Below are 72,089 nucleotides of genomic sequence, written 5' to 3'. Positions count from 1 at the left end.
TGTCGTGTCGGCCCAGACATTACAGAAAGCGAGTGGGTGTGCAGCAGCAGGTAAGTGTGTCGCCTCCTGTCCTGGGTGCAGGGTACTCCCTCACGTCTCCTGCCCTCGGTGCAGGGTGCTGTTCCCTCATGTCTCCTGCCCCCTGTGCTCTGCTCTGCCCCTTCCCAGTCTCAGCAGGGCACCTGTGCACTTATGGTATTCGATTCGCGATTTGGTATGGTATTCGATTCGCGATTTGGGACCCATGCAGGCCCATTTCCAGCCCCTGGGATCCTGAGACAAACCTAGCCATCAGGAACCCACGGCTAACCTGAAGTGCACTTCGCACCTACAATCCAACAACCATTGAGGATTGTCTAAACACAGCACCCAACTGCTATTGCAGCAGCAGATTTTACGGACAGCACCACATCTGGTGTCAATCCTGATGAAGGCCAACACCCAGACAGGCTCCAATCCAGCCCAACATGGCCGAAACACACCTGTGTCGATTTCCTGTGACACAACTGCAAAAACTCCCCTTTGTGTATGTTCTGTAGATTTCGTTGTGTATACCTTGTATTAATTATACCCCAGACTACTTTCCGTCCCGGGTACACCTTGCTTCAACTGTAGGTCCATCCTACTATCATATGTGACTGTGCCCTTATGTGGATGGATTTTTTACTTCTACACTATAGAGGTTGATATTCATTTTGTATTTCCACTGTATATAATCACAACCTGTCCGTTGTCAACTTACTTTCGTGCTTATCGAAAGTTCTGTAAAATAATTGAGAATTCATTCAAAAAAATTCTGTGTGTTTGAAATAAATTTATATATTCAGAATCACACAACCGCTTGTAGGATCTCTCTAACAACTGAATTACTTCCAAATGTCCTGCACTTCTTGTTCTTTCTCTGAAAACCTGTGCAGCACCCACACAACACCTCCCCCTCAGCCGTACCCTCAGCAACCACTGGAATTATCTAATTGTAATGCCAAAACGCTCATTGGGTTACAGACCACTCTATTCCCCCCCTCCCTGATCTTTGCCAAGACACTGCCTCTCCCACACTGTCCAGGCAGGGAGTCCTGTAGAGGAGTGGGCGCATGAGCCCACCGAGTTTGCTTTCACCACACTCTGAGCATCTGCCTTATGGAGAGGTTTGCACATACAACTCCCACTGACAGTAAACCCCAGAGCTAAAACCTAATGAGACGGTTAACTGTCTGTCATAGATAACAAGCCCGAGTTACGCCACCAGCTCAACGTTTCCAGATATTGCTTAAGTGCAGGCCGTTGATTGCAAGTGGTGCTCACTCAAGCTTTGATCCTGGTCTTCAGGGCAGACCTTCACCCAGAAAATGCTGGGGATCGGGCTGGTTGTGTAGCCATGTGGAAAAGTCCAGTGGCGTTTCCTGGGAATCCAGTCTGGTGTACTAAACATCAACAAATCGCAGATTCAGTTTCGGAACCAATAGCATATGTATTATAAACAATACCTGAGTTTATTATACAAGTTCTTTTATTACAGGTCTTCAATCACTGAAAGTACAGTGGGTTAACTAGATTTTTCAGATTGGCATTAACTTGCATTCTGGGATTTATAGTTTACCATTTAGGAAGTGAAAATTAAAGCCACAATCTTCCCAGGTATGCAACTTCATATCAGTATTTTAAAGGTTTGGTAATTGAAAGGGTATATTATTATTTGGCTAGCAATGCCTTGACAAGTACAAAAATCACATGATAAATGAACCTGACAATATATACACATTATAGAAACGGGTCAAGCAAAAGAATGTGAATAAACATTTTTTTTCCCCATCCTGGGCGCCAGGTTTTTCTGTGCAAACCAAGATAATTTTGTGGTGTGCAATATTTGAATGGACACTATTATTAATATCTAATAATTGTAGTCTCAGGAGGAGAGCTAAGAGGCAACATGCTCGGCTTGGAAGCAAGATGACGTAGAACAACACAGGTACGATCCCGGGTCTGCACTTTGAAACCTCTTGGTATTAAGCGCATTATAAATAACCAATTATAACACCTCGATAGTTTGGGCATACTCCTTTAATTGCATCTGTGATGTTTAATGATATTTCAAGTGTGTGGGTTAAGTACACCGGCGACATGCACAAAATGGATCTGCATGATATAGGAATTATCCCATGATATCACCTCCTGTAATGTCCTCTCCCATTGCCCATTGCCTTGAACCCTATCATTTCCAAATTTAGCTTCAGGCTTGATCATTCAATATTACTACCATTGACAGCAAAACCTGGCAAGGATACCCAGCTGTCTCTAGCTAGAGTCAGACCCCCAAACACAGAAAACTGTAAAAAAAAAACTTCTTTGAAAAAATGAATCAATCATCTATCCCCAAAGTTAAACATTGTGCAACTCTGCCCACTAGGCTCTGCCTCCATGCCCTGCCCACTTGGGGCCCTCTGTCATTTTTGCCCATATGGCCCTTTGCCTTAAATCTGCCACTGGTGCAGGGTGCTGTTCCCTCACGTCTCAGTCTGCCCCAGCCCTGTCGAATTTGCAGAGGCACTGAATGACACCCGACCAGACGAGTCATGGCGTATGTGGTAGGACCGATAGCTCAGCTCAGTAAATCGCTTGCAACCTGCAGTCACAGGCACCCGCCTGACGTGCACCTGGCTTCACACTAATATTTTAGGTTCCAGAGGTGTGACGGACTCCGTACCAGCTCAGCTGGCCTTTGAGGTCCCAGCCTGAGTCCTGTCTTGGGTGCAGGGGGCTCCCTCTCGTCTCCTGTCTTGGGTGCAGGGTGCCCCCTCGTGTCCCCTTTCTTGGGTGCAGGGTGTTCTGTGACTCCTGTCTTGGGTGCAGGGTGCTCTCTCACTCGTCCTGTCCCCAAGGGAAGGGTTCTTGCACACTGTACCCTAAGAGGGGTGGACTGGCCTACAGGTAAGTCTGGCAATTTCCCGTGGACAGTGGGTGGGGGGGTCTGTGAACCATGGGCCGTTTTTCTGAGGGCATGCAGAATGTGCTGCATTGCTGTGTGCAGCACAATCAAGATGTAATTTTGCTTTCAAAAAAAGGAATCTAGGGCCTCTTTTGGTTCTGAGTCCACTCCTGTGTACCCAGCACAGAGAGCCCGGTGCATGATTCCAGCCCTGCCTCCATACCGAGTTTTCCCTTAATTCCTGGTCGAAATCTCTGCCTATCAGTCTCACTTTAGCAGAAGGGAGGGGGCGATTGTGGGCTGGAACCATGGAAAGGTGGTGCGGGGTGAAAGTAAAACGAGCTGAAACAGGCAAAAGATGAGGGCAGTCAGGGAGGTTGGGGGCCAGCAGGTATTGGATAAAGGGGGCTTTCTCAAAAACATTGAGAAAGTGTAAAGTAGTAGACTGTAGTCGGAATGCAGAGTTCACAAGGTTTGATTTATTGCCGAGTTAAATTTTCACACAGCCTCTCGTTATAAACAACAAAACATGCTTAAAGGTGATTCAGCAGGCTTGCTCGAAACAAAAAAAAAATAAATGGATCAATTCAGAGTTCGCATGAATGTCCTCTTCAGCTTGCCTCCTCTTTGAGAGAAAAATTAATCAGGTCACATAAATTCCTTTCCCCGGACACTAGCTTTCCATTCCTTCGCCAGCTGTCCAACTTGGGTTTTGAAAAAAGGAAAACAAACAGAGAGGGTAAACCCAGGGAAACATTGTCCTTTGGAAATGGTTTACAGCCAGACTTTCCTTGTCAGTGAATCCGCTTCAGTAGTGCCCCGGCGCTGCCGCTCTTCGAGCCTCCCTGGCGGAGGCTCTGCCTCTTGATAAGGATCTCCGCGGTGCCAAGCCTTCAGCCTCCTAGTACGCCCAATGTACATCACCTGGGGATTCCTCCCACTCCTCTGTGTTCTCCGGCCAGGGCTGCTGCTGTAATGAGACACAGCTGATGAGTTTCTCGGGGCTTCTTTTAACTCATACTTTGCTCCTCCCCTCCTCTCATCTTCCACCCGCCTTTCCTGCCCACTTCCCACACCTGCAGCCAGTTTGCCTTCACTCCTCCACCCGGCTCCACGCACTGTTTGTCCCACACCTGCAGCCACTTGCCTTCATATCTCCCCCCTGCTCCATGCACTGTTTGTCCCTCCCAACCTGTACTGCTATGTGGGTATCTGTCACTGTACCGCATGACCGGGCTGTATCTATATCGCTTCCCTTTGTTCATTTTATCTTTTCCCCCACCGTGTCTCTATTTCCCATGGTGGTTTATGGGACATGTAGTTTTGTTCTGTCCTGCTGATGTAACATTTTGGGTGCTGGGTCTGAAAGTTAGAATGGAGCTGTCTTTTATCTCTATTGCCTCTTTGACCTCCTCACAGAAAGGTAAGTCTACCTAAAGAAATATTCAAGGAGCAGCTGTACCCCTTGAAGGGAGTAAAAGGGAAAAGCCCAAATTGTTTATAAAATAAAGGAGATTGGGTGTGGGGATTGGTTGGCATGTGGCAGGTGTGCGTGTGCTGGCCATGCCCTAAGCCCCAGCGTTTTGGTAAGGAATCAGTGACCCGGTGTAAGTGAGGACATCACTGCCATGAGCTCCCATCTGAGTCAATGATGACGCTATTGGGCGACACAGAAGCCAAAGATGTTTAAAGCTCAAGTGGTGCAAATTCTAGCCGTGTAGACTGGACGCCATCTTTTAAGTCTTTGCCGGACTTACCATGGCCCAAAATTAGAAATCTAAAGATGGTTCACTAATGCCCACCTGGTGAGGGAAATGTTGGAGTACTAGCCAGTCCATGTACTAAGTGGTCAGGGGTGGAGGGGGTGCCAACGATGCTTCCTGCCTGGGGTGCAATCTGGTGTAAAACCGGCCCTGTTGGGGGGCATGAGGGAGAGGAGGCCTGTCAGCGCTGCTGATATCCAATTCAAACGTGTCCAATGTTATTTACCCATGAGCAAGCGCTCTGAAGAAACAATCACAAGCGGGTGCAGAGTTGATGAAAATCCTTTGGTTAGACCTGTTGCACAGACAGATTTAATACACGTTAAGTTTCACTCTAAAGAAGCAGAGCACACAGTTGATGTAAATTCAGTGATTAAACCTGTTACACAGATTGAGTACGCCAAGGTTTCGAGTACTTCAAGAGTGGTCTTCCACAGTTGTCGAAATGATGGTGTTGTTTTATTAACGCGGCTCCCCCACCTCAGACTGCTAGGCTGCAGCAATCTGCCCAGGGGGAGCCGGGTATCATTCAACACCAGTCCCCCTGCTTTGACTGCCCCTCTACCTCCTCACCCCATGCATCTCGAGCCAATAAATGTACATTCTAAAACCCTTGCTACTCAGGTAGCAGGAGTTTGGAGGTGGTGGCGGAGTTCCGGGCAATAGAACTCCGCTCAAATGAAATGTCCAAAATAATATTTTTAAAATGGTGCAATTTCTTTCATGATGCTTCTTTCCAAAAGTGGGGGTATTTCTGCCCTTGTAGAACAAAAAGTTGTCACCAGTGTTTCATTTCCTAATTGCTGTCAGCAAAACAGGAGCATTTATATGGTGATTAAGCAGTTTGACAAGCATATACCATCTTTATAAATATAATCTGTGATAAAACACAAAGAATGGGCACAAAAATTACAGGATATTTGTGTGGTAGCCTGACAAAAAAAGATTCACGTTTCAAGGCAAACTAGTGAATGCAAGTTTAAGCAGCACTTTCGAGTTTGGAAATTACTTTTTTTTCTGCGAGAATGTAGGATGCCCATTTGGGGAACAACAGTGCGCTCAGCACGTAGAAAGCCTGCTTTTAACAGTGATGCCTCCCCACCTCTGCTCTAACGCCTTCTATCTCCCCCCCAGATTCCTCCACCCTGTTGCTGTAGAACGTGCGCCAGAAGACCTTTGCCTTCCCGTACTTTAACGTGTCTTTCCAGCCCTTCATCCGATCATTGTAGTTCCCAGGTGGGTGCCAGTGCCGATGGAGAGTAGGTAGGAAGGGCATCTTGGAGACAGGGATGTAGGTGCCATTGGGGGGCAGAGGTGTGAATCAGGGATTTCAAACCTATTTCTGGGGCTGTGCCTTTCTCTGATGCCTCCTTTTCTAGATGATTGTTTCCTAGTGCCCAAAGATGGTAGGGATCTCAAACTCCTGTATTAGGGTCACCATTCTACACCAGCGCGCGATAACCCTTGGCAACCGAGTACAATTTTGGAGGCCATGTGTATAGGGGGACCCGAGCCGGAGAAATCTTTCTTGGGGCCGCTCGGGGTCAAAAAGTTTGAAGAACACTGTGTTAGGGAAAGATAGGCACTTTTACACTCTTTAATAAACACTGGTTAAACATGTCACCTCTGTGTCTCTTCTCCTGCTTCTGATGCCGTGTCACACTATCTACAATATGAAGGTGCAGGACAAATGTATTCAAGAGAAAAGAATATGCTTAGTAAAGGCAATACAGATTGCCTAAGTGCAAGAAGAGACTAGTAATCAGATGCAAAGAAATGTAAGAAATGTCAGGACTTTATGAAGTGCAAACAGTGCAGATTCAGAGGGGAGTAGAAAAAAAAACATACAAAGGAGCACAAAACCTTCACCAGGACTGTTAAATTTAAAGTGTCACTGGTGTGGGAGCATGAATCGCTTAACGAATTATCCTCTCTGCCAGCACGAGCAAAAGACTGCAGCAGTTGTGGGAAGATGTTTTTTTTTGCCAAAGTGTACAGACAAAAGGACCCAAAAATAACTAAGTACTGAAAATTGTGCAATGGGGAGATCCTCATTTGACAATGAAGATCATACAGTATTACCAGTGCCACTGAAGGGTGTTAAGCAAAAAAAAAACACACACGGTGACATCAAAATAGACGGAAAAGGGACCGGAGTAATGGGTGACTCTGGTTCAGACCTGGCAATTATTCCCATCAGCACATATAAGGAAATTGGATGTTGAAAATATTGTGGTAGCGAAAACAAATAAAACCACAAAGGTCTTTAGTACAGCTACCATAGCACTACTAGCAGGGGTGTCACTAGGTCTGGAAAAGATCTGGGGCTACGATAATGTCGTGACTAGCGGGACTCGGGCTAGCTCGCCGTTTGGTTGTAGACCCTGAGCATCTATCCGGGGCCACAACCAAAAAGACCCGGGACTATAACCCCCTCAGCCTCCCCTAGCAACGCCTCTGATACTAGGCTACCCTAAATACCACACGGGACAGTACATACCAAAGTTTACTTTGCAAAAAGAAGCAATGTTTGGGTTAAATGACCAGGCAGAATTAGACTTGAAACTCTACCCTACCAGTGAGGAGCAAGTGATATTGGTGTGTGTCATCGATTCTAATAGCTTAAAGAAGTAACAGGCCATATTTTTCTCCCAACACGCTTGCATGTGTTAAAGGACATGTTCATCAAATAGGATTAATGACTCATGCCAGACCTGTGAAGCACAAAGTTCGTCTAGTGACAGTCACTGCCCAACAGGCCTTACAGGATCAACTATAGAAGTTGCTAAAGGAAGGAAGAATAGAACCTGTTGAATCCCTGTAGTGGTTGAGCCCTGTGGTTCTTATAAAAAAAACACAATCATCTGCCTTACGAATATGCATTGACCTGTGGGGCCAATCTAGAGAAATAATAATGGACAGCCACCCTTTGCCAAGCATTAATTAACTGATTGAGATGCTGAGAAATGCCAATGTGTTTTCGAAACGTGACGTGCGTAACATATGTCATCAAATGGGGCTACACACGGAATCAAAGCCTCTCGGAGCATTTAACATATTCTATGGTAAATGTACAGTTTACTCTCATGCTATTTCGCTTATGATCAGCGGCTTCAGTTTTTCAGCGAATGATGGGCTCTCTCATAAATAAAATAAATAAAGGGTGCTGTCCTTTCAAGATGACATTCTGATCCATGACAAAATGAAGAAACTTAGCACTATAGGGAGGGCTGCGAATAGTAGAAAAAGCGGGACTCTGACTGAAGTTTGAAAGGTGTGTTTTTCAAAACAAGTGTGGTTGATTGCCTGGCATAGGCAATAAAGGCAGACGGCATCAACCCTACATGAAACCTACTTGAAGTGATAGCTTAAGCTCCAGCCCCTCTGAATGAGGAGCAACTATTTGGGGCTGCAGAATACTATGCAAAATGTGTGCCCAGGTTTTCAGGGAGAATAACTCAGATGAAATTGTTGCTCTAAAAAGCATTGGAGTATGTCTGGTCAGTCAAGCTCCAGAACAAATTTAAGATGGTCAAACAGTTAATTATGGCTTCCCTGTGCTTACAACCATTTATTCCTGAGTCTGATACTCCCATCACTGCAGATGCCACTCCAAATGGCATGGGGTCAGGAAAATGTGGAGATGTTTGAATCAAAAACATTGACCCTATCCGAAAAAACGATACCACAATTGTTAAAGGAGTGGCTTGATTGTATGCCTGGCTGACTGAGTACTTTCATACATACGTAGGAGGGACCAGGGTTTTCTTAGTTACTGGTCACACACCCTTGATCCATTTTTGAGCCCGGGAGGCATGAAGACCACCACACCAAGATAAGTCTAGTTGTCAGCAAAGCTCTCAGAATATACCATCTCCATACTTGACATTGCTGGATAGAAAAATGTGTACGCCGATTGTATGGCCACAATAAAGTCAGAGGAAGATGTCAACTTATGGAAAGAGGTGTATATAGTAGTTTCAGTTGAAGCAGTGTGTGGGTAGATTCATTTCCTGTTCCTAGCAAAAGGCATTTAATTGAAGAAGTGAACCAGGCTACTGCTATGCCAAAAATTGGAAATATCCATTGAAACTGCGTAGGCAGATGTGACGTCTTTTCCTGAAGCAATGAATTAATATTGGAAGAATTCACCAGAACTCTTTCTGGAAGGACAAGTACTATTCGGACGAGACAAGGCAGTACACTCTCAAGGGAACCAGACAGAATATTATAGATAGAGCACATACTGGGCATTTAGGCTTATCACTGGCCAATTGTAGAGTAAGGGAAATGTATTGGTGGCCCAAGATGGACACAGAAATAACCTTGCCCATTTGAACTATCATGAATGTCTTATTTCTAATAAGCGGCTACAACCCAGGCAAGTACTTTTATTCACAATAGAAATACTGTATGAAGTATGGCAAAAGATAGGATTGGACTTTATTAGCCTGCTAGAACCTATGGGCCTAAAACATAGATATGTCATAGTCCTTGTTAACTATCTTTTCAAATGGACAGAGCTGCAGTTAATACCTGATATCACAACAACTGCCATTAAGATACCAAAGGCAATATTTGTGTGTGAAGGAAATCATGATCAATAATGGTGTTCAGCTGATTTCTCTGGAGATAGAAATCATGCAAACATTAAGCAGAAGAAAGCAGCATTGTATCATCCTCAAGTATATGGCCTTGTCGAGAGTGCCAACAGATTTATAAAAGGAAGCATTCACTGGCATCATCATTTGGAGTGCATTGTTTTGATACAGCTTTAGAAGTTGTAGCTGGACATCTATTAAACGTCAAAGCCACAACAGGAGTGTCATCATTTTAAATCATTTTAAATCATTTTAAATGATGGGAGGAGGGGTAGCTGCAAAAACACGTGTCACAGAATTGTTACCCAAAAGTAAGAGAAGCTGCAACTATCAACATGGAAGATGTAGTATGGAGAATAAAAAAAGGTAAAGGACAAATAGAAGAAATGGTATGATAACAGGAGAGCCCTAAAGGGAAACGCTGTGCCCGAAGGAGACCACATGAAGATTAGACTTATTCCTAAATATCTGGTTAGGGGGTCTAAATTCAGCACTCTGTTGAGAGTGACACATAGAGGGATCAACCACTTTCGCATGGCTGAATGTCGTAAATGGTATGTGGAAAAGTGGCACTTAATTCAAGAAACAATGATGGAACATTAGCCCTCAACAGATCAGAACAGCATGTATTCACAAGGGAACTGACTGCATCTGTTGGCGAATTGAGGGGCATTATCATTCATTCTGATGCAGAGGAACCTCATGATGAAAGGTCTATGAGACTGGGACTGGACTCGTACAGCAGTAGTGAGGAGCCTTGAAGGGGAGCTGCAGGAAGAAGTCCCTTCTAGCTCTACTGGTTTCTGTTCACAATTGAGAAGACCATGCTGCACCAGACGGAAGTCTGAGAGGTTCAAGGACTTTGTAATGGTCTATAGAATTCCTTTTTGTTTCAAAGGGCAAGAGGTATGTGGCATTGCAGGTTTCAAGAGAGAAACTGGACAATTGCTGGTGTCTACCTAGACCAAATGCAAGGATTGCGGGTGCGCATACAGAAAATTGGTGCCCATACAATGAAGAGACTAGGAGCGAGTAGGGGCGCACATGTTTCCATGTGCAAGAGCATGGAACAATGTCATAAAAACAACCTCTTGAGAAATCATGTTACAGCTTCAAGTATGGCATCTTGCATATAAGAATTAACAGCTGAAGAGTGCATCACTACACATGTTTCAAAATACAAAAAATATCACCCGACCTATGGACCCTTCATATGGTCGCTCTTCTATCTCCTTATTCCTCCTCACCCATTAATGGTGGCACACGATGGGAGGACCTCTTAGCCTCCTTCCAGTCCTCTAGAGTCATCATTAATGTCTATCTCAATGGTACCATCCTGGTACAGGGGCCTCAGCCCAACCTCCTACTATTTGATAGACGCCTCCCTTGCCTCATCAACTGCCTTCCTTCTGCTATTCCTGCTACTACTTTTCTACCTCCTCCTCCTTCTTCTACCACCTGGGCTCCTCTGCCTTCCACCTCCTTGGCTCCCATGCCAGTGGCCTCACTCCTGGTTCCCTTGCCACCCTTGGCTTCCACCTCTGGCTTCCTTGCCAGCTGCCTCTCTCCTGGCTACCTTGCCACCCTCGGCCTCCACCTTTCTGGCTCCCCTGCCATCCTCAACCTCTTGGGCTCCTCCGCCTCTTCCTCACATGACCTCTCAGGTGCCTGTGTCTCTTCTGTTGGATGCCTCTCTCCTCTTTACCCCTCCCCGGAAGTCTTTCAAAAGTGGCAACCTTCTCCACATCACTACTCTCAACCCTCGCTCTGCTGTCCAACCCTCCTCTGATATCTGCCACCTCCTTGTACTCCTGGATCTAGATGTACTCGCTCTCACTGAGACATGGTTTAAGGCCAGCTCTGTCGCAGGTTTTGACACACTCTGCTCTGATGGCTACAAGATCCTCTCCGAGCCCAGGCCCAACAGGCCCAGAGGCGGAAGTGGCCCTGATATTTCCTGAGTGGATTCCTGCCTCAATCATCCCCACTCAAACCTTCTCCTCTTTTGAATGCCTGGTCTGCAGGCTCTCTATCTCTCTTGGCTTCTCTATGACCTTGGTCACCTTCTACAAGCCACCTGGCCAGGCCATCCTCTTCCTTTCTGAATGAGCTGACCTCACTTCTTCCCTCCTTTCCTCTACCTCCCAGCTTCTCCTCCTTGGGGATCTCAACATCCACCTGGACTCGCTAGACTCCTCAGGGCTTTTCCGCAACCTCTGCCACTCTCTCTCCTTTTCAATTCTACCCTCTGGCACAACTCACTCTGCCAGCACACCTTGGATGCTCTCATCTCTTTAGACATCCCCCTCTCTAATCCTCTCACTCCTCCTCTCTCATAGATTGACTACTCTCTTCTTTCTTCTCACTTGAAGCTTCCTGTTCCCTTGTTAAAGGCCCTCTCAGCACTGCAACCTTCCTTTATGGTCATTCAACCCATGAAACAAATGTCAGTGGCTGCTTTTGCCTCCACTTTATCTCTGCCACCAACTCCTGCGGCTGACTCCCATCCTGACACAGCCCTTTCCAACCTTCACCTTTCTATCTCTAACACTCTGGACATCCTTGTCCCTGTCATGAGGATCCGCATGAAGCCTGACAAAAAGTGCAACTCTTGGTATGACTCCGATCTGCCCGCTTTGAAATGCAAGTGCAGAGCAGCTGAGTGAAAATGGGGAGCTTTGGGTGCACCCTCTGACAAACTAGCCTGCCGCCTACTTCAAAGGCAATACAGACTCTCCATCCTAACTAAAAAGAGGGTCTATATTCAAGCATGTATCTATGCAGCCTCTAGAAACACAGCCAAACCTTTCATAATCTGCAAGGAGCTGGCCAATCCTCTTGCAATATCTTTATCCTCTACACCTACCCAGTCCCTCTGCTCGACCCTGGCCTCTCATTTCACCACTATAACGCAGGACATCCTGTCCTCACTCTCCTCTTCTCCCCTCCCACTCTACCGCTCCACAGCCTTCCTTGGCTGCCCCCTCCTTTACTCTCCTCCCTCTCTCCCGTCACACCTGATGACGTTTCCGGACAGGTCCGGTCTATGAAAGTCTCATCCAAACAGGGGAGCCCCTGCCCCTCCAGAACAATTGAGGAGAACATTGGTTCACTTGTTCCAGCTTTGGCCGATCTCTGCAACCAATCTTTTGCCACTGGAGTTTTCCCATCTTCTCCCAAACACCCCCTTCTAAAAATTCCTTCTGCCGACTCCTCCATTCTGGCAAACTATCACCTGATCTCTCTCACTCATTTCCTGGGCAAACTCCTTGAGAAGTTGGCTATCTACCAGCTAACCCTTCAGACCAAAGATGTCGGTTGTCTCCATGACCACCAGTCTGGCTTCAGAGCAGCCAGAGGCAAGGAAACTGCTCTCCTGAACACCTGTGAAGATCTGCTCTCTAACCTTTACTCTAACTCTCCATTTGTCCTCATTTTCCTTGACCTTTCCTCTGCTTTTGACATGAAGAACCACAACATTCAGATCACTTGTCTGCGTGATACCTTGGGCATCACAGATCAGGCTCTGGCATGGCTGTCCTATTTCCTCTTGGACCAACCTTCCCAGGTTCAACTTGGGTCCTTCCTCGCCACCACCACGTCTCCACATTTGGTGTTCCCCAGAACTCTATCCTCTCTCCCTAGTTTTTCAATGTCTATCTGGCTCCCTTGGCCCTCCTGATCTCAACCTTTCCCTCTAACTTACAGTGTTATGCAGATGACAAGCAGCTCTCTTTCAGGCTACCCTCGGCCTTCTCCGCCTCCTCACTCATCCCTGACTGTCTATCCGCTATTCAGGCATGGTGCTCCTCTAATGATCTCTGCCTTAATGCCAGTAAGAAGGAGAACCTTCTCATTGGGACCCCTGCTTCTGCTTTTCCCGTCTCACTCTGGCCGGCCTCCCTGGGCCCTCTACCCTCACCCTCTTGTGAGGCAAAAAACCTTGGGGTCATCTTCGATTCCACTCTCTCCTTCTCTCCACACATCGTGGATGTTGAATTTCCAGTGCACCTCCTTCGAGGTATAGTTCATTTTCTCATCTTCCCCCGGAAGCTCACTGTCTCCAGAGCCCTGGTTCTTTCTTGGCTGGACTACTGCAACAGCCTCTTTCTCAATCTACCTAATTCTATCCTTCACCCTCTACAACTCATCCAGAACAGTGCTCTGTTCGTAGGGTTTCTTCTTTTTTGTATGTCAACCTCTTATGCTCAGCGACTCAGTTCTCAATATGTTATCGTTAGGTGTTGTGCTTTTGAGAGTAACTGGAGGAAGAAACCCCCCTCTGCTAAGTGAGAATACGTAGTCTCTCAAAAGAAACCTGTGCCACAGTTGGTTTCAAATTCACTTCAAAGATTTAATTATATGTTGGTCAAATCTGACAAAATCTCAATCCGCAACTATGGATACGCCCTTCTTGATTACAAGTGTTTCGGCATCTTGTGCCTTATTCAAATCAGGGCAAATGGATTTTGACTTATAATTCGAAATGTAGAATGAATTATCTCAGTTAGTGCATGCAAAGTGGTTGAACCTATTTTCAGTACCCTTTGCCAACTATATGTATGCTTTAACTTTTTTGAGTATATGACTGAGTTTGGAGATATCATAGTAGGGTGTTTTAACTGCTATGATATATCATCATTTATGAACTGTTAACTCATTTGGTGTTTTTTGGTTCTGTGTTCTATGTACCAAACCCTGAATCTCCTCCCTTTCACCACTCCTTGATCTCTGTCATGAACCTAATTTACATAGATATGGGAGTAAATTAATGCCCAGATTTGAGAAAGGCACACAATGCCAAAACATGTGTAATCAAGAAGGGCTTATCCACAGTTGTGGACTGAGATTTTGTCAGAATTGACCAACATATACTTAAAGCTTTAAAGTGAATTTGAAACCAACTCTAGCACAGGTTTCTTTTGAGAGACTACGCATTCTCAAACAGAGCAGGACTGCAAGATTTATCCTTGGCCTCAAGCCCAGGCACTGCATCCCTCTGGCTCTGAAATCCCTCCACTGGATCTTGGTGGCTACAAGGATCAAGTTCAAGACCCTCTGCATCGTCCACAAGGCTTTCTGGGGCTGGGGCCCTTATTATCTCCAATGCTCTCTTCCTAAGTACCTCCTTCTAGACCCCTCTGCTTGTCTACCTCCAATTCCCTACGGACGAGTCGCTTCTCCAAGCAGAGACTGGGTGGTAGATCTCTCTCTTTTCTGCAGGTGCCTGCCCCTGCACGGTCGGACTGGGACAAGAAATAGGCCCAGTCACTTGAAAAAAAGAGCCCCACCCCTTGCCTCAAAAAAGTGGCCCACCCCTCGCCTCACGACCCCTGACCTCTGCTGACATCACCGGAAGTACTGTCATTTGACCCCCCCCCCCAAAGTGACATCCCGGGAAGCGATGAAACACGACATTTCACCTTTGACATAACAGGAAGTGGCATCAAATAGCATTGTTCCTTAGTAGACTAAATTACTGTGAATCCAAGCAGACATCCAAGGCCAAACAATAATATTTTATTGTATACAACTTCCACTTAAGCTCTTTTTTTATAGAACAAATATGCACACAATGGGCCTCATTACAACCCAGGCGGTAACCATGGCGCTATTAGCGCCATGGTTGCCGCCAGAACCTTGCCGATTCCGCCATGGTGAATGGAGCAATTACCGCCCCATTCCAAGGTTGGCAGGGGCTGTAATTCCCCATTCATCATGGCCCTTCCCCATTCACATTTTTGCCCCCATAGGGCTCAATGGGAATGGGGAAGGCGGTAATAATGGTACCGCAAATTGAAAAAAAGACGAGGGACCAATCCGACCCTGTACCTCTGGAATGGCCTCCCTGCCTCTCTCCGCCTTCAGCTGGATCCCCTTAAGTTCCACAAGGTCCTCAAGACCTTTCTTTTCTCCTCTTCCTTCTCTCGGCCTCTCCTCTGCTGACCTTACCATCCTCCTGTATTGGTATGCTGACTGGCTGCTTGGTGTTCCTCTGAGTCATACAGGACAGCAGGCCTCCCCTGTCCAGTCCCACTGCACTGCCTGTTGGCCTTCCTGCGCTGCCGCATGGCCTACCTTGCACTGCCTGGGTGTGATTCCTTTGGGAGTTCCTGCCCTCCTTGCACTTAACTCAGGGCCTGCTGCTCTGGGTGCACTTCTCCCCGTAACCTTCGCCTGCACTTCTTGTTTGTGCACTTGCACAATCTAAATGATACCAGGCTGTTATGCTCACCTGGTATCCACGGGGACGCCACCCAGCCCTGGTTGGATGATTTGCACTCTCGAAACCTCTCCCGGTCCCTTGGTAAGGCCTCTGGTTAAAGATGGGTCTGCAATATAGGAGAGCTGGATTCAATACCAGATTGTCTTTATGTTTTCCCACCTCCCTTGGCCTCTTCTCCTTCCTCCCCCTTGGTCCTTCTCCTTACCTTAATATTGTAAGAGGTGGATTCTCCGTCCTGCTCCTCGTGGCAGAGGCGCGTAGATGTGGGGGCGAGCAGCGACCAAGTTACTTCACTGGTGCAAGCCCCCCAGTGGGAATCCAGGCCTGCTGCGACTCCGTAGGTTTGCTGCTTTACAGTCTTTTTATGCAGTTCTTATGTTCCTCTTAGTTCGAATAATAATGTCTTGCTTCTTTCCTTTTAGGTATGGAAAGGTATTTTGGTGTTGTCATGCAGTTTGAAGATGAGCATGGGCCGGTAGGCAAAAGCGCGGTGTGCGCAATGCTGTCCGGTGAGAGATGCGCGATGCGCGGCGCTGTTTCGCCTTTTATATTGCTAACCTGTGTCTTTTCTCTTCTTGCAGGTTGCAATGTTCCTGGCCGAATGCCGTAATGGATGTCTACACAGGTAAGAATTGTGTGGCTTTCTTCATTCGGGAGGAAACGTAAGTAAACGCTTACTAATGCTGCCTAATGCTGTCTTTCTTTCTCCTCTTTCCAGGTTATGGTATTCCAGGATGCATGCAGTGCCGGATGATGGAGTTTGTACCTTCAGGTGAGTGGAACTGAATTCAGCGATGGATTGAAGACAGGATACTGTTCCAGCCAAGTTTCGTAGTGTTCTTTCTCTCTCTGCAGGTCCTTGGTTTCAGGTAAACTTGCATCAAAGAACTAGACACGGTGAGCATTACGCTGCCCACAGAAGAATAACGCAAAGCATGTTCTGCTGTTTGGGTGTGGTTTAAATAGTCTCAGGTAAAGTAGTCCAGCTAAAAGAGTCCCAGGCCTGCCACACCCAAAGTAGTCCAGGTGAAGTAGTCCCAAGTCTGCCATAGCCAAAAGACTAGACCGCATAGCTCAGTTCCTTGTAACTGAGCTATGTGTGTGCTTCCATGTTGGCTGACCCCCCCCAAGTTAAATAGTCCCAAGTAAATAGTCCCATTCTAATGTTGGTCTTCATGATGGTTATGAGCCTGGCGCCAAAGGTGCTAGGACTGACTCCAAGAGAGTCTTGGATGAGGTTTTAAGGCCTTTGACATGACCCTAACTGGAAGTCTGACTTGCCAGTGAGGGCCAGGGGCAAGGGTCATGACAGCACTCCCCCCCAAGGCCCCTCTCACGGTGGCACTTCTGCCTGGTCCTGGTTTGGCTGGGTAATTCTGAGGAAATTTTTAATTAAGCGAGGTACATGGATGTATTCACTAGGTTCCCATGATCTGTCTTGAGGGCCGTATCCCTTCCAATCAACTAAGTAGTATAGTTTGGATCTGGTGTATTTTGAGTCTAGGATATCCTTTACTTCAAACTCTGGTTCTCCGTCAACTAATACTGGTTTTGGTGGTGTTGTAACCTGAGTACCGGGTTGTACCGGTTTCAGGAGTGATACGTGAAACACAGGATGAATCTGCATAGTGGGCTAATTTAACTGCCACTGGATTTATTATGGATTCAATAGAATAAGGTCCCAGATATCGGGGACAAAAGATCCAAGTCCCTTTTATGGGCACATATTTTGATGCTAAACAAACCTTGTCTCTAATTTGATAGTCGGGGGCTTTACTACGTTGTTGGTCAGCGAATTTCTTTTGTCTGTTCTTGGCTTGGAGTAAATGTTCTGCTGCTTCTTTGAAGGCCTGGGAAATAGTTGTATGTAGGGTTTTAACCGTTGGCATTTCCAAAGGGGTTGGGAGATCCAATTCCGAAGTACGTGGATGTCTATCATATATAGTGTAGAAAGGGGTTTGTCCAGTGCTGGTGTGTAATGAATTATTATAGGCATATTCAGCTATCCATAACAAGTCCTTCCAATTTCTTTCCACTTGATGTAACATGCAACATAAGCATTGCTCGAGGGTTTGGTTTGTTCTTTCTGTTTGGCCATCTGTTTGAGGATGGCGACTTGTGGATAGTCGAATGTCAATTTGGGCCATTGAAAAGCATTTCCTCCAGAAGTTGGATACGAACTGACTACCTCGATCTGAGATCAAGACCGATGGAAAGCCATGTAGCCGTACGATTTCCTCCAGGAATACATTTGCTAAATCGGATGCATTTGGAAGACCCTTAAAAGGAATAAAGTGTGCTATTTTAGAGAACAAGTCTACAACTACTAGGATGGTGTTGAATCCTTGACTGGGAGGTAGATCTGTAATGAAATCAAGGGACAGTTTGTGCCATCGTGCGGGAGGAATTTCAAATGGTTGGAGAAGACCAGCTGGTTTCTGCTTTTGGGACTTGTTTTGTGCACACACACCGCAAGATTGGATAAATTGTATGATGTCTGTACGCCATGTGGGCCACCAATAGTTTTGTTTTACTTTAGCTAGAGTTTTGGCAATTACAGGATGACCTCTGTTAAGCAACTTCAATTCAGCAATCCCACTAAGTCAGTGCCTCGTCTGGGAAGCCCAAGGGAAGACCTTATTTATATATTTTTATGACAAGTTATACTCTGGATGATAAACCCTTATATAACGCCCCTCTCTTAGAATCCCCCTGACCCCACTGAGCCAAGAAGTAGGTTTGTTTTGCAAATTAAAAAGGTTTATTTGAGAAATTAAACAATAGATATATATCACACTTTTATAATAAATTAATATTTGATATCACACTTAGACATATGACAGTGAGTGATCAACAATGGATGATGTTATACTAGCACACTGGTTTAATTACTTAGGAGTAGTATAGAGGATAAGGTAGCTGAGAATGCTTCATATGGTACAAGGAAATGCAAGGTGGAAAAGAAGCAACACAGGAATAAACTTGATATGATTTCAGCAAAACATATTATAATCACTTTTCCCCTTTTGGCAATTCACCCCCCCCCCCCCTCTATGCAATGTAAGGAGGTGGAAGTAACACACACAGTCTTCAGGAATACGATCACAGTACAATACAAATTCAGTTCCCCCCTAGCAAGCTTAGAGAAACAGGGATGATTTTAAACACAGGCAAAGTACTTTAAAGGTGGTATGCAAAGAAGGGAATAATATGCTAAAAATGATTGTAATTCCCTCTAGAGGTTCAGAGTGAGTGAGAGATACTTTAAATCAGTTCAGGCCAGCCCTGTCAATGATTCAGGGCTGGTTACCAGGTTGAAAACGGAATACCGTAATGGAAGCAAAAGACAAATATTTTTACACGTGGCTGAAATGAAACAAAATTTCAAATCGCTGCAATTTAGTCGCGTGCGTCGAGCGCAATTACGAAGGAATTATAAGGAGTCGGTTTAGAGCTTGTTGGAAAGCTTAGAATCTCAGCTTTATAATGAAAGTTAAATCTTGCTTCTAGCACAAACGGTTCAAGAGATACGGACGATTTTGTGGAGGTAGATTCTCAAATAAAAGTAAAGCTCAGAATGACAGATGACAGTTTTAAAGCTTTGAATCAACAGGAGGGACATGATTTCTATGATGCAGTTCTCAATAGGTTAAAATAGTTTGAATTAGATTATTTTAAACTAAGAGATTGGTTTTGCACAGTTCTGGCTGAGTACTCACACTATATTTTGGACAGGAATGCGACTTAGTCACGGATCGGGTCAGGATTGGCTGCGGTTCTCTCACCACTGGGTACTGGTTCTCTGGTTCCGGATCTCTGGTTCTGGTCTGGTCTGGTCGGGATCTCTGGTTCTGCTCACAGCGATCTGGTCTGGGTCCAGTCTGCGGTTCTGGATACAGCTCTGCTTTCTGGGTGTTTCTGGCACAGGGTTCTAGGCCAGAATCAGACAGCTCAGCCCGGCTGTTTGAATAATTTGCAAATGATTTTGAGGCCTGCTGAAAAAGGATTCAGCTTGTGGATTCAGGCCTCTCTGCTACAAGTTCTGGATTCCGGATTCAAAGTTCTGGTCTCTGGAGATTGATGGATTTGAAGTCTGGAGTCTCCCGGCAAAGCGTCCCGCAAGTAAGTGGAAAGTGAATGTCCCTACCTGGGTTCCAGTGGCTCTTTTTATGTCTTTTTAAAACGGGTGTGGATGCTAACTTTCTTTGCTATACCCACTCACGATTTGATAGGTCAAGGAGTTCTCTATGACCTGATTTGAGAAGGGAACAGTGAGTCAGAGTGATGAGGTAGGTTTATGGTCAGAGGATCCTCCCCTTGTCAAATTGCACACACATCTATTTCTGATCCAAATACCCATTTATCTATGTACCATTTTTCTAATATTATATGTCCAGTTAACATAATTTCTGTAGCACCAAACCATCCAATCCCTGTCTTTGTAAGATGTTGTGTCCACTTTTGACAGAATTCTGCCCTTTTCATCCAGATAACGACCTCTAAACTTTTCCAGATTTTACACAAATGTGCCCAAGGGATATGGGTTTCAGATGATAAAGTGTCAGATTTTTAACATGCATACATTTGGAGTAACAACCTTATTTTCCGCTACTACTCCCCAGAACATACCACAGAGTCCTGACACCTCTAAAAATGTGCACAAAAAAATCACAAGAATGATGATATTATTTATACACTTTTTACAAGTCTGCACTATGAATTATCCATCTTTTTAAAACTATGCTCTGGCCCCAAAGGGGTGTGGTTTTCCAAAGCACATGGTGGAATTTCTGGTTTGTCCACTTCCCCCAAGATCAGCTTGCTCACAGAGGCACTTCTCCTCCCACTTCTCCCAAGAGGAAGCTATTTTACGACCCCCCCAATATAACATTACCCAAATTCACTTAAGCTGCTGACATCCCCAGCTATTTCCAATACATACATTAGACAATTACTTCCTTCAAGTCATTTCAGAATATAGTTTTACATTGTATCCACCTCTTAGTAAGTCTTTCTTTGGCCTGGTTTGGTTCATTTGTTCAGTTTTACACAAGTGTCTGGTGGTTTTAATACGCCGGCTTTCTGGTAGTGGTGAGCACCAGTATTGCACCCATTTTTGACATTAATAACAACAGATTTTGAACAGCACCATATTCCTTAGCACTGATTTCGCTCATGGCGCTTCTGGCCCCTCACGCTCACACTGGTGGGTGGCAGGTCAGGAGACCATTTTGTTGTGTGCAAAGACTGCGCGGTTCTCCAAGATTCTGGCGCAAATGTGGGCTTTTCCGCCCTCTTGGATTTCCTAAGCCCACAGCACCAAGTGTTGCAGCATAATAGACCAAACATAGGTCAGGACACCCAACAAGCCCCCCCACCCGACTGCGCTTTGATTTCGAGTCGAGGGGGAGTCGGGTGCAAAGGATGTTTTGATCCACGCGCTGGTATGTCCGCATCATCTTCTTCCAATTCCGCAGATGGCACAGTTCAGCATCTTTTCCTCCATCCTTATTGGAATATTGGGCGGTAACCCGGGCCCCTCGGATCTTTGCTCCCGGTCTCCGGGTCGTTCTCCTTGGTCAGTCTCCATGGTTTCCTCTCTCCTAGGATGATAAAGCAAATCGGCAATACACATTCCTAGACATTTTTCCACCACTATTAACAGTGTGGCGAACATATACATTTTATACATCTGGATACATTTTGCAGTCTTCTTTTAAAAAACAAGATATAACAGGATACATTGGCATTTAAGAATCATAATATTTTAGAGACTGTATGTGGGATATTTTAGGGTTGGAACTGAATTACTCTGGAGCGGCCCCCTTTGGGATTGCAGAGGACTCCTCCAGTTGCTGCAGAGTGTGCCTGGGATGGCAACACTTTAGCTGATTGATGTGGACCCACTTGTCTTCCCCCTCTGCCAAACTGCCTTTGGGGGGGCGGATCTTGTATGCCACGGGGGAGATCTTGTCTATAATTTCAAAGGGTCCCTTCCATGTAGGCAAAAATGTTCGCTGTTTGGCCTGGTTCCTTTGGAAATTGTATAGATAGACCCGGTCTCCCACATTATATACTTTCCTGGAAGTTTTCAAATCGTAATGGGTCTTCATGCTATCAGCTGATCTTTCTAGATTTCGCTGAGCATAGGCAAAAGCATGTTGGAGGTGTTTCCTCAAATTCTCCACATACTCATGAGTTGTGGAGGCATTGATCAATGTCTGCTCTTGGGTCCTGTAGAGGAAATGCTGGGGAAGCACCATCTTGCGTCCAGTCATCAGCTCAAATGGTGACATTTTAGTTGCAAATGAAGGGGTAGATCTGATGGCCATTAGGACCAGAGGTAATCGGGTAGCCCAACTTGGCCCAAAATCTGCCACAAACTTTTTTAATATGCTCACAATGGTCCGGTTGTAGTGTTCTACTGCTCCAGAAGAAGCTGGCTGGTAAGCAATATGTAGCTTCCTTTTGACCCCCAGTATCTCCCACATCTTTGTCATCACTTCACTAGTGAAGTGTCTACCTCTGTCTGACTCAATCCTTTGAGGTAGACCAAAACGGGAAAAGATGTGGTTAATCATCAGGGCAGCTGCTGTTTCTGCCTTGCAGTTTGGGGCCGGGAGACATTCCACCCACTTGGTAAACAATCATGTGACCATCAACATGTACTTGCTTCCTCTAGACGAGCGAATCACAGGGCCTACGAAGTCGATTTGCAAATCTGACCATGGCAGTGTCATCCCCCTCTTTTGGAGAGGCGCACGGTGTATGAGGGATGATGGCTGAAATTGTGCACACACCAGACACCCCTTCAAGTATTGGTTCGAGGTCCTGCCCCATGTGTGGCCAGTTTGCAACCTCTCTTAAGATCTCAAGTGTTGTATGAAACCCCCTATGACCGGCGGTGGCCGCATCATGGGCGTGACTTAACATCAGGCTTCAGAATGAGGTAGGGACCACCCACTGATCATGGCCAGCTTGGGATTTCCTTACCAACAAACCGTCTTGGATTCGGAACATCTTTGGACATTTCATCAACACTCTAAGGTCCTCTTTCCCAATGTAATCGGTATCCGTCAGGGGAAAGTTCTCAGGGTCCTCAATGTGTTGGTAAAACTTACCAATTATTGGATCCCCTTTCGGAGCCGTAATTAAATCAGCATCAGGGGTCTCCTTACTCCATTGTGCAGTTGAAAGATTGTTGTGAGCATTTGTCTGGGACCTAGTGATAGCAGTGACCTGGATTTCCCCCAACAGGGACTCTATTTCTATTAGATCCCCTTGGATGGCCCCGGTTTTGGCCAGCTGATCAGCTAAGTCATTTCCAGTTTTGTCTGGTCCCTCTACTTTGGAATGACCCTTGATCTTCTTCCAATAAATGGTCATCCCATTCAAGGTGACCAGATCATCAATGTTTTGGATTAACTTCCCTTGTTTCAAGGGTTTGTTATTAGCACATAACATGCCTCTGGTTTTCCAATTAACCAGGTGCTCCACGAACCCGTTCCGTACATAATCCGAATCTGTGATTATGACCAGTTCGTGGAGTTGATGTTGGACAGCAGTGAGGATGGTTTGATGCACAGCCATCTACTCTGCTACTTGACTACTTCGGGGACCGATTTTGTACCCAGCGGAGGGTTCTGGAGACTCATTCACCCACGCATTCCCTACGCCGGCCACCAGTTCTTTTTCCCTGTTGTTTTCAACATGGTAAGAGCATCCATCCACATAGACAGTGGGCATTCCCTCACACTTGTCTTCTTCAAAGACTTCGTGTGGGGAATTAAGGTATGCCTCCATGTTGTCCTTGATTTTTAGACTTTCGTCCTCAAGACAGTTTTCTCTGGCACAATCATGTAAGTCAGCCAGACCTTGCACGAGGGGACTCTTCTTGTTTTGGCCATATCTGACCTCCATAGGAAAGCCTTGCATTGACAGAATCCAAGAAGTAATTTGGGAATTACTCACATTTCCGGGCCGGATTCTGTCACTTTGGAGGTATTGCAGAGGCTGGTGTGGAGTCTCCACTATGATGTGTTCCCCCTGGATGAACGGGGCGGTAATTCTTCAATGCCCACACCGTTGCCAGGAGTGCCTTCTCACAATCGTTGAATTTTTCCTCCACAGAGGATAAAGTTTTGCTCGCATAGGAGATAACTTTATTGACCTTGTCATTCTTTTGGTATAATACTGCCGTCAAGCACGTATTAGAGAACACTGTCTCCAGGAAGAACTCCTTGTTTCTGACAGGGTAAGCTAGGCAAGGCGCTTGTGAGAGGCTTCTTTTGAGTTGTCTTACTGCCTCGGATTGTTCTGGACCCCATTCCCACTTGACCCCCCCCTTCAAGAGATGAATCAGAGGTCTGGTGATCTCTGCGTACCCCTCAATTAACTTTCTGCTGTAATTAGTCAGTCCAAGGAGGCTCCTTAGTTACCGCAGAGTTGTGGGATCCTTCAGTTTCTGAAGTGCTTCCACTTTCTTTTCTTGGGGACAGAGACCCTGAGGAGTAATCTCATGCCCCAAGAAATTAACACGGGTTCTACACCACTGTGCTTTCTGAAAGGAAAGTTTTGCTCCGGCGGCCCTCAACTGTGTCAGAACATAACAGATCTCCACTATGTGTTCTTCCACAGATCAACTTTTGATGAGGACATCATCTACATAAGCCAGGTTACCCCTCGCACCCAGGTCGGGCATGGACTTATGTAGGAAAATGTTGAATTCATTGCCGGAGTTGAGGTATCTGAAGGGAGTCCGGGTCCATGTGTACTGCTGGCCCCCAAAGGTAAAATCCAGTTTGTATTGGTCCTCCCTGCTGACAGGCACAGTCCAGTATCCATTGGTCAGGTCTATTGCAGTGAATACTTGTGACCCCTGAATCTGGGCCAGCCCTTGGTCAATGTAGGGAGGGGCCATCGGGACGTATGGACCCGTTTGTTGAGCTCCCTAAGGCACAGAGTCTCCACTGGCCGTTTGGCTTCAATATTCCCAGCACCGGATTATTGAAGGTGCTGTGTACTGGACGGATTATTCCCCGGGACTCAAGGTTCTTAATTATTTCAGTAAGGGACGCCATTGATGCGAGAGGCAAGTGATATTGCTTCACAAACACTGGAGTCATGCCAGGGTCCGTGGGAATTGTTGTTGTGTGGATGTTGGTGCGACCACAGTCATATGAGTCTACCACAAAGAGATCTTGGAAATCCCAGAAAACTTGTTTCAACTTTTGCTTCTGTTCCAGAGTCACACAGGCATCAGCTAGGTTGACTCTCTCTTCCACCATCTGCCTGAAGCCTGGAAAGACTTCTGGTTTTGCTATCTCAGCGGCCTCCTCCGGCTGGATGGAGAAGTCCCTGGTCAGAGTGCTGATTTGGACCAGAGGCTTAAGCAGCCCTCATGGACCTGGAAAATCACCTCATCCCCTCTGAAGTCACAAGTCACATCTTCCTTACCATAAGGGCAAGAAGTGTACACCAGGAAGTTCCCCCCATGCCGGGTAAAGATCCTGTCTGGTGTTGTATTGTCATCACTGTCACTGTCAAAACAGTCCTTGGGGATTGGTCCTAACAGTTCATTTCCTAAATCAATGGAGAAATGTTGGTCATCAACCGCCATTCCAATAATGCTGCCTGCTGCTAGAGTAATACTCTTTAAGTCGCTGTTATCCACCTCTATTGGAATGGTGTCATGTTCTATGTTGACTAATGGTGTTGGGTTTACCCTTAACCCTTGCTGTTGGAGGAAAGCATTTAGATGAATATAAGCATCAGGGTTTTTCAATTTCTGTCCTCTTTTAACTTTCACTTCCAGGGAGAATTGTCGGGTCCTTTCTGGGATGGTGACTTCCTCTTTAACCTGGATTTCAACTGCATAAGGTAGCAATTGAGCTGACCTAAATGCTTTTTCTGGATCATCAAAGCCCATGGGATTATCTGCTAATCGGGACCAAGCTTTGAAGTTTATTAGGTCTAAACTAATGGCAAAGCGATTGAGAATGTCACTGCCTAAGTAAAAGGCGGCAGTGACGTCTCGCACGACCCAACAATTATGGACTATGCTCTTGTTGCCAATGGAGATTTTGAGCATACACCTGCTTGGCAGGAGCTGTTTCGAATTGGGTGTTTCCAGATCCATTTCCCATTTGTCTATCAGTTTGAATGTGGGAATGGCTGGATCTTTTGGGAGTTGGCTGAACATGGCTTCGCTGATGAAGCTCTTACCGTTGTTCACACACACACTCGAGCGAGAACAGAGTCCTTCCCATCATTTAACTGAACAGGGATGAACAACTGCTCTCCAATTTGCTGAATATCAGCCAGGCTCTGAGCTGATTTCACATCTTTCTGGACTATAGGAGTGGGAGTGTCTGATTGTGGATTGGTAAAGAATTTCAGTGTGTTTCCTTCCAGTGTGGAATACCACCTTAAACTGGAAGGAAGGTTGACTTTCAGAAATAGAGAGGACCCCCATCACCAGTCTGTTGTCCTACTGCTATTACTGTCACTTCTGGAATTTGGTTGTTCTGGAAGTGAAATTCTACTTGGTCAGATTTTTGTTCAACCATGTGGCACGTGCCGTTTAAACTAACATGGTTGACATTCTGCTTTAATTTTATTGGTCGGCTAGTCTGGGTCCAGAGGACCTTGTTTACGCAATCTATTAGGGGTGACAACCTTCTCAGGAGGTCATTCCCTAGTAAACAAGGGGTGCCCTCTGGAGTCACTACTATGACCGGGTGTTTCACCTTGTGTCGCCCAATTTTGATGTCCAAATCTGCAGTCCCCTCGACGGGAATTTCCTTCCCGTCAAAGTTCTGGAGTTGTCCAGGAAGAGAGGTGAGGGGAATTTGGTACTTCTCCCCCCTACCTGGATTCAGTTCATCAAAGGCCCTTCTGGACAGAAGCGTAGCTTGAGATCCAGTGTCCACCAGCGCCAAAATTGTACCCTGCCCCTGTACTTGTACCGGGGCATAGTATCTTCCCTCCTTCTCCTCAAGGGGGCACAGATAATGCACATTTTTGGACAACTGGTGGGCTAATTTTCTGGTTTTGGACATTGGGAGAGAAGAGATTTGGGCAGAATTCTGTGGAGAGTCGTGGGAATCTGCAAGAAAAAGTTGGCAACTTGAAATGGTTTCGGGTTCCCCTGGTTCCGGTTCTGGGCCGCCACCCCCCCCTTTTTGGAGGCAGTCATCAGGATGGGTTTGACCCATGGGATTTTGGTATTGTTGGTTCTGGGATAGAATGATGGGCGGCGACAGCTCAATCGCCACATCTACCCAGTCTAGGTTGGAATCCCTTGGGACCCATCTTTCCTTGGGGGATGTGCCTCCATCTCTGAAGGAGAAGATCCTTTTCCCAGGATCTTCTGAGGATCACTCTCCCTCAATTTGGAAGACCTGTACCTCCTCCACAAAAGGGGTCTGTTTGGGTCCTTTGTTTCTCCCACCTCCTCTCTGCTCCTTGGGTGGCAGACTTCCAGGGGTAGGAGATTTTATTTCTGGTTCCTGGGTTTCCAGGGGCTGTTTACAAGTGGGGAAGGAAGCTTCCTCCAAGGCTTTACACCCCCCTTCCACTTGTGCCTCCTCCCTGGGAACCGGTGGGTTATCGGGGTGCTGCCCCCTTCATTGTTCTGGAGCACCAGGCCCAGAGTTTGGGGCATTCTGTGGTGGCATGCTCATATGAGGCATGCTCATCTGAGGGTTCTGTTGAGGGTTCTGTTGAGCCCTCAGTATGTGACCCAGATCCCGGACCATATTTTGGACCTGGCGCTCAAGTTGGGAAACCCGCTCAGGCTGATACGGGGTTCTGTTTTCTCCCCTGGGCTGATCCCGGGAAGGGTAGCTATCCCTTCTCTGGTAATACCCTGGGTTGGGAAGATTTGGGTACCCCTCCATCCTTGCCCTCCCCTCTCCCAGATTAGGTTGTCTGGGCTCAGGGAATTGGGGAAAGAAGGATGGACGGTTTTGGGATTGGAAATTGGATGGATACCTGGGGAAAAAAGGTCTGCCCAGTGTTTGGGGAATTTCTGCCCTCCTGTGGGCAGTTAGGAGGGAAGTTCCCTGGGTCAGGTGCTTGGCTGGATCCCCCCCTTGGGCTGGAGGAGTCCACACATAACCCAGGATTGGTCTGTTTCCCTTGTAGCGGAGACTTACATAGTCAGGGGAGCGAGAGACACCATTTGGGGGATCACCTCCTTGACTCCTTGTCTGTGACTGGCCCGAGGGCCTACTGGGCTGTGAATTGTTCGGTGCAGGCAGGTTTTTAGGCCCCCCCATCTCCAAATCTAAAACGGGGGCAACCTTTACCTCTGCCACCTTGGCAGCAGCAGGGGTGCTATTGGTTTTGGGGTTTTTGGGCTGATTCTTATTTTCCACCGGTTTCTGCACCTCATAGATGCAGGTGGCTTGCTCAATGACTTAGTCTAAAGATCTTTTCTCGTGAAAATCTCTCTCGAGCTGGGTCATTATGTATTTGGGGAGAGCATGGAAAAATGTGTTGATGAATTCTCTGCTGTCCGTGCGCACCCTTTTTGTAGTCTGCGCAAAAGCACGCTTTAACTCCTGCACAAATTCTTGTGGGGCCTGATCCTCCCACATTGCAAATTGTAGGCTGCCTTGCGAGCCTCTTGAGGATTTCTATGAACAGAAAAATGTTTCAAGATGGCCGCCCTATAGGTGGACCATCTTGAATGATTTTGGTCCTCCAGCCCGCAAAGAAACTGGAGTATTCTGGGGAGAATGTCCATTTGACGTACTGGATGCAGCTACTGCTGTCCTTCAAATGGAAAGTCTCCATCATTTGCTCAAAGAGCTCCAAGTGTTCCCAAACAGAATACTTGGAGTTCTTGTGATAAGGGGCGATGACACTCCTTATTGCCTTGATCTGCTTTAAGGGGTCCTTAAGCAAGGCCCTTTTTGCCTTATTGGCCTTTTTGGTTCGGGTAACCCTAGTCCACTCATCCTCTGCCTCAGAGGCACTGCTCCCAGAGGTGCCCGTCTGATCTTCCAGGTTTTCCCAGATTCTGCGAGCCTGGGAATGGCTGGCAGAATGTGGGGACCTGGTCTCATCTGTCCTGGGCCGCTCAGAGGAGTCTTCAGATCTCTCCTTGCTGCCAGGATTTGATGGGTACCCCCCCACTGACCCAACTGGGCAGAGGTTTTCAGGATGCCCTTAGTGGGCCTACTCTCCAGGGGTTCCCCATTAAATTGCACTGTGCTTAGGTGCCCATACCCAGATGCCCGCCCCTCCATTCCTGGGTGGTACTGGCCTATGAGCCCCATACTTTTGGCTGGATAGTAATCTGCCATCTCTGTGGCCCTGTGCTCATGTGCGCCAGCGGACAAGGGGGTGGCAGAGTCCAGGGACTGGGAGAGGTGGAGGCCTCTGGTACTAGGGCTCCTGAGGTTATGCTCAGGGGTTTTCCTTTCCCAGCGAACTTCATCTCTATCAGCCCCTGCTCCCTGTTGCCATGCAAGAGCCTGTGCTTTCGTTCCTCGGTTAAGGCCTTAATAGACTCTTTCAGTCACTCCTGCGTGGCTACCTGTTGCTGGAGCCTATCATTGTGTTGACAGAGAGCCTCATTTTCCCTCTGTGCTTCCTGATTGGTCCTGGAGCACTGGGCCAGTCTTTGCTGCAGGGTGGTTACCTCCTGGGCACCGTCCCTACTGGCCTGCTCCTTTCATGTCAGAGCATCTTCCACCCTCCCGGTGTGCTCTAACAAGTTCTGATGCTCTTTTTGGAGGTCACCCAGTCCCTGGAGGGCCAAGTGATTTTCTTGAATTTTTCTTTTTAAGTGGCAGACTTCCTGGCCTAAGGTATCCCTTTCCTGAGTAAGAGCCTGCATCTGTGCCGCCAGGTCGTCCCTCTGCCATTGAAGGGCACCAGCTTTCTGGCGCTCGTGATCAAACTATGCCTGGGTATCCAGGTCTTTCAAAATCAATTTATTGCTTTCCTCTTTCTGTCTAGTCGGATTTGCAGGGTGGCTACCTGCTCTATGCATGCCCTGTCAAAGTCTAGTTGTTGCTCCAGCTTTTTCTGGCTCTGCAGTAGGGCGTCCAAACCTTCTTGGTACTCCATCTGCAAGGCCAGAAATCTGTTATCCTGGTCAGCCTTTTCCTGTTGCAGGATATCCATATCCTCCTTTATTTTAATAATGTACTGCCTACTATCATTTTCTAACTCCTGGCTCCTCTGCAGCCTCTGCTCAGAAGAGACCAGGTCAGATTGGGCCTTCTCTAATGCCATCAGTTGCCTATTTGCCAGATCTTGGCCTTCAGCACATTTGCCCTGTATGGCTCCCATATGTAAATATAAATATGCCGCTACCCTGGCAATCTTGTTGTGCTCATCCTTGGCCTTAGGGGCCATATATAGTTCACTCAGGGCCACATGTAAGGGACCCTGATCTCTCCATGTATCTGACCCTGTTTCAGTGATCTGGGGTGCGATTGCCTGCAACCAGACCGCCTGGTCCTGATGAGCCCACTCACCTCTCACAAATAGCTTATGTAAGAGGTGTTCTCTGGCTATTTTGATATCTACCAAGGTCGTCATTCTGGAACTTGATTTCCTTCCTGACTTACAGAAGTTTGTATTTTATTTTACAAAACAGACCGTTTCCTTAGAGCGTTCCTTTGAGGGGTGTTTTTACAGTGTAACACGGCGTGGTGATCCAACAGAATTTATATATTCTGTCAGTTAGCACACTGTATTAATCTGCACAAGTGATAGATCTAATCCAGAATCCCCGGCTACGAGCCCCCACTCTGTTAAGCGACTTCAATTCAGCAATCCCACTAAGTCAGTGCCTCATCCGGGACGCCCAAGGGAAGCCCTTATTTATATATTTTTATGACAAGTTCTACTCTGGATGATAAACCCTTATATAACGCCCCTCTCTTAGAATCCCCCTGACCCCACTGAGCCAAGAAGTAGGTTTGTTTTGCAAATTAAAAAGGTTTATTTGAAAAATTAAACAATAGACATATATCACACTTTTATAATAAATTAATATTTGATATCATACTTAGACATATGACAGTGAGTGATCAACAATGGATGATGTTATACTAGCACACTGGTTTAATTACTTAGGAGTAGTATAGAGGATAAGGTAGCTGAGAATGCTTTATATGGTACAAGGAAATGCAAGGTGGAAAAGAAGCAACACAGGAATAAACTTGGAATGATTTCAGCAAAACATAATATAATCACTTTTCCCCTTTTGGCAATTCACCCCCCCTCTATGCAATGTAAGGAGGTGGAAGTAACACACACAGTCTTCAGGAATACGATCACAGTACAATACAAATTCAGTTCCCCCCTAGCAAGCTTAGAGAAACAGGGATGATTTTAAACACAGGCAAAGTACTTTAAAGGTGGTATGCAAAGAAGGGAAAAATATGCTAAAAATGATTTTAATTCTCTCTAGAGGTTCAGGGTGAGTGAGAGATACTTTAAATCAGTTCAGGCCAGCCCTATCAATGATTCAGGGCTGGTTACCAGGTTGAAAACGGAATTTCGTAATGGAAGCAAAAGACAAATATTTTTACGTGTGGCTGAAATGAAACAAAATGTCAAATCGCTGCAATTTAGTCGCGTGCGTCAAGCGCAATTACGAAGGAACTATAAGGTTTATAATGAAAGTTAAATCTCGCTTCTAGCACAAACGGTTCAAGAGATACGGACGATTTTGTGGAGGTAGATTCTCAAATAAAAGTAAAGCTCAGAATGACAGATGACAGTTTTGCAGCTTTGAATCAACAGGAGGGACACGATTTCTATGATGCAGTTCTCAATAGGTTAAAATAGTTTAAATTAGATTATTTTAAACTAAGAGATTGGTTTTGCACAGTTCTGGCTGAGTACTCACACTATATTTTGGACAGGAATGCGACTTCGTCACGGATCGGGTCAGGATTGGCTGCGGTTCTCTCGCCACTGGGTACTGGTTCTCTGGTTCCGGATCTCTGGTTCTGATCTGGTCTGGTCGGGATCTCTGGTTCTGCTCACAGCGATCTGGTCTGGGTCCGGTCTGCGGTTCTGGATACAGCTCTGCTTTCTGGGTGTTTCTGGCACAGGGTTCTAGGCCAGAATCCGACAGCTCAGCCCGGCTGTTTGAATAATTTGCAAATGATTTTGAGGCCTGCTGAAAAAGGATTCAGCTTGTGGATTCAGGCCTCTCTGCTACAGGTTCTGGAGTCTGGATTCAAAGTTCTGCTCTCTAGAGATTGATGGATTTGAAGTCTGGAGTCTCCCGGCAAAGCGTCCCGCAAGAAAGTGGAAAGTGAATGTCCCTAACTGGGCTACAGTGGCTCTTTTTATGTCTTTTGAAAATGGGTGTGGATGCTAACTTTCTTTGCCCAACCCACTCACAATTTGATAGGTCAAGGATTTCTCTTTGACCTGATTTGAGAAGGGAACAGTGAGTCAGAGTGATGAGGTAGGTTTATAGTCAGAGGATCCTCCCCTTGTCAAATTGCACACAAATCTATTTCTGATCCAAATACCCATTTATCTATGTAACATTTTTCTAATATTATATGTCCAGTTAACATATTTTCTGTAGCACCAAACCATCCGATCCCTGTCTTTGTAAGACGTCGTGTCCACTTTTGACAGAATTCTGCCCTTTTCATCCAGATAATGACCTCTAAACTTTTCCAGATTTTATACAAATGTGCCCAAGGGATATGGGTTTCAGATGATAAAGTGTCAGATTTTTAACATGCATACTGTCAGGTTTCCTTCTCTTATTCAAGTTTCCTTTTCATTATTTATCCTTTTCAGATTAGCTTTGTGTGGGTGGGAAGTTTTCCATTATAGTTGGTTAGGCCTTAACTTGATGATTCAGAATCCTGGTTCTGACCCAAGGCAAGATGGAGCCTCACAGTGACAGCTCTGATTGGCTAGAAGACAATGCTGAACAACAATGAACATTCTAAACTGTCACTCTGTGCCTTTCATCATCAAAACCCCATCTGAGAGGACGTGTTCAGTGGCTGCTCCTGCTTTAGTATTAGGCCTGGTGGATTTTATCCTTCAGATCTCAGCAGTTGAGCGGCTACTTTCTTGGGGGTTCAGGAGAAGTCTTCAGCTGGCAGGAATTCGTTTTGGAAGATAGGAAAAGCAGGAAATCTTTGTGAATTCGCTAAGGAGATAAGTGACTTTATTTCTACTGTAAATCTGTTCATCTTAAATACAGTCTCCTTGAAAATTCGTTAAAAGTAGTGTTTCAACTAAAACAATTGAACTATCGGTGTGCGCTTGTGTTCCCAGTGCGGTGTTCCTTAGCGCGAGATTTTGACTGTAACGTGCGTATTCAAGTGAGCGCGTGCTTTCTAGCGTTTGTATTCCGAGCGCGAGCAGAGGTTGGTCTCGTGCCATTTTAAAAGCGCGTGTGTTTTATTGCGCGAGAGATCCTTTTCGCCAAAATCTATACGCAGCGTGAAAACTACAAAGCGCGTGTGAAATACAAAGCGCGTGTGAAATATAAAGCGCGTGTGAAATACAATGCGCGTGTGATTTTTAGCGCGAGTATACAAAGCGCGTGTGAAGTATAAAGCGCGTGTGAAATACAATGCGCGTGTGATTTTTAGCGCGAGTATACAAAGCGCGTGTGAAATACAATTCGCGTGTGAAATATAAAGCGCGTGTGATTTTTATCGCGTGTGTACAAAGCGCGTATGAAATACAAAGCGCGTGTGATTTTAAGCGCGAGAATCTGTTCGTCGCGTGCCTTGTGAGTGCGCGTGTGTTTTTTCCATCGCGAGTAATTTTGCGCGTGACAATCACTTCGTTGCTTTTGAACTCAATAGCGCGGGTGTTCTTATTTCGCGTGTCTCGCAGGAGAATATTATTGCGCGTGTGGACCATTGCGCGTGTGAATTGTTGCGCGTGTGGATTTTTGCGCGTGTGGATAACTTGGATCGCGCGTCTTCATCCGTTTGCGCGTGTTCTTCAACCAGGAAGATTTCTATGTGAAGTTCAACGATTAATGGAAATAACCTGCGTGTGCAGTTAGCACGTTTTTTCCTCTTTCTTCAAGGATTCAAAGACTCAAGATAATTATAAATAGTTTGAAAAGTTTTGATATTACAAGAAAGAACATTTTAAAGACAATCTAATTGAACTACCAGTGCAAGTTGGAAAAAAGACAAACAAAGAACTAAAACTTCCAGTTTTGCCTAATGTAAGAAGTTGCTGGGAATTTCTAGTATCGCAAGTAAGAGAGATTTTCAGCTTCTTATCCGCTTCTCTAAGAAATTTCAAGAGAAGAACCAGGTAGGATTCTCAATTATTAGTTAAGGATTAATTACTTCCCATTCATAAGGTTAAGTAAGTGAATTAAGAAAGTGTATATGTTATTCTTTATCCTCTGCAGGTTCAGCACTGATTAGCCTTGACGCAGTCTGCCTGGTGTTGTTTTGTTGTCCCATTCCCCCTTTCCCTTTGGGGTGTAGTTTACAGAGCTGTATTGAAAACTAGTTCTGGGAAATACATCTCAGGGGGATTGTCGGGGGTTCAGCAGCTTCCGCGGATACAGGACCTCTCAGCCTGACAGAATGAAAGGCCAATAATTTAGTCCGCCCGAGCTGTCATGAACCCCGACGAATCCATGGAGATGTTAGGATCTTTGATTAGGGAGTTACGGGAGGAGTTGAAAATTTCTCGGGATGAGAATGCTTTACTTAGTCAAAAGGTGGATGACTTAAGTGTTAAAGTTACACAAATTCAACAGAGGGGAGAAAGGAGAGAGGATGAGGTTTCAGGGGGCGCAGGTTCTCCACCAGAGTTAGAAAGAGAAGATCAGTTACCACACATACAACGGGCGCCTACAGTGGCAGAAGGGGTAAGGAGTATAATTATGCCAGTGCCTTTGGCGTCCCCAGAACGTTATCATGGGGATTCCAAGAGATTTAGGGTGTTTTTAACACAATGTGAATTACATTTTATGAGTAGACCAGAATTATTTCCATCGGATGCTTCTAAGATAACATTTATGTTGTCATATCTTTCTGGGGAAGCATCTGCTTGGGCTGGGTTGTTGGTGAGTCAAAAGAGTGCGGTTTTAGAAAATTATACCAACTTTTTAGAGATATTCCGAAAAATGTTTGATAGAAGACAGCTATCTCTGGAAGTGGATGGTGAACTTTTAGAATTAAAACAAGGTAATAGAGACTTGATTGCTTATATAACACAATTTAAGTCCCTTGTGTTAGAAAGCAAGTGGCCCGAGGCTAAACAAGCCTCGTTGTTTTATCGGGGCCTTAGAGATGAGTTAAAGGATGCCTTGTCTGGAGTAGTTGAACGCCCTCCTACTTGTGAAGGTCTGATTGATTTGGTTATTCAATTGGATTTCCGTTTGAGTGAAAGGAAGGCAGAGAGACGTCATGGTCAGAGTGATGTAAAGTCTATACTTAGAGTAGATAGACCCAAAATAGAGAGTAGACCCAAAGGGAATAATTCATCTCCAAGAATCAGAGGCCCGTTAACAGTGGAGGAAAAGACTAGGAGGAGAGATAATAATTTGTGTTTATACTGTGGAAGAGGTGGGCATTTTTTAGGAAACTGTCCTTACACTCCCAAGAAGACTTCTTCCTCAGCAGTCAAGGTACAACAGATCGCCAATACGGTGCAGACAGCGGTTCCTCATATAACCATAAATGTATCCTTATTTTTTGATTTGGAGTGTAAGGGAAATGGTCCTGTAATGATTGACTCTGGTGCGACTGGGAATTTCATGGATTGGGGTCTGGCCAAATCGTTGGGAATTCCAATTATTCTGAAGGAGGTTGTAGAGCAGGCTAGGGCTGTTGATGGTACATGTTTATCTTCTGGTCCTATTACTCATAGAACTGGTTCTTTAACTTTGGAGTTATCAGGAGGTCACAGAGAGATAATTTCATTTGAGTTAATTGATGCCCCTTTGTTGAAGATTATCTTAGGCATGCCTTGGCTTACTCTTCATAATCCCCTAATTGATTGGAGTGCTAGGACAATTGACATGCAATCCGATTTTTGTAAAGAGAATTGCTTTTCAGGAAGTCTCTTAGAGGAAGAGGTAAAACAAAGTAATTCTGTATCTAGTTTTCTGGCTGAGACTGGAATTGGAGGTCATGATGTGGGAGCTGTAGTGGGTCAACTTCCCCAGTGTTACAAAGATTTCTGGGACGTATTTGATGAGAAAGTGGCAGGAGAATTACCACCCCATAGATCCTTTGATTGTAAAATTGAACTGGAGCCAGGAACAATTTTGCCTAGTAGTAGGGTATATGCTCTTACTGAGAAAGAGAATGATTATTTAAAAGAATATTTGTCGGAAAATTTGGCCAAAGGATTTATTCGTCATTCTAAGTCACCTGCGGCCTCTCCTTTATTTTTTGTACCAAAACCGGATGGCTCGCTTAGAACTTGCATAGATTATCGAGCAGTTAATAAAGTCACTATTAAGAACCGGTATCCTCTTCCTCTCATCTCAGAAATGCTTAATCAAATACAAGGAGCAAATATTTTCTCTAAATTAGATCTGAGAGGAGCTTACCATCTTGTACGTGTGCAGGAAGGGGACGAATGGAAGACAGCGTTTAAGACCAGATTTGGGCTGTTTGAATATCAAGTTATGCCATTCGGTCTATGTAATGCTCCAGCGGCTTTCCAATTTTTCATTGATGAGGTTTTTAGAGAATTCTTGGATATTTTTGTTGTCGTTTATATCGATGATATTTTGATTTTCTCTTCTGACCTAGATCAACATCAGAAACATGTGCGCTTGGTGTTACAAAAATTGCGAGAAAATCATTTGTTTGCCAAATTGGAAAAAAGTCAATTCCATACCGATTCTGTGGAGTTTTTAGGTTTTATAATTTCACCTAAGGGTTTAGAAATGAATCCTAAAAAGGTGCAAGCCGTTCTTGAATGGCCCCCTCCTACTAAGGTTAAGGAAATACAAAGTTTCTTAGGGTTTGCCAATTTTTATAGGAGATTTATAGAAGGTTTTTCTCGACTGGTTGCTCCTATAACGAGACTTTTGAAAAAAGGAGTGAAATTTGACTGGGACCTTGAAGCAGAAAAGGCTTTTCAAGAGTTAAAACAAAGATTTACTTCTAGTCCAATTCTAATTCATCCAGATCTTTCTAAACCTTTTTTTGTGGAGGCGGATGCTTCAAATTTAGCGTTGGGGGCGGTGCTTTCTCAAAGGAATGAAACTACTGGTCAAATACATCCAGTTGCATTCTTTTCTAGAAAGTTTTCTGCTGCTGAAGTGAACTACACAATTGCTGATCGGGAACTGTTAGCAATAAAGTCCGCTTTTGAAGAATGGAGACATTTTCTTAAAGGAGCAAGACATACAGTAACGGTCCTTACTGATCACAGAAATGTATTGTTTTTAAAATCTGCAAGAACTTTGTCTCCACGACAACTTCGTTGGTCTTTGTTCTTTGCAGATTATGATTTCATTGTGACTTTTAAACCTGGAAGTCAGAACAAAAAAGCTGATGCGTTATCTCGCCAATTTCCTGGAAGTGAAGACAAAGAGATTATAGAACCAGAACCTATAATTGCTCCAGAACGTTTTTTGTTAGCTGGAGCCATTAAAGAAATGGATTTTTTGAATGAAGTTCGTCAAAATATGTCCTTGCAGAAGATGGAGGAGTGGGTGAGACTGGATCCAGCTAGAAAGTTGAAAGACAATCTTCCTTTTTTTGATAATAAGCTTTATGTACCTACTGATGAGTTGAGAGAAAAGGTTTTGAGAAATTGTCATGAATCCATTTTAGCAGGACATCCTGGGTTCAGAAAAACTCTGGAACTGGTTCGAAGAAATTTTTGGTGGGAAAAAATTCGCCAAGACACATTGAATTTTGTTAAAACTTGTGTAGTCTGTGCACAAGCGAAAAGTCAAGTTGGGAAGCCGCATGGTTTATTGGAGCCGTTACCTGTTCCTCCTCGTCCTTGGCACACAATTTCTATGGATTTCATAGTAGATCTCCCTCAAGATAAGGGTTGTACTACCATTCTTGTTGTGGTCGATCTTCTTACTAAAGAAGCACATTTTTTACCAATAGAGGGAGAGGTTACCGCGGAAAAACTGGCTCATAGTTTTTTGCAAGGTGTAGTTCGACTACATGGACTCCCAAGTCAAGTTATCTCTGACAGGGGATCTCAATTTATTTCAAAATTCTGGAGGGCCTTCTGTAAGAAACTTGGAGTGGAAGTTAGTTTGACTTCTGGGTATCATCCGGAAAGTAATGGACAAGTGGAGAGAGTAAATCAAGAATTGGAGAAGTTTTTAAGGTGTTATTTACAAGCTAGAGAGGAATGGGTGGATTTGGTGTGGTTGGCAGAATTCTCTTACAATAATTGTGGAAAAGATGCTACTTCTATGTCCCCTTTCTTGTTGGGTCGTGGGTTTCATCCTCGCTTTCTGAGTTTTGAGGTGTTGGAGGAGGATTCAGGGAATCCTAGAGTGGAAGATCGCTTGTTGATAATGAAAAATAACTTGGATAGAGCAAAAAAGGTTCTGGGAGAAAATAAGTTGAAATATAAGAGATATGCCGATTTGAGAAGAAAAACTGGTCCTGAATATAAGGTGGGAGACTTAGTTTGGCTTTCTACCCGATACCTGAAAATTAAGGGGAAGAATAAGTTCAGTCCAAGATTTGTAGGCCCTTTTGAGGTAGAGAAAATCATCAACCCTGTGGCAGTACGATTGAAATTACCCAAGCAGTTGAAGGTACATCCTACCTTTCATGTTAGTCTTTTAAAACCAGTTTGTTCAGGAGCTAGATTCAGAACACCACCTTCCCCTGTGATTTTGGAGGATTCATCTGAGGAATTTGTGGTTAAACAAATTTTGGATTCTAGGAAAGTGAGGGGAAGATTGCAGTATTTGATTGATTGGGAGGGATATGGACCGGAGGAACGATCTTGGGAAGATTCAGTTGATGTACATGCCCCCCGTTTAGTTGCTAAGTTTCACGCTAAATACCCACACAAGATAGGCCCAGAGACTGGGCATTAGGAGGGGGGTACTGTCAGGTTTCCTTCTCTTATTCAAGTTTCCTTTTCATTATTTATCCTTTTCAGATTAGCTTTGTGTGGGTGGGAAGTTTTCCATTATAGTTGGTTAGGCCTTAACTTGATGATTCAGAATCCTGGTTCTGACCCAAGGCAAGATGGAGCCTCACAGTGACAGCTCTGATTGGCTAGAAGACAATGCTGAACAACAATGAACATTCTAAACTGTCACTCTGTGCCTTTCATCATCAAAACCCCATCTGAGAGGACGTGTTCAGTGGCTGCTCCTGCTTTAGTATTAGGCCTGGTGGATTTTATCCTTCAGATCTCAGCAGTTGAGCGGCTACTTTCTTGGGGGTTCAGGAGAAGTCTTCAGCTGGCAGGAATTCGTTTTGGAAGATAGGAAAAGCAGGAAATCTTTGTGAATTCGCTAAGGAGATAAGTGACTTTATTTCTACTGTAAATCTGTTCATCTTAAATACAGTCTCCTTGAAAATTCGTTAAAAGTAGTGTTTCAACTAAAACAATTGAACTATCGGTGTGCGCTTGTGTTCCCAGTGCGGTGTTCCTTAGCGCGAGATTTTGACTGTAACGTGCGTATTCAAGTGAGCGCGTGCTTTCTAGCGTTTGTATTCCGAGCGCGAGCAGAGGTTGGTCTCGTGCCATTTTAAAAGCGCGTGTGTTTTATTGCGCGAGAGATCCTTTTCGCCAAAATCTATACGCAGCGTGAAAACTACAAAGCGCGTGTGAAATACAAAGCGCGTGTGAAATATAAAGCGCGTGTGAAATACAATGCGCGTGTGATTTTTAGCGCGAGTATACAAAGCGCGTGTGAAGTATAAAGCGCGTGTGAAATACAATGCGCGTGTGATTTTTAGCGCGAGTATACAAAGCGCGTGTGAAATACAATTCGCGTGTGAAATATAAAGCGCGTGTGATTTTTATCGCGTGTGTACAAAGCGCGTATGAAATACAAAGCGCGTGTGATTTTAAGCGCGAGAATCTGTTCGTCGCGTGCCTTGTGAGTGCGCGTGTGTTTTTTCCATCGCGAGTAATTTTGCGCGTGACAATCACTTCGTTGCTTTTGAACTCAATAGCGCGGGTGTTCTTATTTCGCGTGTCTCGCAGGAGAATATTATTGCGCGTGTGGACCATTGCGCGTGTGAATTGTTGCGCGTGTGGATTTTTGCGCGTGTGGATAACTTGGATCGCGCGTCTTCATCCGTTTGCGCGTGTTCTTCAACCAGGAAGATTTCTATGTGAAGTTCAACGATTAATGGAAATAACCTGCGTGTGCAGTTAGCACGTTTTTTCCTCTTTCTTCAAGGATTCAAAGACTCAAGATAATTATAAATAGTTTGAAAAGTTTTGATATTACAAGAAAGAACATTTTAAAGACAATCTAATTGAACTACCAGTGCAAGTTGGAAAAAAGACAAACAAAGAACTAAAACTTCCAGTTTTGCCTAATGTAAGAAGTTGCTGGGAATTTCTAGTATCGCAAGTAAGAGAGATTTTCAGCTTCTTATCCGCTTCTCTAAGAAATTTCAAGAGAAGAACCAGGTAGGATTCTCAATTATTAGTTAAGGATTAATTACTTCCCATTCATAAGGTTAAGTAAGTGAATTAAGAAAGTGTATATGTTATTCTTTATCCTCTGCAGGTTCAGCACTGATTAGCCTTGACGCAGTCTGCCTGGTGTTGTTTTGTTGTCCCATTCCCCCTTTCCCTTTGGGGTGTAGTTTACAGAGCTGTATTGAAAACTAGTTCTGGGAAATACATCTCAGGGGGATTGTCGGGGGTTCAGCAGCTTCCGCGGATACAGGACCTCTCAGCCTGACACATACATTTGGAGTAACAACCTTATTTTCCGCTACTACTCCCCAGAACATACCACAGAGTCCTGACACCTCTTAAAATGTGCACAGAAAAATCACAAGAATGATGATATTATTTATATACTTTTTACAAGTCTGCACTATGAATTATCCATCTTTTTAAAATTATGCTCTGGCCCCAAAGGGGTGTGGTTTTCCAAAGCACATGGTGGAATTTCTGGTTTGTCCACTTCCCCCAAGATCAGCTTGCTCACAGAGGCACTTCTCCTCCCACTTCTCCCAAGAGGAAGCTATTTTACGACCCCCCCAATATAACATTTGCCTGAGCCCAAGACAGTGCTTTGTTCAGTTTCCTGCAGTCCTCAGGTGCCACTCCCCTAATTCAATCAGAGAGGTGTCATCTCCTTTTGGCAGGGGCAGCAGAATGCAACCAGGCCTGGGAACACAGCTGCTGATCAAGTTTCAACTCCTGTCGGGGGTAGTTGTCAAGCAGAATTCAATCTCTTTAAGCCAGGCTTCAGCTAAATGTCACTTTGGTTCCCAGTTTTCTACATTCAAACCAAACTTGCAATTTTTACACATGCAGCTAGAACACTGATTCTAAGTTCAAAACTATGACATTTAAACAATTGCAACCTATGTGACACTCAAAAGTAGGTCACTCATTTATTCTAAACATTTCGATTTTAGTGGCTTTAAACCCAAATTCACCTAAGCTGCTGACATCCCCAGCTATTTTCAATACATACATTAGACAATGACTTCCTTCAAGTCATTTCAGAATATAGTTTTACATTGTATCCACCTCTTAGTAAGTCTTTCTTTGGCCTGGTTTGGTTAATTTGTTCAGTTTTACACAAGTGTCTGGTGGTTTTAAAACGCCGGCTTTCTGGTAGTGGTGAGCACCAGTATTGCACCCATTTTTGACATTAATAACAACATATTTTGAACAGCACCATATTCCTTAGCACTGATTTTGCTCATGGCGCTTCTGGCCCCTCACGCTCACACTGGTGGGTGGCAGGTCAGGCGACCATTTTGTTGTGCGCAAAGACTGCGCGGTTCTCCAGGATGCTGGTGCAAATGTGGGCTTTTCCGCCCTCTTGGATTTCCTAAGCCCACAGCACCAAGTGTTGCAGCATAATAGTCCAAACTTGGGTCAGGACACCCAACACCTTCAATCAGGGTACCATGATAACCCGAAATAACCTGCTCTTGTAAATCTTTACTTGGCAAGTATAGACGGTTCCTAACAAATGGTAACTGGTCTTTAATGGTGTAATGTTCTCCTTGAGTACACCACTCTTGTGAGAAAGTGAGATCCATTAAGAGTTGGATCTTGTTTTGGAGTTCACCCTGTGTCAATGTTGTCATAAAACCCAGGAGTTTGTCTTCTGGAATAATGGCTACTGGATCTGGAGTTATGTATACCTTTTCATCAACACCCATGCGGGACAAGGCGTCAGCCTTTCCGTTTCGGACTCCTGGCCGGTAGGTGATCACATAGTCATATTCAGCGAAGAAAAGAGCCCACCGCATTTGACGGGATGATTGAGCCTTTGCTGTTTTTAGGTATTGCAGGTTTTGATGATCAGTTATGACAGTGACAGTATGTCTAGCACCAAGGAGATTGTGTTGGCATGCCTTGAAAGCTGATTTTATAGCCAAGAGTTATTTGTCTGTGATAGCATAGTTGAGTTTGGGAGGTGAGAATTTTCGTGACCAGAAGGCCACAGGGTGTAGCTGGCCAGTTCCTGGGTCCTTTTGTGAGAGAACAGCTCCCATAGCCATGCTAGAGGCATCTGTTTGAACTATGTAAGGGAGGTCTGGGCGAGGATGCCGTAGAACTGGAGCAGAAGTGAATTTTGTCTTAAGTTCTTGAAAGGCCTTCTCTGCTTCTACGGTCCAATGGAACTTTTTATTGTTTTTTTCTCAATAGTGATGTAATTGGATGCACTATTTGGGAAAAATCTGGGATGAATCGGCGGTAAAAGTTTGCAAAGCCCAACATACTCTGGATTCCTTTAAATGAAGTTGGTGACGGCCAGTTAAGAATGGCATCTACCTTGTACCTATCTATTCTGATACCTTTTGGTGTGAGGATAAAACAGAGGAACTCCACTTCGGTGACATGAAAAGAGCATTTTTCGAGTTTAGCATACAGTTTATGTTGGCAGAGTTTAGTAAGGACGGAGCGGACATGCCTGACATGGTCTTCTTTTGTAGCAGAATACACTAAGATGTCATCAATGTAAACCAGGGCGCAAATGTCGATTAACTCCCGCAAAACATCATTCATAAAGTACTGGAATGCAGCAGGAGCATTGCAATGTCCAAAAGGCATTACCTGGTATTCATACAAGCCGTATTTGGTACGAAAGGCGGTTTTCCATTTGTCTCCTTTCTTTACTTGAACAAGAGGGTACGCCCCCCTAAGGTCCAGTTTGGTATAGATTTGGGCGTCTTTGACTTGATCCAATAATTTGGGAATAAGGGGCAGTGGATAACGTTTTTTTACTGTCATCTGGTTTGATGCGCGATAGTCGATGCAAGTCCTCAAATCTCCTTCCTTCTTTGGTACGAAGAATAAGGGACTGGCTGCCGGTGATTTAGATGGGCGGATAAACCCATTTGCCAGGTACTGATCAAGATAAGATTTCAAATGGAGGTTTTCTGATTCAGTAAGTGCATAGATTCGACCACAAGGAATCTGCACACCAGGTGTGAGGTCGATCTGACAATCGTAGGGCCTGTGCGGTGGTAGAGTATTGGCTTGTTGTTTCTGGAACACGTCTTGAAAATCTTGGTATTCATTTGCTGCCGTACTGGGAGTAGCAGATGTACATAAGTCTGTTTTCCCCTTTTCTTGGTAATAACAGGTGTGAGCACAATCATCGGAAAAGGCCAACTTCTTGGCACGCCAATCTAGTAGAGGGTTGTGAGCTACCAACCATGGCATCCCTAAGATTAGTCGAAACTGAGGAGCTTTGATGAGATCGAATGCAATAGATTCTCGGTGTCCATCCTGGCACAGTAGGGTTAGTGCTGCTGTACATTGGGTTACTGGTCTGGAAGCTATTTCTGTCCCATCAACAGTAGTAACTTTTTCAGTAGTTGACTTAGAGCATATTAGAGCATAAGGGAAGCCCCATCTCTGCTGCCAGATCTTGGTCTACACAATTCCCAACTGCTCCGCTGTCTATGTATGTTTCGACAGCATGCATCCGAGACGTTTGTTGGTGATTGATCAAAATTACTGGTAATGCAAAGTGCGAGGTCTGTGGCTCATCCTTCTCACTCGACAAGCAGACCTCTACGCTTGTCGGGCTTGGCAGTTTTCCGACTCCTTGTCATTATCTTCCTTCTCTGTGGCTCCAATAGTTGTCCTTGGTGGTTTCACTGGACATTCTTTGAGGAAGTGGCCTGATTTTCCACAATATAAGCATGATTGCTTTTGCCTTCTCTTGTCTCTTTCAGTTTTAGTTAAAGGGGGCTGTAACCCTCTGATTTGCATGGGTTCTACCGTGTTTTCCAATGAACGTGGAACCTTATCCTTTGATCGGACATCCCCAGCTCGAGTGTCTACCCTTATCCGGTCCGCTTTTCGGTCTTGTAATCTGTATTCTAATTGCACCACAAGGTTGATGAATTCTCCACAGTCTTTAGGTGGGTTAACCACTTGAGCAAGGATATCCTTTAGTTCCCCTCATAGACCCCGATGAAATAGTGTGGTCCTTTTTTCCTCAGGCCACCCAGCTTCAACGACTAGTCTGTTAAATGTTGCTATATTTGTAAGCAAGTCTTGACTTCCTTGACGGAGTGACAAAGGTTTGGTGTCTAATGTTTGGCCTTGGGTATGACGAGCAAAGAGTTTTTCCATTTCCATCTGGAAACCCCCAAAGTCATGTAACAATGGGTTATTCTGACTTACCAATGGTAATGACCAATGTGCAGCACTGCCACTCAGATATGACAAGACAAAAGCAACCCACGCCTGGTCGTTAGGAAAAGCCCCAGGTCTGCAAAGGAAATGAAGACGACACTGGTTCATGAACGTTGCATGCTTCTTGAGGTCCCCTGTAAATCGTTCAGGTGGAGCTAAAGGAACTGCCCAGGAAGGGTTATTTGTACTGGATTGGTGGAAGAAGTTGGTACAGGTGCTGGCGGAATGTTACCAGGCAATGGGGTCTGTCCTGCCTGTGATTGGAGCAATTGTCTACTTATTTCGTCGGTACGATCCTTAGTAACAATGTTGGTTGGTTTCTTGCCTGGCTGAATGTACTTCAGCGCGTAATTGTCCCAACAACTGAACTAACTGGTCAGTCTCGGAAGTCTCCATGACGCTCAGGTGGATAATATTATTGAGGCTTTGCGTTCTGTTATGCTAACCTGGTATCCACGGGGACACCACCCAGCCCTGCTTGGATGATTTGCACTCTGGAACCCTCTCCTGGTCCCTTGGTAAGGCCTCTGGTTAAAGATGGGTCTGCAATATAGGAGAGCTGGATTCAATACTAGATTGTCTTTATGTTTTCCCACCTCCCTTGGCCTCAACTCCTTCCTCCCCCTTGGGCCTTCTCCTCGCCTTAATATTGTAAGAGGTGGATTCTCCGTCCTGTTCCTCATGGCAGGGGCACGTAGATGTGGGGGGCGAGCAGCGACCAAGTTATTTCACTGGTGCAAGCCTCCCTGTGGGAATCCAGGCCTGCTGCGACTCCGTAGGTTTGCTGCTTTACAGTCTTTTTATGCAGTTCTTATGTTCCTCTTAGTTCGAATAATAATGTCTTGCTTCTTTCCTTTTTGGTATGGAAAGGTATTTTGGTGTTGTCATGCAGTTTGAAGATGAGCATGGGCCTTTAGGTGAAAGTGCGGTGTGCGCAATGCTGTCCGGTGAGTGATGCGCGATGTGCGGCGCTGTTTCGCCTTTTATATTGCTAACCTGTGCCTTTCCTCTCCTTGCAGGTTGCGATGTTCCTCGCCGAGCACCGTAATGTTGCAGCAATGGATGACTACCCAGGTAAGAATTGTGTGGCTTTCTTAATTCGGGAGGAAACGTGAGTAAACACTTACTAATGCTGTCTTTCTTTCTTCTCTTTCCAGGTTATGGTATTCCAGGATGCATGCGGTGCCGGATGATGGAGTTCGTACCTTCAGGTGAGTGGAACTGAAGTCACCGATGGATTGAAGATAGGATACTGTTCCAGGCAAGTTTCATAGTGTTCTTTCTCTCTCTGCAGGTCCTTGGTTTCTGGTAAACTGGCATCAAAGAACTGGACCCGGTGAGCATTACGCTGCCCACAGCAGAATAACGCAAAGCATGTTCTTCTGTTTGGGTGTGGTTTAAATAGTCTCAGGTAAAGTAGTCCAGGTAAAATAGTTCCAGGCCTGCCACACCCAAAGTAGTCCAGGTAAAGTAGTCCCAGGCCTGCCATAGCCAAAAGACTAGACCGCATAGCTCAGTTCCTTGTAACTGAGCTATGTGTGTGCCTCCATGTTGGCTGAACCCCCCCAAGTTAAATAGTCCCAAGTAAATAGTCCCATTCTAATGTTGGTCTTCATGATGGTTATAAGCCTGGCGCCAAAGGCGCCAGGACTGATTCCAAGAGAGTCTTGGATGACGTTTTAAGGCCTTTGACCTGGCCCAACTGGAAGACTGACTTGCCAGTGAAGGCCAGGGGCAAGGGTCATGACACAGGCCTAGTAAGATCGTTTGTCTTGTTCTCCCTTGCCCCCCCCCCCTTGTAACGTCCTCTGTCTATGTTCACAGACACACACACACCATTCTTGTCCTATTTCACTGTTGGTGAAGTTAAGAGGCGGGAAGTAAAAAGGCAGTCTTGCCATCAAATGGATGATGCTTTGTTAGTTAAATAAAGGAGATTGACCAAGGCACTTCGTCTCTGTGCTTCATTGTGTTTTATTACTTTCATGCCGCATTAACATCTAACAATGGCGACGAGGAAACACTGACACTCGCTCATGCTGAGCCCTGTTTTCTTTTATGTGATTTCTGGTCTTGTTCATCGAGACCTGCTGGGTGTCACACACTCATGTGGCACTCGCACTTAGCCACATACAGCGCTCCGGAGTAGCGGCTAATTAGTGCAGCTACCAGTTTCGTTGGATGCGCGCTGTGCTCCTATTCTTACTCCGCGATCCCGGTCCTGGCAGTGCCACACCCTGAACTCCACACCGGCTCGCCCCATTCAGGAGACAAGCAGTGCCTGTAAGGAGCCCTGCATCGCCGCTGCCTGCACACGTGTTTCATTCTGAAAGCCCAACAGACTTGCTGTCATACTGGAGGTGAGAGAATAAGCCCACCAACAACCAACACCCTCTCACAGTGCCCCTGTGCCAAATGTGATGTCACCATGTCTGAAAATGAAGCGGATAGCAGCTCCTCAGGCCGTGCCTCCGCGCCCCCTTCACCTAGTCACACTGCCAAGGAGGAAGGAAGCCATGAATCTTTACAATTACAGGCAGTTCTGCCTTTTGACATTTCCGACACCATCAGCCTGGCACCACTCTGGAATAGATGGTTTAAAGAGTTAAACATCTACATCGAAGCCACGGGGGTAAGGGAGGAACGCTGCCTTAGAGGCATATTTATGCATTACTTGGGGCCAATGGTATGAGACATCGTGTTTGAGATGTCAGAAAGCACAACACAATCCAGGGCATCATTGATTTACTAAATAACTACTTTGCACCTCAAAGGAACGTAGATTATGAACGCCACATATTTCACACATCTACTCAAGAAATGGGAGAAACACTTGACAATTTTGTCGTGGGATTGCGCAAAAGAGTGGAATATTGTGACTTTGAACATTATTCCACAGAAGAAGAACTGAAATCCCAAACAATTGCCAGCTGTGAATTGGCTGAATTTCGCAAGAAACAGTTACAGAAAACTAGATCTTTGAAGAAATTCTGCAGCTCGCAAGGGCAGACATGGCGCTCTCTATGCAAACAGAATTTCTGGGCAACATCAAAATTATACAGACAGCACCTGCACCCCTGTGCCAAATGCGGTCGGCTGAAAAGGTGCAGGTGCAGGACACGAAAAAGTGCTAATGCTGCGGATATAATTTCCCTCATGTCGGCCCATGCCCGGCTGTAGGACACACCTGTGACAAATGTGGAGGCGACAACCATCTTCTATCGGTATGCAAGAATGTCAAATACTTCCAGAAGCCTAGCACACACTGGGAACAAAGTAGGAGGTTGGAAAACTCCCATCCCAGACACTGGAGGTCTCCCACCAGCAGAAGACATCGATCTACCAGCAGGAGGCGAGAATCTCCCCACAGATATAAACAACACCGGGACAAGAAAGACGATACCCATCGAAGGTGCTCACCAGATGACTCAAGAAGAATGTCAACTCATCATAAACTTAGATCCATGGAAGCCTCACCTAGACGTTATAATGATTCAGATTCATCATCATCCATTGGTGTTCGAGAAAAGGGCCATGTCCATGTATTGGGCAACAAGATTGCAACCGAACACAGCTTGACGTTACAGCTCCAAATAAATAGAAGCCCACGTCAATTCCTAATCGACACAGGTGTCACAGTAAATGAAGAAACCTACCAGGGACTCAAAATCAAGAAGGCACTACAGCCATCTGACATTGATATCTATCCCTACGGCGCAAATACGCCACTGACTTGCAAGGGCATGTTCAAAGCCATGTGCACCTACAAAAACAACACAGCGAGGGTGACAATATCTGTAGTGGAAGGCGAAGTGCCTGGAGGCAGCATCCTCAGTTTCCAATCTGCCATACTGATGGGACTGGTGCACATCATGTACCAAATCATGACAGCTCACACAGTAAATCAACAGGACATGATGGTGAAGATGTTCCTGACGCTATTCAAAGGCCTAGGCAAGCTAAAGGGCAAACAGATCAAATTACACATCAACCTGGAGATCCAACCGGTGGCTCAACACTACCGAGGAATCCCATTGAACATACAAAAGCAGGTAGAAGATGGGACAACATCTCTCCTCAGCCAGGACATTATAGAACATGCAACGGGACCTACACCATGAGTATCACCTATTGTTCCTGTCCCCAAGAAAGAAAATGGCAACACCACTCGCATCTGTGTGGACATGAGGGCACAGAACATAGCTATTGAAAGGGAAAGACACGTGTCTCTGAGAATGACGGACATGATGCACTCGCTACATTGAGCGGAAATCTTCTCTAAATTAGACCTCAACAAGGGGTATCATCAACTTGAACTACATCCAGACTCCCACTACATAACTGCATGTTCCACCCACCCAGGACTCTTTCACTACAAGCGACTTAGCTTCAGAGTGTCTTCCGTGGCGGAAACTTTTCAAAATGAAATATACCAAGTCATCAAACATATCCCCCAATGTGTCAACTACAGCGACGACAGCCTAGTGTTCGTTACTTTTGAGTATGGATGGTGCTCAAGGAGGCCAACCTGACTCTAAGGGCCTGATTCACAGAGCATTTTCCTATGGGATTGTGCCATTATAAAACGCTTCCATGAATCAGGCCCTAAATGCATCCAAATGTGACCTAATTAAAACAACACTCAAATTCTTTGGGCACATTTTCTCGCAAGATGGGATGCAACCCAACCTAGATAAGGTTCAAGCTCTGGTTGAAGCACCCACGCCCATGTCTACATCGGTAGTCAGATCATTCCTAGGCATGGCCAGTTATTGTACCAGGTTCAATCAAGAGTTTGCTTCCGTAAGCACTCCACTACGTCTCCTCACAGAAAAAGGACACGACTTTGTGTGGTCCACGGACTGCGAAGATGCATTCCAGGAAATCAAAAAACGCATCTGCGCTGCCTCATTCATGGCCTACTATGATCCCAAATTGGAGGCAGAGTTGACTGTAGATGCAAGTCCTGTTGGCCTGGAGGCCATCCTCTCTCAAGTCAAACCGAATTCTTCTGCACGCCACATTGTGGTCTGTGCAAGCCACAGTTTGTCCCCTATGGAGACAGTGTACATACTTACAACCCGGAAAAGAAAGCATAGTGGTGGTATGGGCATGTGAACATTATCATTTATTCCTGTATGGGCGTAAATTCACCGTCATCATCGATCATCAGGCCCTCACAACTGCCAAATGGTTGCGCCTTGAAACAGTTTTTTATAGGCACATTAGACATAACTTATCAATCAATCCTGTTCTTACTCAGCGCTTCATGCTGGACAACTGTAGTTTCTAAGCTGTTTTAAAAATAGGTGTTATTATCCCATGGTACTTCATTTAACGTGGAAGGATTAAAGGCAAAGTCAGCCATTTCCCAGCGTTCTCACTTGTGAAGTGCAGGCTGCAGTTATACCCAGACCTGCGCTTTACCTGTTTTTGAAGTTCAGCACGGAAGTTCGGTAGGCCCACTAATCTCTTCAACTAAATTACATCTCGTTTCTTGTCAAATTACAGATATGACCACTAGAGGGCAGTAAAGATCAACGAATAACCTTCTTTGTTATTGTACAACTACGGAACGACGTAGCACAAATATTTGAGTAGTCGCAATTCACAGTTTCTGCCGTTTCTCTGTAATGTTAAAATTTGATTATGTAGTGTGCTTGTTTCGGAAGGGTCCAGGTGCTGTATCAGAAAAGCAGATTGGCATGGAAGCAGAGGTGCAGCCAGGAGTGTCTAACAAGTGGGGCCTGAACCTAATGTAGTTGGGCCCGCTGCAGTGACATTTACATCTGTATATGCCCACACAGCTCTGCAGAGTGGGCTATTAAAGATTTTGGGTGGGCCTTGCCGCTCAGGCCCTACCCTGTGTCTATGCCTCCATGGAAGGCTTGCCTGAACATCCGTGGGTGTGGTTTATTCTTGAAGGCTAAGAGTTCTGAGTGAGTTGAAGAAAGAGGTCATGGAGTTTGAGTCTTGGAGCTGTGAAATGAGGGTGGTGTCCTGGTGTTTCCAAATTGCAGCCTGGCAGAGAGTCTGCGTTGTGAAATGTAAGTGATTTATAACGCCGCTCCATTTTCCAGCACTGTAAAACCTACGATAAACGTAATGTATGCAAACATAGTTCAGGTAACTGCATTTAACACAGTGTATTATTGCCAAATACTTTCATGGAGTGCAAGAAATAGTTTTACTACTGCTCAACAAAAATGCCATTCAGATTATTGCACACACAGTTCTGCAATATCCACACAACCTACTGAGCTACCTTTAAAGTTATGTGTATCACGACCCATCATTGTGGGGACCTCGGATGGTAGGGCCTCCTGAAACGCAGGCAGGGACAGGTAGCTCTCTCCCCCAATCACCCAGGACCAGGGGTCCCTGGTCTCACACACTGACTGAGTCACGGCCCTCAATAACAGAGCCACACCACCAGAGAAGGTCTCAGTGCAACTGACTTCTCTGCGTCACCACGTTGATGTTTGCATGCGTGCAAATATATGCGTGGCACCCGGTAACTTCGCCGTGCTGCGCGGACAGCTAGTGGTCCACCAAGCACTCTCACAGTCCTGACCTTCATGTCCGTCTTCCTCGTCACAGTACTTACTTTGTGAAGACCCACCCCACCTCGATGGCAGGAACCATTTAAATATGTGTCTTCACATAACCCCAACCCCTTGCCATTGGGAGAATAAGGCTGCCTGACACTCATAATGTACAAGTAAAAAAAAAAGGTTCGGCCGTTGCGCCTTGTCCCTGGCGTGAGTCTTCACGTTACAAAGAGATTATTCTTGCTGCAGGACTTTGAGGGGCAACTTGGTGTCTCACGCAGCAACCCTTCAGTTACTGGGCAGCAGGAGATGATGCTGTGTGACCCCGGGTGAGGGTTGGCCGGTTGGAGAAGGAGCGTTGTATGGTGTTATAGTTGAGCAGGCGGGTGCCGGCTCACAATATAAATTCACTGCACAATTAATTAAATCAATCAGACACAGAGCTTGTGTCAAACGGACCTCTTTATTCAGACGTTGCACTTGCTCTGATTCACCCCCGCCCCCACACGTGGCATGCCTCGTTCGCTAGCCTGTAAGACATCGACATGGGACAGGAGAGGGGAAAGCATGAGGGACAAAGAAACAGGACACTACATCTCTCCCCTACATAAGACATTACGCGTCGCACTATTCCATTTCCTCGATCCATCTTGCCGGTCTTCGAATGACTCTCTTTGATAGACTTCGAGGTACCCTCGCTCCACCTTCTCCATCACTGCAGCTGTCAGCAGTGTCTACATCACCATCCATGTACTCAGAGCAGCTTTCTTGTGAACTCATTGCATCAACTGGTTCATTAAACTCACAAGTATCGACCGCAAGCTACTTGAAGAACAAGGAGTTTCTGGTGATGGCACGACCAGAACCTTCAGCCGACACCATTGATCCTTGAACTGCTATCACAGTCAATGATTTAGGGTCAAATGCAGACACCTCCTTCGGCCCTTGAGGTTGGCGGACTAATACTGAGTCACACACTTGCATGTTCAACTCCTTGGCCCTTGTTCTCCGGTCTGCATACCTCTTCGTTTTAGTTTTGCCTGCATCGTTGTTTATTCAAGCCTTCAGATTCAAGTCTGGGCACGTCACTGACTCTGCAGTCTGTGGCATCCTTGTTCGCACCACTCTGCCAAACATTAGCTCTGAAGGACAGATGCCTGTTGAACTGTGCAGTGTCTTCCATAATCTCATAGTAGTGTGCAGATAGCTTGCATGAATGACCCTCGGGTGATGGAGCAGTTGCAGAGTTCATTTTATGTTGGACATGAAGTGTTCGACAGTGCCGCTAGCTTGAGGCTACAGAGGAGTGATCTTTCGATGCTGAAATCCTAAGTGTTCTGCAAACATTGCAAACTCATGCCGTGGGCCATTATCGGATTTCATTATCGGATTTCATTGTTGAAGGAATGCTATAGTTGACAAATATTTTGTCAAGAGCTGGAATGACAGCTTGAGCAGCCGTTGAGGAGACCAGATGAATCTCTGGAAAACGAGACATCTCGTCCTTGATTACCAATACATATTTGCCGTTCGTTTGCAGCCCAAACATGTCAACCGCCACTTCATCTCACACCTTCAAAGGCAAAGGTGCCATCTTCAGGGGCTCGGGGAAAGTGCACAGGGCCACTGACTTGCAAATAGCAAGGATTCAAGAATGTTCTGTATCTTAGCATCCATTTGCGGGAACCACACTTTTGTCCTAAGCTGTCGTTTAGTAGAAAAAATCGCTCTATGTCCTACATGCACCAGATCAAACACTCGATCCTGCAGGGACTCGGGGATGATGATTCTGTTCTCCTTTAGTAATAGCCCTTGCAGAGAGATGGACAGCACGTCCTTTAATAGACTAAATGGGCCTCATTACAACTGTGCCAGTCTGGTAACAACGGTGCGGGTAAACCTACCGGCACCGTTGTTCCCGGACCGGCGCAATATGACTCTGCAGGAGGGTGCCGTCCCGCTGCCAGGGACAGACCTGGCGGGCAGAACGGCACCCCCCGCAGAGTTTAACAGAAGCACCGGCACCGTTATTAACGGTGCCAGTGCTTCCATGTTCCCCATTCCCATTGTGTGCTATGGGACGCAATGGGAATGGGGAATTACAAAATTACCAGCGCCTGACTTCCCGGCTGCCGGACTCGGAATAGCCCGGTGGCACCAGGAAGTCAGGCGCTAGTAATTCGTTACGGGTCCAGTGGCAACCTGCCGATTTTACTGGAACGGTTACCGCCAGAACTGTAATGAGGGGTTGTAGGTCAATTGTTCCAATCTAAATGGTCGACAGGACAAATGGTCGAAACCAAAAGGTCGACAGGTCAAATGATCGCATTTTTTTTTTCCACATTTTTTTTTTTTGGGGGGTCCCCCCAACGCCCTTTTTTTTGCTAAAAACCCCTTTTTTTCCCTAAACGAAAACCTAAAAAATATATATATAAATAAAACAAAAATTCGATCATTTGTCCTGTCAACCAAATTGTGTCGACCATTTGTCTGTCGACGATTTGACTAGACACCGTAATGAGGCCCAATATCTGTAACAGTTTTTGCTCTTTCTCAGAGAGAGTGGCATCACCTTTGCATGATTCATGCCATCTCCCTGAGATGACTTTGTCCTTGTTCTGAGTCAGCACTTTGTCCTGATGTAGCGCCTTTATGATTTCTGGAATGGTCAGAGCCAGGCTTTCTTTCTCGGGCTGCGAGTACGCCCATTCAGTGGCTGACACACTACGATTGGTATATGCAACAAAACGGTTGGGAGAGGAGGAGCCTGGCCTGAATTGGGCTAGTATGGCACCAAAGCTTACCGGGCTTGCATCCACAGTCAATTCTGTCTCAAGGTCGGGATCATAATAGGCCAAAAATGCATGACTTTATTTCTTTGAAGGCCTCCTCACACTTGGCTGACCATATAAATTCTTGCCCCTTGCCAGTAAGAAGTCGTAATGGTGTGCTCACTGACACAAAGTCCTGAATGTATCTGGTGCAGTAGCTGGCCATGCCCAGAAATGATCGGACTGCTGACATTGATGTGGGCGTTGGTGTGGTAATTAAAGCATGCAGTTTGGAAGGACCAAGCAGTAGACCTTCACTTGTGAAGATGTGACCAAATAATTTTAAGGTTGATTTGCTAAATGCACATTTAGCTGCATTTAGTGTCAAATTAGCGTCGTCCAGCGACATGCGCACTCGCAGAGTGTCATCATGCACATCCTGTGTAGCCCCAAAGACTAAAATGTCATCACTGTAATTGAGGCCCTGGGGTATGTGCTTGTTATTTTGTGAATTTCGTTTTGAAAAATGTCAGCCACCGATGAGACCCCGAAGCTGACTCTTCTATACCTAAATAATCCCAGATGAGTTGTGAAGGTGGTAATTTAGCAAGATTCAGTTTGTAACTCTAACTGGTGGTATCCTTTATTTAAGTTCTATTTGGAGAATACCTTCGACCCATACAGTAGATGCATCGTGTCCGTCATTCTTGGGGACAGGTGTCTCTCTCTTTGGAGAGCCAAATTGGGTGCTCGCATGTCCAATTTTGCCTCTTTTCTTTTTTGGGTACAGGTACGATGGGAGAGATCCATGGCATGGGCCCCGTTGCATGTTCAATGATATCTTGGATTAGCAATGCTTGTATTTCATCTTCCACTTGTTTTTGAATATTTAATGGAATTCCCCGATAATGCTGTGCAACATGTTTGATGTCGAGATTGATATGTAATTTGATTTGCTTTGCCTTTAGTTTTCCCAGCCCTGCAAATAGCGAAGAAAACATTTTGACAGTCATATCCTTGGGGTCTGGAGTGTACGCTGACATGATTCGATACATTATGTGGACCAACCCCATTTGCATGGCTGACTTGAAGCTGAGGATGTTTCTTCCTGATACTTCACCTTTCACGACGTATATGATCAGCTTTGCAGACTTGTCTTTTATGAGCAGGTAGTTTCAAACATGCCTTTGCATCCTAGCGGTCTATAGGATCCATAAGGATATATATCGATGTCGGGAGGTCTCAGTTTTCCAGTGTGTTTGAGTGCTTGGTATATGTCTTCACTTATCACGTTGACCGTGGCACCAGTGTCAATTAGGAATTCTTGTGCACTTCCATTCAATTGAAGCAATAATGTCGGGCTGTATTACACTGCCATCTTGTTTTCTACGGCATGGACATACCCTTGCTTGGGATCACTGCTCTACGATGAGTCAGAGTTGTCTTGGCGTCTAGTAGAAATTGCTATGTATCTTATTTTCTGGTGCGTCGACTTTCTCCTTGGTTCTTCTGGAGTGGATGCTCTGTGATATTCTTCCCTCTTTTCAGTCTGTCTCCTGGCTCTCCATGGCGACTCTTGACGTCTGCTTGGGGAACCCTTGCGCCTGGAGGTGAGAGATGTCCATTTTCTCGAGCGAGGACCATCAGCGGGTCTGCCAGACCCTCTGCGGTGCGTTGACTGCTGGAAATACTTGATGTTCTTGCACAAGGATTGAAAATGATTCTCACCTCCACAGCTGTCAAATGAGTGGCCAATCGCCAGACAAGGGCCACTCATTTGAGGGAAGTTGTATCTGTACCGGTAGCATTTGCGTTGGTCTTTGCTGGTTGATTTATTTGAAGATAGCACCTGGCATATAGGTGCTGCAGATGCTGTTTGTGTGATTTTTATGTTTCTCAGCGACTCTGTCTGCATGGAAAGCACCATGCCAGCCCTTGCAAGCATTAGAATCTCATCTCTTCTAAGGATCTGGTCTTTTGCAGCAGTTTTTGCAAAATTCAGCAGATTAATAGTCAGCAATTACTTGTGACTTTAATGCTTCTTCCATCGAATAATGGTCGAAGTCGCAATATTTGACTCTCTGTCGCAGTCTCATGACAAATGTGTCCAGAGTATCACCCTTCTCTTGAGTGGAGGTGTGAACAATATGTCTCTCATAATCAACATTCTTCACTGGAGCAAAGTAAGTGTTCAATGAGTCAATGATTCTCATGAATGTGACTGTGGCACTCTCGGGCATCTCAAAAAAATGAGATGGGCCTCATTACGATACTTTCGGTAGCCGTGCTAGTAAAACAGTCACGTCTGCCGCCGACATCATTTTTTTCCGGCACCCGCAAATGGGCAATTACCGGGTCATTACGGCCTTGCTGGACCCGGTAATTGCCCATTCGTGGGCGCTGGAAAAAAATGCCCCACATTCCCATTTGAGCCCCATAGGGCTCAATGGGAATGGGGAGGTCGGGTGCACCGGCACCATTCGTGAATGGTGCCGGTGCATCCGACATGCTCTGCGCACGGGTGCCGGTACACCCGCCAGGTCAGACCGGGCGGGCGAGAAGGCACCCGCGAGCAGAACTCGTAGTTTGCCGGTCTGGTAACAACGGTACCGGTAGCTTACTGGTACCGTTGTTTCCGGACCGGAAAGCTTAGAATGAGGCCCAATGTCTTGTACCACTGGCCCTAGCGAATGCATGAGTATTCCTCTCAAATGACGTTCTTCCCTTACTCCGGTGGCATCAATGTAAATGTAAAGCTCTTTTAGCCATCTGTTCAGTGTGGCACTAAGCTGCTGGTGTCTGAAATGTTGAATGGTGGGACAGCCTGTAGCTGTAGGAACTCATGTTCCCCCTTTTTCCTGCCTGGTGGGCCAGGGAAAAATGTGGACGGGGTGGCGTTGATGCTGAGGTCTTCATTCTCAGACATGTTTGCCATGCTTTCAAATGTACTCACAGTGGGGTGATAGTGGTAGTCCTTGCCGACGCTTTCAGATGTGTGTGTGGGTCACCGATGAGCCACTAGGCTTGGTGATGGTTGAAATGATATTGACTTAGGTTGCACTGTTCAGTAATTGTCTGGTGCATGGAGGAGCACTAGATCAGCACGGATGACCTGGGCTGCTGGCCTTAAGCATGTGCTGTTGTATGAGGCACTTGAACTGAAACGTGTGCCTGTCATGAGGTGCTTGGGCGAAGGGCGTGGGGAGCACTCCCTTTACCTTCCTTTTGATGCTTGAGAGAGCATTACCTCTCTCCACCGCTCCATTGCGGAGAAGGAGGCCCTGCTGAGGCGGCCTGTAGGGCCTAACTGGTGCAGTGGATGCTGGATCACAATATAAATTCAATGTGCAATCAATTAAATCAATCAGGCACGGAGCGTGTGTCAAACGCACCTCTTTATTCAGATGTTACACTTGCTCTGATTAACCCCGCCCCTACACGGACATGAAGGTGACGACAGAAAGAAGGACAAAATGGAGGAAGCACCCCTATAACTCCGGCAGGGTCCTCCTCTTCCCTCCCCCATGGGTAAGGGGGAGGGAAAAGGTAAAGCACGCCAAAGTGCCTGGAAAGCCTGCGAAGGGCAACAAAGGAAAGGGGCGGACCAAGCACCATATAAGCGGCAGGCGTCCGGCTGCAGGAAGCATCCAGCCCCCAGCAGAAGGACGTACGCTGCAGCAGGAAAGGGTTTTCATTTTGTCTTTGCTTTGGTTTTCCCGAGTTCCAGTGCCCAGCTGTTGTGTGTTTGGTGTAGAAGAATGAAGCTCCTGGAGTAGCTGTTCACTGGCCTTGGAGGGAGCCGCGGTGCGCTTCTGGAGGAGGACAGCACCACTAAGAAGCAGCGTTGGAGACATCTGATCGCGCAAAGGAGTGGAGCAGCCGCGAGGCAGGAGAGGCAGCAGCGGTGGACTCGGCAGGTGTGCAAACACCGGGAAGGTGAGCGAGTGTGCGAGGAGGAGCCGGAGAAGCACACCGATCGTGGCGCCGCAGCGGGGGAAAGAACTTTGAATCCAGGCTGCTGTGGGTGAAAAGCGGGGCTGAGATTTTAAAACAGACGTGCGATATCCGGCGCGGTCTGTTTAAAAAGTAACTTTTTTGTTTGATTCCACAACAAAACTAAGAAACGTACTGGGGAACCCGGGCCGTTAGGGGGTGAAAATGTAACGGGTGGACATTGTGTTGTTATAAATCGGAGGGTTGCGAAAAGTCCAGGCCGCTTAGAGCTGAAGCTAATACCTCAGAATTGCCGTCGAATTACAGTGAACTTTTCGGGGCGTATAATTGTTGCACGGCGAGGTCGACTCTCCACAGTAACAAGGACACAGAAGGCTGTCTGGGGACGGCTTGGCTAAGCATTAAGGTCACAGGAAACAACGGGAAGTGCAGCCATACAACGAGACAAGGAGCTGTGCCTCATCTGCTGGAAACTGTGGTTTGTTGTGCAGGAGTGCATTGGAGCATTTTCAGGGAATAACCTGGAAGGCTGCTGCAGGGACGTCATTTCACCAAAATGCCAGGGGTAGCGGAAGTGACATCACATGGCCCTTGACCTCTGATGACATCACAGGAAGTGATGTCATTTGACCCCACCCTAAAGTGACATCACAGGAAGTGATGGAACACGACCTTTCACCCCTTGACAAAACAGAAAGTGGCATCACATAGCATTGTTCCTAAGTACACTACAAAAAGTATGGTTACGATATCACTGTAATGTGATATACATTTCATACAAGAATTGATCACCATATGTATCGTTAATATCAGTGTGTATAGCCCCATATTACCAAATTACTGTGAATGCAAGCAGACGTCCAAGGCCAAATGATAATGATGTGTTATTATATAGCACTTACGCTTAAGCGCTTTATATAGAACAAACATACATACAATATCATCCAACCTGTGTTGGTACTCATTTATCAACTTCAGAAGGATGACTTGGCCTTGTCGGGAGTCAAACCTGCAACCTGCAGGTCACACACATATTGCAGCAGCGAGCAATCAACCCACTGAGCTATCTTACTGGCTATAGCTATCTTACAGGCTATGGTAAAATGAGCAATTACATGTTTTGAATGTTCTCAAAGTCAGAAAGCAAATTACACTCTGTAGCGGATATAATTAAACTGGTAACTGAGATTTAACAGCAGGCCAGTTCACCGGCAGGTTTGGTGCAAAGTTGGCCACATGTCAAACCTGCGTGGATCTACTTTTCAGGCATCAGAGGTCGGAAAAATACATACCATTGGGAGGGTTCATAGCTGTGTATTAAAGTTGGCAACTGTGCAGTGCTCATTCCAGCTCCTATGTCTTTTTCGCAATTCTGCTAATGCATTTCCACTCCTCTAGAGAACTACTCATCTCAGACGCTGCCCCCACCTCCACCTTCTAAAATCTCCTTAAAAGCTGAGCAGTTATGAGGCGGCATGCGAGCCGTACACTAATGAATGCAATAAGGCACAACTGTATGGCCTATTAACCCATTTGCAGGTATTGCTCAAATATGCTACCTGATGTGAGGTAACTTGAAGGTGTGTGATGGAATTTGCGTGCAGTGTCTAGCACTTGCGAAACATAGCCAATGTATGCACTTTGATGTCATAAGATCCTTAACGCTGAATGGGTGGTGTCTGGTGGTACAGGTCAGTGGGGGGGAAGTTAGCAGGCAAACTATGTTACCAGAAGTGATTTAATCCGTTAGTTTACCCATCATAATGAACTGACAGGGAGGGTCTGTCACAAAAAGGTGTTTTGAATGCAAACTACCTGCCATCCACTGAGCCATGGGACAACTGCATAACAATCAAACCAGCATTGACGATTATCTTTAAACAATGGTGATCAACTAGACTTCCTAAACTATCATTTAGAAACAGCAGACTAGAAAAGTCCTGTTGTGTGCATTGCAACCTTTTGCAAAACGTTTGCCATATGATTTTAGTGGGACAATGTTCATTAAATAAAAGGGCACCCTTGTGAAACTATAAGCTGTTTTGATGTTCTTTCTTCACCTACCTGTGAGTGGACCAGAGCAGCACAGGCACATGATCAGCAGCCAGCACTCCTCCATACAGGACACTGAGAATGAGCAGAGTGGAGAGGGCTGCACCTGGGGGAAACATGTCTGAGAAATGAGGAGAGGTCCGAGGCTCTACAGCAAATCCTGGGAATGAAGGAGGCACGCGGCAGAATGCCTTCCTGGTGGCCATGCTCTGAGCTGCTGACCCCCTTGCCCCACGTGCTTTCAAGAGCTCTGTAACTTTGTGTGGTTGCTATGCAACCACAAAATGTACATAACTCTTGAAATCAGATGCACTGGCGCCTGCTGAAGCATCACAGACCTGGCAGCAGCAAGCCCATATATTGATAAAGAAACGGACACAAAAAACAGAAGCTCTGAGCTTCCGTTTTCGTTTGTTTCTTTTTCTTAATATAGGGGTTGCAAAGCCAAAGCCAGGGGTTGCAAGGGAGCAACCAGAGGTCGCGACCCCTAAATGGTCCATGGCCACAGCCCAGGAGCTTGCAATACAAAAAAATAAAGTTTGCAAGGGAGACCACAGAGGTCGCAAGGGAGACCTCAGAGGTCGCAGTTGGGACCTCTGGCGACCCCTAAATGACGTCCCTCGGCTGCTGCAGAAGCAGTCCATGTGCCTAGGTTGGAGGATTTGGGTAAAGTTGGGAGCACTGCATAAAAGCATCAGGAGACAACACAGAGAAAGAAGACAACTGTAACAGTGATGGTTACATAGGGGCAGGGTGCTACAGGGTTTTCTTGCCCCCAGAAGGACCTCGAGGCCTACTTATCTATGGCCCAGTTGGCAGCAGCGAGGCATGGGCCAGGCTGGATGAATCTGGTAGCCTCACACATGGGGGGTGATGCAGCCGGCCCCAGCAAGAAGGCTGATTCCCTTCTGATGTTTACAAACACGTCCTGCGATGAGGCCTTGCGGGAGATCCAGGAAATGGAGGAAGGAGGGGAGGAAGAAGATGGACAGAGTGAGGAAGAAAAGCCGGCATCTAAGAGGAAGAGGAACATGACCGAGTGGGCCAAGGCCAGCAAGCAGCAAGCAGAGGCTGCCAAAAAGCACAGATCGGCTGGCGCAAAAGGAAGGGGGAGGGCGCAGGAGCCTGTAGCCTCAACAGCGCCTGCAGCTACTGAGGCTCCAATGAATCGTGGCAGTGCACCCAGTGCTCCTGCAGCCAATTTGGCAGTAGCAGCAGGAAGGAGACCCACATCCTTGGAGGTGGTAAAAGGTATGTTCATGCAGTGCATGCAAGCATGGATGGGGGAATGGTGGCAATGGTCAAATGTTATGTGGTAATGAAAATGCATTTAATCAGTTGGGTAGAGATGCTGAGGTGGTTCACCATCAAGGGGAGAACCTGGGGTCGAGGGGCTTGGGTGCAGGGGTTAATCAAGCCTTTGCCTTACCCAGCGCAGGCCCGGTAGTAGGGGTTGGGCACTTGCCACAGGTCAATTCATCACCAGCAGGCTCTCAGCGCCAAGAGCCAGCATGGTGGGGGCAAGGAGCGGCAGTTCCCGGGGTCACTCCTTTTGATGGGGAAAGCCAGGCGGCTCAGCCCATGCAGACTCCAACAGGCAACCAGGTGCAAGGGGTAGTATTGGGCAATGTCTCACAGTACGGGAGGCCGATGCCAGGCTTTGCCCCCGCAAGGGTGGCAGGGAACTCATTGGTTTGGCCCATACCCAGGGCCTATAAAGAGAGGGTATTGCAGAAAGAATTTCTGGAAATCCTGGATTTGGTGGGAATGGAACCTGATAGTGAAGGGTTAAGGGAGTTATCTGGAAAAGAGAGGGTAAAGTAGGACAGGGAGAGACCCAAGGTGGAGGTGACTATCCACAATTGGCTGAGGGCCTTTAGGATGTATACATCCATCATGATTGAGAAATTCCCGCAGGATGCAGCTGTAATGTTTGCAATGAGTAGTACATTCACAATCTGTATCTGAAGTATGGCGCAGATGCCTGGTCGAATTATGACAGGGGCTTTAGGCTTAAGATGCAGGTCTGGCCCACAATGTCCTGGGATGAGGTGGATGTCGGCGGGTACATAGATAAAATAGTACCGGCCAGGGAATCTGGGGACAAGCCACAAGGGGAGAAGCCTCAATACTTGAAAAGCAGGGGGTCTTACTCACACCTAGGTAGGGGGTCCTTTCGCAGAACTCCCTCTGGAACAGCCGTTCTAGCTACCAGGGGGAGCATGCTGATTGCTGGAAATTTGCAGAAGGGAATTGTACCTTCGGCAAGGTGTGTAGATTTAAGCACTCAAGGGGCAAAAGCTCTGGGTAACTCAGCTCTTCGTCAGGTGGAGGGAAGCAGCGAAGCAGTTCCAAACCTAAGGATAAAGCAAAGCGTGATTAACAGCCATTTACCCACACCAGTTCAACTGCATGCATTGATTCCTTTTCTAAATGTGTACCACAACTGTATGGATGCAAACATTCTCTGGGAAGGTTTTAGGTGGAGGTTCAGGATTCCCTTCACTGGGGCTAAGGTTGGCAGGGAGGCCAACAATTTGAAGTCAGGATTGGGGATGCCGGAAGTGTTGTCACAAAAGGTCGAAAAGGAAATCAAACTTGGGAGGGTTGCAGGCCCTTTCACCTCTCCGCCTCTGGACAATTTTGTAGTATCACCATTGGGGCTGGTTCCAAAGAAGGAGGAGGGGCAGTACCGGTTAATCCAGCACCTTTCCTTCCCTGTGGGGGAATCTGTAAATGATGGCATATCCGAAGAGTTGTGCAGGGTGCACTATGTATCATTTGAGGATGAAGTAGAGATGGTGAAGTCCGCAGGGAGAGGCGCTCTTATGGGGAAGGCTGACATAGAGTCCGCCTTCAGGTTATTTCCAATCCACAAGGAGAGTTACCATTTGCTGGGCTTCAAGGTGCAAGATGATGTCTTCTTTGGCACATTTTTGCCAATGGGTTGTGCTATTTCGTGTGCATACTTTGAAAAATTCAGCACCTTTCTGGAGTTTGCATTGAGGCAGAGGGCTCAAGGGGGAGGGGTCCTGCACTACCTCAAGGATTTCTTGTTTATTGGGAAAGAGTGAATGGGTGAGTGCCGATCGCTCATGAGCTAATTTCAGGGATTGATGGATAAAATGTGGGTCCCGCTAGCCAGGGGGAAGACAGTAGGCCCGGTCACGACACTGACCTTTCTGGGGATCGAGATTGATTCAGTCACAGGGGAGTGCAGGCTGCCAAGTGATAAAGTGCTGAAATTGAAGGAAACAATCAAGGTTTTGAGGGGCAGGAGCAAGGCCACCCTGAGGGAGCTTCAATCATTGGCAGGTAACCTCAGTTTTGCGGGTAAGGTCATCCCGGGTGGTAAGGTGTTAGCTAGGAGCATTGAACTTAAAACGATGGGTTTGCAGCATGCATCACAGCATGTCAGACTAGGGTCGGAGGTTAAAGAGGATGTCAGAATGTTGGATGGTTTTTTGGATGACTTTAATGGGGTGTTACTATGGAGAGAGGAGTTGGCCAGCGGCAAGTGGCTCAAACTGTTCACTGACTCCGCAGGTTCCCATGGATTCGCGGCCATTTTGGGGAGCGAGTGGTGTGGCCAGGCTTGGCCTGCAGCATGGCATCGTGAGGGGATTACTAGGGACATCATTCTGCTAGAGCTGTTCCCCATCGTGGTTACATTTAAGATGTGGGGCAGGCAGTTAAGGAACAAAAAGGTGTTGCTCTGGTCAGACAACTTGGCGGTGGTTCAGATCATCAATCAGGGGACGTCCAGCAATTCCAGGGTTCTGAAACTGATTAGAGAGCTCACAAAAAGCCTGCTGACATTGAATACCGAAGTGAGGGCACGGCATATTCCAAGGGTGAAAAACATGGCTGCTGACTCTCTCTCTCATTTACAGTGGCAGAAGTTTCGGGGGAGCTGTCCGGAAGCAAGCAGGACGATGACGAAGGCACAGTGGTGGGGCATGATTGGGGTGATCTGAGTGCCTTAATCCATACCGCTCTAGCACCTGGCACAGCGAGGCGATACAAAGTGTGCTGGGAGCGGTTCTTGGCCTTCCAGAACGAGGCGTTGATGGAAAGGCAGAGGGATTTGCCAGTACGGGCCTTTGTGGGATGGTGTTAGCGGTCTGGGAAAACCAGATCTTGGATGGCCTATCACTTGGCGGCAATAGCTCACTATTGCAAGTTGGGGGGCAAAGCAGACCCCACGAAAGAGCATTACACTGTGATAGCGATGAAAGGTTGGGCCAAGCAGGCTGAGAGGAAGCCAGATGCAAGGCGGCACATTGATGTGGTAAAATTGCACAGTCTGATTGAATGCCTAGGGGGGGTTTGCCACAATGAGTCTGAGAGGGTTTTATTCACGGCTGCCTTCACATTAGCTTTCTTTGGGGCATTCAGAGTGAGAGAGCTGGTTCTGGAGAATAGGGAAGGCAGGGGCTCTGGGTTTTTGAGGCTGGGAGACGTTCACTTAGCAGAGGGTCAGTTAAGCATTTTTCTGAGAAGATCCAAGACCGATCAGAAGGGGAAAGGTGGGACGTTTACACTCCTCAGCACTCGGGGGAGCACGGTATGCCCAGTAGCGAGCGTGGCTGCTTATGTCCAACAGAGACTGCCTACAAGTGAGCGGTCACCCCTTCTCCTGCACAGTGATAGGTCGGCCTTGATCTGTTTCCAATTCAAGTGGGTCATAGACATGGCGCTACAGAAGATTGGGGTGACGGAGGTGGTGTTCGGGACTCATTCCTTTAGGATAGGGGCAGCCACATCAGCAGCAGAAATGGGTCTGGATTCAGAGACAATCAAGCAAATAGGGGGATGGAAATCGTGGCATTTCAGGAGATACATCAGGCCTGAAAAATTGTAGAATAAATGGCTTCCTTCTCATCTCCTTCTCACTAGCAGCACTACAGAGCAGGAGGAGGTCCATCTGGGTGGTAGGGCATTCCTTTGTGTCAAGGGCCAGGGAAAGCTGGACAGCCGAGCAGGAGGAGCTGACCGCTGGCGAGTACCGGATATGGTGGCCCGGAGTGCCCGGGATGAGATGGGCACAGCTGCAGGGGTACATTTGCAAACTGCTGGGTAAGCAGCAAAAGCCGGATGTCTTGATCATACACCTTGGGGGCAACAATTTGACAAGTTTAGGGAGGGTGACCCTTATGAAGGAGATGATGTTTTCATTACAGGAGTTGTCATCACAGCTGGGGGAGACCGAGATTTTGTGGTCAGAAATCATTCCGAGGCAGGAATGGGGGGGGCACTGAGAATCACTCAGCGGCGGAGAAGTCGAGCAGGAAATTGAATTGTGCAATGGAAAAATTCTGCAGGTGCAGAGGTTTTCCCCAGATCAGGCACGGCTTGATCAATTTGAGATCTCCGTAGTATTACTAAAAGGATGGAGTGCATTTGTCGGCATCAGGGAAGGAGCTGTTTTATTGGAATGTGTGCACAAAGCTCCTGGAACTATGAAATAGGAGAGGGGGGAGCCGCGGTGGGTGGTAACCCACCTTCGGCGTGGCAGTGTTTTGGCGACCAGTGACAATAGACAGACACCGAATGAGCCACGGGAAAGCCGGAAGGGCCTTCGCTCTTCTTGGACCAGCTCCTCTTAGGAGCCTAAGCGGCGGGGTCGTCTGGTGGTAGCAATGAGGGCTCAGCTTCCCCTGAACAAATGGTGCTCTCTCAGCCCAGGAACACCTGCAGGGGCAGGTGGGTCTCAGGCATGAAGGGTTGGGGGAGTTGTGCCTACTGTGGACTTTGTTGGGAAAAGGGGGGAGCAGGTTTTGGACACGGAGCAGTCACTGCACCTTCTGAACTATTTTCACAATTGTTTGCTTTGTTTTTTTCTTATGTGTGTGAAAATAAATCTGCAGCCTTTTTATGCCATAAAGAAGACATGTCTCATTCTGCACCTTACTTATTGGGAATGGAAGGGCCCAAGAGGAATGAGCAAGAGAAATGTATGTTGGCATAGTAATGGGCAAATGCCCGGGTTATGCCTCGGTCGCGAGCCCTCAAGACATCGACATGGGACAGGGTAGAGGAAAGAATGAGGGACAAAGAAACAGGACACTACATGTGGTCTGACAAAGTCAGCAGGAGGACAACTGGGCCTTTAGGCCAAGTGGACGTGCTCCTACGATGAACAGAAATGATGCAGAGGAAGCATCCCAGTGTGCAGAGTCAAAGGAAAGAAGTTGGAGGGCACTGATGATGCTTCTCTCTTACCGGCATTTGGCCTGATTAAGTCATCACCTTTGGATTAACTCATGACGGGGGACCAGCGCTCTGATATGTCAAACACATTGGTGTGGAGCAACACCAACCCAGCTGCACATGTGCAAACCGGGCACAGCAGGGTAGGTAACTGTCCTAGGGAAAGTTACATTGTTATTCCTGGTGCAGCGTTGAGAGGCAGGATGAGCTGCAGGGAGGCAGCTCATAAGAGGAAGCATCTGGAGGAGACAACCTCTTTCATTTCTTCATCCTATTCCTAGAAAATAGGAAGATAGTGAAGAAGAAAGCTGTTTATGGGAAAACAGTGAGTTACTGCAGTTATTTAAGAAAGCCCTGAAGGAGGAATATATGAAAAGGAACACGAGGTGAGCTTCCCACACATCATCTTCCCCCTCTAGCAGGACTGATTCCTCATCTGACTCATCTCAAGATAAAAAGAAGGAGGTAAGAGGGAAGCATTTTGATAAAGAGTGCACAGGGAATGTGATATCCCAGGTTGCTCACTACATGAGATCCCAGGAAGTGGCATCAGTGTCAGGAGAGCAGGGATGTTGCTAGGTCCGGAAAGGATCAGGGGCTAAGCTAATATCGGGATGTGCGGGATTCGGGGCTAGCTATAGCCTTTTGGCTGTAGTCCCTGAGCTTCTATCCGGGGCTACAACCAAAAGACCCAGGGCTATAGCCCCATCAGCCCCCCCCCTAGCAACGCCTCTGCAGGAGAGTGAGGGAGCGCCCTCACCCAAAGCAATTGAAGCAATTAGTATAGTTGGGTCTTCCTTTGTTACTGGAGGTAAAGAAAGAAATCCTGAAAGAATGGAGAGAACTGAATAGGAATGGATCCCCAAGTTTATGGCTACCCTTCATGGCCCCACTCATTCCAAATAAAAGACATTCTTTCAAGCCTGGTGGGCCGCTCCTCCATGGCCTCACAGGAAGCAAAAACGTAGATTCGGAAATAAAGATGGCTTATTTAAGAGCACATTTGTCCCCCGAACAAGTACATATGGATCTTACACAGCAGAAGCAGTGTTAGGACTTTTTGTGTACCTATTTAAAGCAATTGAAGAGGGTGTAAAATCTGCAGGCAGCACAAGTGGAACTCCTGCCATATCTCGTATACGATGGGGTGCAAGCCTCAGCCTTTACCATGGGGTTTGCCTTTGAGGGTTATCTGTTGTTGTTAGACTCTTAAGAATGAGGAGTCCATGAAGGGTTTAAGGCTGATAAACCCGCAGACAAGTTCCCTAGACAATCAGAAAGTAGAGCAATAAACAGACAGTCCCAGAAAAAGCAAATCAGCTCTCGCTCCCGAGAGAGACCAGGAGGCTTTGTGGCGCAGGAGCACATTCCTTGGTGGTGAAGGGTAAATGGAGCACTTTCTAAAGCCAAGTCAGATGTTTCTGCAGTACAGTGAGGGAAACCTCTTGTATGTTTTCACTGAAGGACAGCAACCTCTAGCAATAGTCTAGGGCGTTGTACTTTCTGTTCCTATCCATGCTCAGCTGCTGAGGGCGTGTCTATGTAACCATGTATTTTGTTTGGAGCTTCTTGCATCCCATTCATCTTGTTTAACTGTTAGCAGTGTCTTGCAGACTAGAGATTTCTATTTACAGGAAAGGTCCCTCCATCTGTTACACCCCTGAGCACTGCTCCTATTAACTGATAAGGCAAACCTTTGTGATGCTTTTAAAGGTGCTTCCTAAGAAACTTTAGTGAGGCTTTTATTTTCTTTAATTTCTTTAGGCTAGGGTGTGGACCTGTGGGCAAAATAACTATGGACTAAATTCTGTGTTCTGTCATTTCACTTCCTATTACAAAGTTACAAGCAGGGCATTGACAAGATTTCACTCCCTATTTGAGGAAATGCTGACTCAAATTATTTTTCACTGAGAAAGAAAGTAATTTGATTGTCAATGGAGTTTCTTTTTAGGCAAGTGGAAATATATTTTAACCCTAGGAAAGATATCTTTTTGTAATTCAAACATGTGTCTACCTGGTAATTAATACTTAAGAAATGTTCCTCCCTTTCAAATTCCTCTTCAGCTCAGGCAGTTATATTGTTGGAGCTATTTCCTCTGCCACGGCTCTCTTGGTACCACTGATCTGAAACTATAAGAGAAACTTCATGGGTGAAAGCCGGGGATACGCTCCTACGTGTCCATTGTTTACTTTTTTTGGTGGCGTGTATTTGTATGCCTACTTTTTTGTTAGGAGTATTTGCCTGGTTTTATGGAGTACCTGTCACCTTTAGGGCTTGTTATGAGCAAGTGCCATCACTGGCCTATTTTCAGGGCAATGTAATGTTGATGGGAAGCAGTGGCACAGGAATTCTGCTTATCGGATTCTGTGGTACAACAGTGCTGATGCAGTTATTCTCCTGTTGCAAATTATGAAAGGCATGTTCTCTTTGCCACCGAAGTATTTATTCTGTCCAGCAAAATAACATATCTTGGGCTGAAGAATGGCTGTGGTGGGGGAGGGGCACATTCCCTTCCGTACGCCCTTTCGAGATGACAATTCACTAACAATGCATTCTCACAAAGCGGCTTTCTTCGTGAGACGGCTGCACATCTGGAGAGTAATGTGAACTTGAACGCAAACCAATGCCACGCTTAGAGAAAAATAATTAGAGGGGACATTGCTTCTCAGGGCTCTTCAGGTCCTGCAATTTGAGCTCCTTAAAGCAAACCATTTGAAATATTTGACCCTAAGAGCAGTTTTTCTAGTAGCAATGACATTGGCGTGTAGACTGGAAGAAATGGGCTTCCTTCTAAGAAAACCCCCAAACCTAGGATTCTCCCAGATGCCCTGATACAGAACCACGACCCAGGTTTCCTACCCAAGGTTCTTTCAAAATATCGCCATTGTCAGGAATAAAAGCTTCCGGTCTTCTTAGAAAACCATTCATCCACTGAAGAGCAACAGTGGCACATGGTAGATGCCAAATAGGCCAAACTCTATGATGCAGCAAATAAAGATGGTGGCGGAGGGTGCTGGCAGCATCCAGTAGGCTAAGTCATTATTGGACCCATCCATATTTAAGATTTGGCATTCGTCACAAAGTAAGTACTGGGATGAGGAAGAGGGATATGAGGGTAATGCGGGATTACTTACTGCTGTTCATCATTCCTCCTACTTCTGCTCTTCCTTGACACAGTACCCGAGACCCTCCGCTGCACCTGATAAAGGAGTTATGTGTCCATAACGGCTGAGAATACAACTAGTGTATCATGGGTATTAGCAAGTCTTATGCTCCCAGCGGGAAGGGTGCAGGGCAACATGAAGTAAAGAAAGATTCAAAGGGTTCCTGCCATGGAGGCAGGGGCCTCACAAAGTAAGCCCTGTGATGAGGAATAGTAGTACTAGAATTTATGAAAATTACTAGTCAGTAATCAGCACACTACAGGCTATACAGTGGGGGAAAAAATTGAAAACTGTAAACATTCTCTATGGGGTGTGACAAGGCCAGTACCCTGGCCTTGGAAAGAGGTGGAATATCCAGAGCCAGCCTTCCCCCTGAGGTGGACGTTTGGCAGTTGAGAGGGCCCCAGTTCCCTTCTCCACCCTTGTGCCAGCATGTTTCTGTGCAGTCCACCTTTGACTCAAGCAATGCCTACATTAAAAGATGCCTGCCAGTGTTTCTCTATTTCTTTTAGAGGCAAGACATGGAAACCAGAAAACAAAAAGCATCACAACGTGAAACTGGACCGTGTGCCCTGCATTCATGTTAAGAAGCCAGACAACCAACCACCATCAATCAACTCTGATCAGCTGCCCAAAAAGAGGACCCCAGAAAGAGGAAGGTTTGTGGTCTTATGCCGCTACCTTAGGCAAGCCGGGCAAAGTAAAATAGAACTGCAGAGAGAAGCTGTGTCCATATGCAGGCAGCACAAGGACCACGAAGGACTGCCAGGGGGATAACAGAGAGCTCTAGCAACAAGTCAAGAAGTCTCTAAAAAACGAGGGCGCTCCAAGAATCACTCCCAAGTGTATTTAACACAGGAGCACCCGGATTCAGTCGCCGGAACATGAACACAAACAATTGTCCTCCAGGGGCGACATTGTTGTTCCACAGCAGACCTGCACAGAAAGGTGGTGGGGCTTAGCCCACTTTTTGTCTTCTCACTTTTCTAACATGCTCCGGGTGGGGAATGTGATGAATTGAGAGTATTCATCCTTTCTTCACAGAGGGAGTTTTGCCCTGTGAGGCTAGGGAGGTGAGCCCGCTTAGAAAGACCCTTGTTAGGGATCTGGGCAAGTGGGACCTAACTGAGAGTGACTAACCCCTAGTTAGTTAGTTTGGTTAGATAGGGAGCATTCTCTTAGTGTTAGGGCGAGTTATGCTTTTTGTTATTATTTCAATAAAAAGCCCAAGAAATGTCCAACGTGTGTCCCACTACTACGTCTGATGCGCCGCACGAAGCAAGGCGAGATTGGCCATTGAAAGAAGGCTAATACCAGGAAAGAATTGGAGATAGAAGGAAGCGACAGGAAGCTGGAAGTGTGGGTTCTTCAGGTGGGGTCAGAGAAGAGTAGGTGGACAACCAAGAGACCAGCAGATGGGAGGAAGGACTGGAAGAGTGTGCAGGAGATTTCTGTAGAAGGTGAGGTATTGGCTAGAGGGTGAAAGAGGTACTGCTGTGTGAGTGCATGTTTGTGTGGCAAATATGGTTAGAGGAGTTAGTGTAACAAGTGTATGTGAAGTGTATGATAATGAATGAAGCAACGGTGTCTGAGTAGGGAGGAGGGTCTAGTAGTAATAGTGGGGAAGAAGGAGTACTAGTGTAGAAGAGCGAGTAGTAGTGTGAGCGAGGCAATGGTAGTGTGGAGGAGGAAGTGGTAGTGTGAAGGAGTAGTAAGGAAGAGTGAGGCGTAACATAGAATGGTAGCAGAAAGACCTAGTAAGTGTGAAAAATATTGGGAGAAGGGAGGAGTAGAGGTGGGTGGAGTGAAGAGGGAGTGTAACGAGAAAAATACCAGGGAGAGGAGAGAGTGAGTGTGAATGGAAATATCGAACCAAGGTGTCTGCAAGGAACAATTACCAAATTCCTTTAGACCACCAAGCAGTGGTTAGAATAGGGAAAGTTTGGAATAATGAGGGTGAAACAATCGCTAGAACTAACGTGGGGTTAAGGATGTCTGGGCTAAGGAGGAGATACATAGAGGTGAGAGAGAGAGAGAGGCACGGCCAAACAGACCATTGAATCATCAATAAAAACCCTTGAACTGCCTCCGGGAGTTGCACTGATTCTTGTGCAATCAGTGACATGGGACAACGTGAGGTTCCTCATGGACCTGTTGCAAAAGAACAGAGCTCAGGTAGGGCCCCTTTCGATTCCAATCAGAGGATTCAGTGTCCATGTACCTTCTGTGTAAGTTTGATGTGTGAATCTCTGCCTTGGCTAGCCCTGTGCAGGTGTGGCAGTGTGAGACCTAGAAGTTTGTGTTTGCTGCATGGGTGAGTGTCATCAAACCCTTGAGCCACTCACAAGGAATCCTCATCAACTCCGCCTCAGTCGACTTCCCCTAGTGAGACAACTTGCAAGTGGCGCAGGTGCAGCAAACAGGGCCTAGGAGATAAGGTATTTGAGGAAGGGAGGTGCACACCGGAATCTGGTAACCTCCAGATAAATCCAGATCTGTGGGATTGCCTGCCATACAGGGAATAACTTGGTGTCATTGTGTGACATCTCACTTGAGGTCAGTACTTCAATTTCATGTGTTTTGGAGGGGAAGGAAGTAATCAAAGTCCCTGATTGCTTACCACTATTCTTCATTATTCCTAGCCCTGCTCTTCCTCATCCAAGTATGTACTTCTAGGGTAACCACCCCAATAGCAGCAACCCATATTTTCTTTCAAATTTACATTCCCTGCCCTTTCCCACAGAGAGTATAACACTGCCACTGTATCATCATGTATAAAGTTAAAATTGTTCCTGACGTACAGACAGGAACATAGGTGTGGACCCGTGCTACATGATGCTATTGTGATCTTCTCACTGCTGTGCTTTGTGGGCCAATAGTGTGGGCCCTTTCATCGGCAAGCAGGTCTGGGACAATGGTGGAAATCTGCCCAAGACCCCTGCTGGACGATACGGCTTGGTTAAGAGGGCAGAAACTCATTGGCAGTCCCGTGTTACTGGTTCTGCTAAGGGGGTTGGCAGCAACAAGCCCTGACGCACTGGTAAAAAATATGGACTCACAA

Source organism: Ambystoma mexicanum, chromosome 9, assembly GCF_040938575.1.
Source record: "Ambystoma mexicanum isolate Mex_15411 chromosome 9, UKY_AmexF1_1, whole genome shotgun sequence".
NCBI classification, from domain to species: Eukaryota; Metazoa; Chordata; class Amphibia; order Caudata; family Ambystomatidae; genus Ambystoma; species Ambystoma mexicanum.
Note: the sequence above shows the minus strand (reverse complement) of the source record.